Raw genomic sequence first — 60,948 nt, 5'->3', positions numbered from 1 at the left:
CTACTTTATCAAATGCCTTACTGAAGTCCAAGTAAATTATATCTACAGCGTTCCTCTGGTCCACTAATTTTGTCACTTGGTCAAAGAATGTAATAAGATTTGTCTGGCATGATCTGTTTTAGACAAACCCATGTTGACTTTTAGTGATGACTTTGTTTGCATCAAGGTGTTCGCTGATTTGTTGTTTGATTATCTTTTCCAGAATCTTCCCAGGTATTGAGGTCAGGCTGATAGGTCTGTAGTTTCCTGGATCTATTTTTTTCCCTTTTTTGAAGATGGGAACTACATCAGCTCTCTTCCAGTCCTCTGGTAGTTCCCCAGTGCTCCAGGATCTTTGAAAAATATAGTTCAGTGGTTCTGAGATCACGTCTGCCAGTTCCTTGAGAACCTTGGGGTGTAATCCATCTGGTCCTGGTGATTTGAACTCGTCTAGGCTGGACAGGTGCTCACTTACCATTTTCTTGCCTATCTTAACTTGCGTTTCTATTCTGTTTTTTATGGCACTGGTTTGGGTAGGTTGGACTGTTTTTTCCCTTTGTGTAAAGACAGATGCAAAAAACGAATTAAATACGGTAGTTCTGCTTTCTCCCTATTGCTTGTCACCTTCTTGCCACTTTCCCCCACTAATGGACCAATCATTTCCTTAACTTTTTTCTTGTTTTTTATATGTTGAAAGAAGCTTTTTTTTGTTATTTTTGACTTTGGTCCCAAGCCTTAGTTCATTTTGAGCCTTAGCTTTCCTCACTTCATCTTTGCAGGCACGGGCTATTTGCTGATATTCTGACTTAGTTATGTGCCCCTCTTTCCAATTCTTATACTTGTCCTTTTTATCTTTCAATTTATCAGAGAGTTCTTTATGCAGCCATGCTGGTTTCTTTTGAGAGCTGTTATTTTTCTTCTGATACTGCAAGGACACACGATCTCTTAACACAAAGCCAGATTATTATAGATTGACTTTCATCAGCACAAAATCGCCACTTAAACGTTTGCGGTGAGGCAAGCCTTTGAATAAAATCTGAGATTTTATGAACTTAATGAAAGGTGGCCCTGGGACCACCGATCTTCACTTGTATGATAATTCGTTATTTTAGGAAATACAGGCTTTGCAAGAGCATAGCTCGGAGTCACCGTAAACACAGGAGGGTTGTTCTTAGCAGCCGCCCTTAAACATAATAATCGAATGCAAAGCGATTTCTCTCTGTCTGACCCATTAGCTTATTAGTCGAAGCTCCGTCGCGGCTCGGGGCCACTGCTGACGCTCCTCCTCCTTCGCTAGCGCGTTAAGCGAGGCAACCCCGCGCTCTGCGGAGTCACCTCCACCTGCCGCCGCTCCGCCTCGCTCCTCGCCTGCCCGGGGAGGGGTGTGTGGAGGCAACCGCGCCCCTCCTCCATCACGTGTGGAGCAAACAAATCCTACCGCGGCCGCCCTGCTCCACCTCCTCGGCCCCGCCAGACGGCTCCCTCGACTCCCCTCTCCGGGCGGGCGGCAGCGCCATGAAGATGCACTTCAGCATCCCTCTCTCCGAAGAGCTGCTGGAGAAGTTTGGCGGCCGCTACGTGGTGGAGTAGCTTCCCTTGAACGGGGAGGGAGGGAGGGAAGGAAGGGTGGATCCCGACAAGAGGGGAGGCGGGAAGGGCGAACTAACCCGGCAGCGCCAGACCTTGCCAGGTGCTCCGGCGCGAGCCAGGCTCTGCTCCTCGGGCGCTCCGCGGTCGATGCCCCCGCGGGCGGGGGGCTGGGGGCGGCGGGAACTGTGCCCTCGCCCCCACCCCTCCAGCTGCCGAGAGCCCTTGTCGGGAAAAGGCGGAGGGAAGCGGAGTGCGGCGGGCGGGGAGGGACGGAGCGAGGCAGGGGCTGGCATCGGCAGGTGGATTTGATGGCCGACGATCCCGTTGAAATTGGGGTGGGTGGTTGGGTGGCTGGCTGGGTCGGAGGATCAACAGTTAGTTGGGCAGCGGCTGACGGCCTGGAAGGGATTAAGACAGTCGCGGCGATCCGGAGAGTCAGCGCGCCCCACCCATCCCTGCAGCCCCGAAAGGAAAGGAAGAAAGGAGAGCAAAGATGGTTCTGTGGGGCGGGAGCGCAGCTAGTGCCCGCGCCAAGTGCGGGCTGGGCGGCGTGGGAGCGTGGTTGCCGGGGGGTAAAGACTTCCCTGAGCGGGAGAGCAGGGCTGGCGGGCTGGCCTGGAGGCGCGTTTCTGCGCCTGAGAGGAGAAGCGTCTGTGAGGGGCTTGAGAGGAAGGGAGGAAAGGGGAGACCAGAAAGAGCGGGGTGGGGGGTGGAGAAAGGAAGGACAGTTTTGATTTGGTTTGACTTGCAACTTCACCAACTTGGCTGAGGAAATAACACGTATAAACAAGTTTGTGACAGAAATTGGAACGAACGCTCAAATAGGTACTAAAAAATCACAACGGAAGTGTGGGAACAAAAAGAAAAAAAAAGACAAGTGTTCTTGTGCTGCGCTTGTAACACTCCTTTCAGGTGTTCTGTGAAAATTCACAAGCTTCCTTTTAATTTCCTTGACAGGGTGGGATATATTTTAACATTGATTTCTTTAGAATATTCCAGACTGAAGTAATGGGTATCTTTTCTGGAATAGAACTAGTCCCGCGTTTCTCAATCTTGGCAACTTAAAATATTGGGTGGGGAATTCTGGGAATTGAAGTCTGCCTGTCTTAAAAGTCATTGAAGTTGAGAAAGTCTGACCTAGTCTGAAGATCCAGTCCTCCTGAATTAAAAGATGGTCAAGCTGTACCAAATCTGTGCGCAAAGGTATTCATGGTGTGTGTGTGTGTGTATGAAAAGTCAAGATGATAGCCACAATGATGCAATAAAAACTCCACTCTTTTGTTCACACCTAGTGTGGTTATGGCTGCCACTATAACTTGGGGCATGCCAGGGTCACTTTTGGCCCACAGGAATGAGGTTCCTCTTTCTTGGCCAGTAAGAATGCAAGGTTGAACACGACTGATAGCAAGTGGTTCTGTTAACAATCTTGAAAGGATTTATTTAGTCACTGTGTATTTTCAGCTGTATTCTGTATATCTGGAGGGCTTCCTTTTCTGCAAGTTACGTTACAGTCAGTTGCACCGCTGGAATGAACAGGTAAGATGAAGAATTCATTCCCTTTTTTCCTCATCCAACCACTATTCTTGGGTTTTTTTTTAATTGTCTATCACCCACAAGAGGGATGGTGCTTTTATAACATTGATGATTGGTTTGTTTGCCTAGGCCCTAGGGTCATTGACACAGTTCAGGCTTAAATTTTGCAGCATGTTTGACATCTTTCTAGCTTTGTCCATAAAAGAAATGTTTACACATTAGCAGTTTATTGCTGCACGAAACTTTTTGTGTGTGCAGGGACATACACACATCAGTAGAGGCTCTCCACTTTGCCTTTGGATAATATTCCCTTAGAGTATTTTCAGACCTGGGGCTTTCCATGAAAGAAGTGAGGACCATACATATCAAAGCTATGTTCAGAAAACAGGTCTTTAGTGTAAATAATACCAGTGTTATTGAACCTTTAATTATTCCAATGAAATTATGAAAGTAAGAATATCAGCTAGAGAAAGAAAAGTTTCTTTGTCCTTTCACCAAATTGTGTATCTGTGAAGCAGATCAAAAAAGTCAAAATTGCAGTTGTAAGAATGCAACGAAAGACCCATTTTCTTTTCATACAGTGAGCTACATGTAAAAAGGGCCCAGATTTCAGTTGTATGTTAATGGCCAATTTCTTGACTTTCTTGAACTTCTCCACTAGAGAATCTCTTAAAATTGAACAATTGTGCAAGGGAAAGAGAGAGAGAAGAACGGGGGATGTTAGGGTTTTTAATGGGTTTTTATATTGTTACTGTTTTTTATCTGGGCAATTGTTTAATTCTCTTTTAATTTTTGTATTTTCTATTTATATATGCCCTGTTCACTGCCCTGAGTCCTTCGGGAGAAGGGCGGTATACAAATTTAATAAAATAAAATAAATAAATAAATAAAATAAGAATAAAGTGATATTATTCAATGAGTACACATAGTATTGATAGAGAATAACAGAGTTGGAAGGGAGTTGGAGGTCTTTTTGTCCAACCACCTGCTCAAGCAGCAAACTCTAAACCATTCCAGACAAGTGACTGTCCCGTCTCTTCTTAAAAGCTTCCAGTGATGGAGCACCTACAACTTCTGGAGGCAAGTCCTTCCACTGGTTAATTGCTCTCACTGTTAGGATTTTTTTTCTTAATTCTACAGTAGATTTTGCTTCTCTCCTTGATTAGTTTCCATTCATTGTTTCTTGTCTTGCTTTCTGGTGCTTTAGAAAATAGGTTGACACCCCCCCCCTCCTCTTTGTGGCAGCCCTTGAAATATGGGAACACTACTTAAACCACTACATGCATATAAGAACCTTAGCAATATGGGTTTGCTCCAAAATTATTATTTTCCTAATAGAAAATAGTTTTACCTTTTTGTTTTACCTTTTGGTAAGTTTTAATTGCTGTATCTCATCCTGATAGTATTCGTTATTCTTTTTATAAACGGAGACTTTTCTTAAATCTTGCACTCAGTTTGATTTTATTCTGCCCAATTTAGGTTTCCAAATATATCTATATACAGTACATTTTTATGTTGCCTATGTATAGTGTCACAAATAGTATTAGTGATTTTTCTTTTATATAACTAATTATCTGCTGCATCATTGAAATATTTTATATCAGCAGATGATGTTTTCACAACATCAAATAGGTAGTGTCATTGAAAGCATTATAAACCTACTGGCCTCTCTTGCCAGGACATCAGATCAGATCTTAAAGACTTTAGAATTGTAACAGCCACTATGTAGGACAGACAGGTAGAAGACTAGCAAAGCACATCGATGTACACCAATTAGCAGTTAAGACACAATTAAAACTCCATAAATTCACAACACATGAACAGACAAAACCATAGTTTCCAATTGGAATCTGTGAAATTCAAGCTAAATCCAAAGTCCTGAGGAATTCTTGGAAACTTGACACTCACGACAAAATCAATCATCAGTAGACACATAGAGAGAAGCTACTTTTGTACAATATTCAAGAGCAATAAAACTAAAAAGGAAACAGACCAGAACACATTCTCTCCAGCAATCAACACCCAGAGAATTAAAGGCAGGGATTAATGCCAAACAATCTATCAGAAAAAGAATACCCTAATCAAGGTAAAAAGAATACCCTAATCAAGGTATTACTCGTCCCAGCTTCTGCCAACCTAGCAGTTCGAAAGCATGTAAAAATGCAAGTAGAAAAATAGGGACCACTACGGTGGGAAGGTAACAGCGTTCTGTGCGCCTTTGGCGTTTAGTCATGCTGGCCACATGACCACGGAGACATTCTCGGACAAGCGCTGGCTCTTCGGCTTTGAAATGGAGATGAGCACCGGCCCCTAGAGTTGGAAACGACTAGCACGCATGTGTGGGGGAACCTTTACCTTTACCTTTAATCAAGGAATTAAGATGCCCACACCAACAGTCAGACCAAGCTGTAACCAGAGAGCAAATTCCACACTGATGTTGTTACCTAGTTGGGTAATGACTAGGTAATGACTCTACAAACAAGCAACCTAGTTTAGAGAGTATCAAGGACTGCACAATTCAACACTGAGTTGCATATATTCTCTTCTATCGGTAACATAAGAACAGGCCAATTCAGCTGTGTTTTGAATGCCAATGTCCTTGGGATATTGTGAATTTATTAATGCCCATCTTCAAGTAATAAATATTTGATGTTTGCTAACAGATTAGTACCATTTAAAGATTATTTATCTTTTCAGCTAAGACGAGTCTTTGGAAAAGGAATGCCTTCGTTTCCTCCAAAATTTTACCTTGCAATGACAAAGTCAATGGCTGATGAAAGGAGAATGCAGCTAGAACAATATCTACAGAATGGTATACCGAATACTACTTTGGCAACTGATTTTTAATGAGCATTCAAGCAAATACTGAATTGTGCATGCTATGATTTCATAAACCTAGAAAGGGGTTGGAAGAAATTGTGCAGAAAAAGATGTTTTAGGTGACTTGGACTTTAAAGGAAATTTATCAGCAGATATAGAGGGCTGCATTTAGTGCAGTTCTTAAGGGTCAGGAATTCTGCACCAGATCCTTCCTACTGGAGCTCACTGGGTTTTCTGAACAGTCTTTCATGAGGTTTTGGGACTCTCAGAAAATGCTGTGGTTGAATGGGGAATCCAGTGATATTTGGAGTAGAAGTTCTAATCTCAGAAGAACCTGCAGTCTGGGGGGGAAAAACCCCCGCAGAGAATTCACCTTGTACAAGTATTCTAAACTGAATCTGATTTCTCGAGATTAAGCATTAATCTATAGGTAATGAAAGAAAACTATTTATGAAAATCTTAAACTTCCTTTGAGTTACAGTATATGCCTTTATCAAAACTTTATTTTATGTAAATTATACATACTTTTTCTCTGTGTAGATCATCTGTGGAATATTTTAAGATATATTTTCTATTCTATTGCAATTTCTTCTATTGCAGTTTCCGTTGACCCAAGTGTTACAAACAGCGATGTCTTTATTAGTTTCTTTAGGAAATTACAGCAGGTAAGTTTTTTTGTTTCAAAGACAGGTGGTAAGAGAGGGACAGTTTCCTGTGCTCCTGTCCTTACAGACTAGAAGCTAGTTTGTTGTTACTGAGGTCTATAATAAAATATTTAAATATGGAGTACTGGTGTTCAGTATATCAGCCAGCCATTTTCTGTTCCTCTGTTCTTTTTGTCAGGCTTCTTGTCTCCACCCACAGCAACAGTCAGCCAGCATTTTGTGTGCATTAGTACATGTAGTCCTTAATTTATTACTGGTATTGATCCTGGAATTACATTAATATATTGTGCTAATAAATAGTAATAAATTGTTAAGTGGGTCATCACGTGACTGACTTGATTTTGCTACATTTTTTGCAGTGGTCATTAAATGAATCACCAGGGTCATCTGTGGTTGTTAAGTGAACCCATTATCTACAGTGGGCATTGTTTGAGAGAAACCAATAGTAAATGCTAGTTTCTGGCAAAAAATAATTAATAATAAGCTGTGGACATGCAACTGCAAGACACTGCATATGAACATAAGTGTGAGAAGGTTGCTGAGTGCTCAAGATATGATCACATGACGGGGGGGCTGGGGAATTGAACTAATTTGAGTCATAAGTATGTTTTGGGGGTAAATCATAACTTCAGTTGCTAAGTAACCAATCGTAAATCAAGGACCACCTGTGTGTTCAGCTGTAAGCTGTTCTTAATTACTTTCTTCTATATACATGGCAGGTATTGAGTTCAAACTGCTTTATCTTTTGGAAGTTATTCTTAAAATTAACCATTTTAACCTTATTCCAGGCTAAAAATAGAGCTATACACTCAGCGGTAAATTTCTACTTTTAAAGCAGCTCAAACACAGGGATTTTAAAAATAAACACTAACACGTGAGGTTTTCAGTTTCTTAATGTTCTTTATTAGAACATACCATGTTTTTTTTCCTCTTGCATTTCTTGCATTGACCGGAGGAAGGTTTTGCTGTAAAAGACCTGATATCTTTTTGGTCCCTTAGGGAACAGCTTGAAAGCTTTATTAAAGTATGATAAGCTTCTTGAGATCTGGCATTAAATTAAAGTAAATATTTTGGACTTGTGGCAGGAAAAGAGGTGAGAGGTGTGTTGACGTAAAAATGTCAACATCTCCTTTATGTTACCAGAGCGGTGCCACTTACCACTTGATACATACTTGAAGGCATTGTTGTAGCATTCTTGTTTCTGATTTCTCCATGGCTGAGAAGTTGATAGAAGTGTGTCAACCTCTTTATGGGACATTCAGTAGTTTCTTTTCTAAGCAATAGAATCTGATGGAGGCCCCTGCTATATAAAACCATAAGCAGTGTCCTGCGGGATTGGACCCCCCTCTAGTCCAACACTCTGTTCTCTCAGAGTGGCCAAAAACTGAAAGTCCTCTAGTCTCCTACTGGTTGATCTTCAGAGGCCATCATACCAACCATCAAGGCTAATAGCCATTGATAACCATTACTTCCAAGAATTAGTCCAAGTCTCTCTCTCTTTTTTTTTTGGGGGGGGGGAAGCAGCCACACTGGTAGTCAGCAGCACAAGTCATAAATTCCAAAGTTTAATTACACATACACACATATACATATATCACCACCATTTTAGCCACTGTCTATCCACTGCAGGATGAAGGCATCTTCCGCATGTTTCCAACTTATACGGTCCTGAGCTTTCTTTTCCCAATTGGGCCTGCAATACTTGCTGAAAAAAAATATATACATACTTACATACATGATATAGTTATGCTGCTATGTTAGCTGATGCATCATTGGAATACCCAGTAGCTTTGCTAGTTACGTTTGGATGGTTTGCCAGTTTTCCCACTAAAATGAGATGATTCAAATGGGGCAGAGATTGTGCCAGTACAGAGGAAACACTTCTGCTCTTCTAGTGTGTAAATCACGTCCTATCAATGGCGGATCTTTAGAGTAAAGCCAATAGTGAAAATTTTAAAAAGGCCTTCTGCCAGTGAGCTCTAGTTCATGCTTCTCTATCAGAGCCATAAAAACATACCGGTAATATTGCCAATATCTTTTCTTACACTACTGGTGTAGTGACAGTGACCAATCCAATTTATGACGCACCTCTCCAGAGCTATTTGCAACATGATTTCCAAGTTCTGAGAGACGCTTCCCCATCATGGTCACATTTTGAGTGCTTCCAATTGGCTAAAATGCATTCACTTAACGACTAATACGAGATTTACGACTGTAATTCCGGGCTGAATGTTTACACCTATTATGCATGCATGCAGAAAGTGTATACAACGCATTCTTCTCCCCTAATGAAGGTGTAGGAATCTTCTCCTATGGATGCTTATAGCTGGAACTCTTCATTTGTCAAAATAATTTTCCCCTTTTGTGCTTTCAAGAAGGGGCTGTCTGCACTCTCTGTAGCTCCTGGTTTTCCTCTCTTCTGACTTGTGTGCTCATTCCATATGAGTTGCGAAGCATAAAAGGACTGCCAACCTGTTATTTATTGCCTGTCACGTGGGCATGTGGTTGGCATATCACTGGCATAATCTCTGATTAATGGGATCTGGCCATTTTTTCCTAGGGATATTGTCTTGCCACTTTCACATCATTTTCAACTGTTTCCCTTTAAAGTCTTAGTACATTTGTAAATAATATAAGGATTGTTCCAATAGTTTAATGGGAGCCTTTGTTTCTCTTTTCCCCAGAGCACTACATCATAGGATTGCTCTATAAAATAAGCAGAGTAAGCATTCCTGATGCTATAATTAGTGACAGCACAATCAAATTGCTGGGCTATAATGAATATGGCAAACAAATATTCTTATTCTATTGCAGTCTAAACAAATAAAGTTAAACTTTATGATTAGTCCTGGGAAATGGTCTGCAGATGATATAGCATTCAATATTGCTAACTTTTAATTAAGCAGTTGATGAATATCTCAAGTATTGTTTTAATTATCAAATTTGCCACATTATTTCCCAAAAGCTTTGGCCTAGACTTGTAATTTAACATTTGCATGTTTTCTTCTTGTGTGTTAGTGAAATTGTGTGCCCTGCTAGCATATTCTTTTCATTATGTCTTTTGGCTAATTGAAACTGATGTGGACTGATATAGGTTGTTGCTATTATTATGATTAGTCACACAGTCAATCAGATATTTAGACAGGATTTGGCACATTTGTCTACCTATCAAGTCCCTCCCAAGGACCTGGGATAGGCAGATATTCTTGTTGGATGGTGTTAAAGGTATCGTTGCAGAATATATATATTTTTTAATTCCATTTATATCCCGCCCTTCTCCGAAGACTCAGGGCGGCTTACAAGCTTAGCAGTAGCCTTCATTCTATGTATATGCCTGCTAATTATTAGGGCTTTCACACACACCCCAAGCGGCATTATTACAAAGTCAGCTTAATTGCCCCCAACAATCTGGGTCCTCATTTTACCTACCTTGGAAGGATGGAAGGCTGAGTCAACCTTGAGCCTGGTGGGATGCGAACCTGCACTAATTGCAGGCAGCTGGTGTTACTTAAGGAGGCATTAGCCCACTGCTCCACCAAGGCTCTTATATATAAGCTGTTACAAATAAAGCTGCCTCTTGCAATTGACTGATGGTGATTTTGTAATGCCAATGGTGTTTGACGGATGCTCCAGTTTTATTGCACCCAAGGTGCCTATTAGTATTGGTACTGTTTTTGCTTTCTTTTGCCACTATTTGCAGATCTCAGTATTTTGTGATTTTCTCCAGTTCTTTTTCTTCTATTCTGCTTTTTCCAGGCACATCTATATTCACTATGCAGACTTTTTTGTCTTTCTTATCAACAGTTGTTAGTCTGAAATGTTTGGCAGGTGCTTGTTTGTCTGAATTCTAAAATCCTACAGCACTTTAGCTTCTTTGTTTTCTACTACTTGGTCTATTTTGTGATCCCCTCCCCCAGTTCTTCTTTGCAGTCAGATGGCATTTTCTGCAGATCTTCCCATGCAATCATTATTGCTACTTTGTCATTGTCACGCTTTGTTTCTAGTCAGCCTGTGCAATCTTGCAGCAGCTAACTTGGTGGTCCAATGTTTCTTTGTTATAAATTTGATTTGCATGGCTGCCATGGCCACCCATCTCACTCTGGGCAGTTCACCACAGGTAAAAACAAACCAATAAAACCAATTTAAAAAATCAATATACAAACATAAAAACTGTCCATAGTCAATTTCAAAACAGAAAATCGTGATCAGCAGCAGAATTCCATCTACGTCAGCTCAGTACAGCCATTGTAAAGGCTTCCTACCATGGCTAGCCCTGCAGACCCTTATCTTCAGGGTCTTCTTAAGCATTGGGAGGGTTGGGCTCAATTTTGGAGGAGGGGTTGTCATTTCACAGGGCAGATGCACAGCAGAAAAGACTCTCTTTCTGGGTCCACTAATGTAGCATACATTTCTGCATATCATTTTTTCAATAGGAAAGCTGATATATGGAACAATAATAAATTTTATCAAAGCATAAATGCCATTTGTACAACAATCCATAATTAATTTGAGATATATAGCATATTATATATGATAATATAATAATTATCAAATGAATGTAGTGGAAATGTTCTGATGTCCTAATATATTCTTTTGTAGGGTATTTTATAGATTGTCTAGAAACTTTATTAGCAACAAATTGATGAACAGGTTTATTACACCTTTTGTTCCCCTCTGTAAAATATCTAATTTTTGCCTGAACATTATAAATTCATAAAAATGATTGGTTTCTTGGAAAAAGTGATATAAGCTTAATGATTCCTTTACCTTCCCCCTAGTCTACCACTAAAATACTTTTTCTTGAAATAAACCCATGTTTTCAGCATACTTATGAAACCACCCATCAATGCCTTCAACATTAAGCTTTCATGTCTTGCAGGAAACATTTAAAATCCAAACCCAACAAGCTTTTTTGGATGTTTATCTTCCTGATGGAAGGTATCTCAGGATTGATATTCAGACATCAGACACTGCTGAAAGAGTGCTAGAGGCAAGTAATATATACACATTGATCTGGCAGCATCTCATATGAAGTGTGTCCAAGCATAATTAGCAGCCTTCCCATTTTTGAAATATATTGTTACAGATGCCTCATAAAACAGCAAATGGGCTTACACATCACACAAAGTGAGGGTTTCTTAATTGTGGTTTATTGAATAAGCCATAAATTTTAAAACCCAGCCACTATGGTTTGCACAGCATACTCTGGAATTACTGTACAGAGCTATCCTCAGGATATGGTTTAAAAAGTAATACAAAAATGGGTGGAGTTTCAGTTGCATTGCTGTGGCCATCATCTTGTCTTTACAGACCATGGCCTGCAGACACCCATAGTGATTGAGTGTACAAACCATAGTGATTGAGTGCCAAGACACAAACCAACCCAAACTGGTTTAGAATTCAACTTATTTTCTCAGGCCAGGGTGTGTTGTGACTGCCTAAAGAGATAGGCCAGTCAACAAAGTGCTTATTTGTCATGACAATACTTGGTGTTTCACCAAAGAGCACTTGGGGAGGTTTTTTTTAAATTTTTTTAAATTTACTTAAAATATTTTATCCCAGTATCTGAAAAAGACTTGGGAGAAAAAAATATTTTGTATTCATACTTCCTGCAGGAGAGAATTTGTAAAGATACCTACACTCAGTCAGCAGAGGCAAGAGTTTCTCACTAATTTTTTTTAACGAAACAGCTATGGAACTTAAAATAGTTAATTTGAAAACTAACTCAACAGCTTAAGGAGAAAATGCATCTTTTGTTTTCCTCCAGGTGATATCATACAAGATTGAACTTTCTAGGGAGCTAATACAATACTTCAGCTTATTTCTTATTCAAGATCACAACAATGGACAAATATCCAGTAAGAAATCATTTGTGTAACACACATTACTTTCATGTTGCATGCCATCTGTATACAGACAGTCCTTACTTAATACCATAGCTGGTCACTTAGCAATCTTTCAAAGTTACAACAGACTCACCAATCCAGATTCAAAGAGCCAACATTCCCCCCCCCACCCCTGTGGTCATGTAATTGCATTTGAAGCCTTTGGTATAACTAGCTTGAATCTAGGGCAGTTTGCAGTATCTTGCAGTCACATGACCACAATTTACATTTTTTTTAAGTGGCATCCATTTTCCAAAGAGTGGCAAACTGATTATGCTTAAGAAGCTCAACCTGCAAAAAGTTCATCTAGCATCTTTCAACCTACATATAGTGCAAAAAACAATTCAAATACATTCATTTTCCCTATCCCACCACACCGGCAGATGAAACAAACACACAGGAGATATGGAAAAACTCCAGGTTCCCTGCTCCCAATATAAAAACCTATTGCTAACATGGCTAGGAAGACACATTTGAAAGTAAATGGGGAAAGTCTGCTAATATCTTATAATCTCAACAGAAGAAGTGAATAAACAGGAAATAAACACATATATGAGTAAGGGAAAATCATATTTAAGTTGTTTCTTCCTATGATCAGCAGGTTTGCATAATTTATAAAAGTCACAAAAGTCAGCAACTTGCGGCACATACACAGAATATTTAGCACCACCCATCTTGTGTTTAATTAGCACTACATTTAGATATAAATGTATTTCTTTGTAATAGCATTAAAAAAATCAAAATGTTTTTTTCCCTTCCTTCTTACCCATCCCCCTCCAGTGTTGAAAAAACTAGCAGAATTTGAACTTCCTTATGTGAGTCTTCGGAGTGCAAAAGAATCGGCTTGTAAGATTGGGATCAGAAAATGGTGAGCAGGAAGCAGAAGTGAAATTAGCAAGAAATATTTAAAAAATACCAGTGTGCTGGAGGGGAAAAATCATACGAGTTCCATGTATATTACAGCTTGTGGGACAGTAATTTAGCACTTTCCAAATGCATTGAAAGCGGTACATTCAAAATTCCCAAAAGTTCAGAATTGTCCTATCAGTCAATATATCAGAAATATTATTGGACAGCATATCTGAAGTAGAAATTTGAATTTGATTGAATTTATATACCGCCCTTTCCCGAAGGACTCAGGGCGGTTTACAGGTATATAAAAACATCGATACAAAAATTAAGACCAATTTAAAAAGATTAAACTAAGTCCCTGCAACATATAAAACCCCAGTTAAATCAAATCCAAATTGCCCATTAGAATCTAATTTCCACCCTATGTTTGTATTGTCCATTAAAGTCCATGGTTGAAAAATCTGGTGAAGACTCTGGTGGAGCCTTTTTCATAGGAATCAAAGAACACTGAAAAGATATGTGGCCAGTTACGCTTTTTTCTCCAGCACCTAATGGGTTTTTTCACTAATTCTGTAAACATAGTATCATAACTGAATATAGAATAGATTTATCTATTGAATATGCAATAGATCCATCAGTCTGATAAATAAAAACAAGAACAAAATAAGCTTCTTCTCCATGCGACTTATGCAGTGCTTTTTTTGTATAAGAAAAAGGTGCCGGAACTCACACATGTCATACAACACGCCTTGCCTACCCTACAAGGTTCCATCCAAAAAAGGTGCCGGAACTCTGTTCTGAGCGTTCTATGAGAAAAAAAGCCCTGGACTTATGTATATCTGTGGCATCTTTGGCACATAACATAAAGCCAAAACTACAAAAAGATTTTAACGGAATATATCATACTACATGTAGTATCAAGCACGATCATAACATGCAATAAAAAGTGTGAACTGGTTGCTTAAATTCAGTTTTTTGTTTTTGTTTTTTACCTACAATATTTTGGTTACATTTCTCTTTGCATGTATGCCAGTGGTTTAATGGCTTCTCTTTCCTTGTACATTATTGGGCAGGTATATGGATCCTTCTTTAGATAAAGTGTTGATGGACTGTAGAACTTCGGTGAACTTACTTTACATGCAGGTATGCTTAAGAAGCTTTTCTTTTTGAAAATTGCCAGGCAAAATTTGAGATGAAATGACCTATGATTTATTTTATTTGTGAATTAACAGTTTTCAACTCTGTTCTGCTACTAGTCTACAGAAAGTAAACATATGTATTCTAGTCTAACATTTACTTGCTTATATGTTTTGTTTTTTTAAAAAAAGGTTGTACAGGAGTTAGAGATGAATTGGGTCAAACCTAATGAGGAACAGAAGCAAAAGCTTCTAATGCTGCAAAAGGCACCAAATAAATTGAAGGTAACATGATTTTTAAATTATGATGGTCCTTTTCAGAATATATGTTATCATGCGAAGATACCAGAGAATGCATTCATGTTTAAAGGCTGCCCTTTTCCTTCAGTTTTATTTGAGGAAGAATATCAACCTCCTATCCATGTGGGTTTTTCAGATTTTTAAATATCAAATATAGCCATTTGGAAATGAAGATCAAAACCACCATGCTGAACCATTATTACCATAAGTGCTTACTTTATACTATAGGGAATTCCTAGAACTGCAGTCTGCAGATTTTAAAGTTTCCATGTTTGAAAAATACTGATTTAGAGGAAAGGCAATCAGGATTAAAACAAAGACATTAGTGATGGCATTCTGGGCTTGGCATGTCCAAAATTCAGAAAATGCATGTCCAAAATTCAGAAAATGCCTAACTTGACTATGCTGACATGTCACCCCACTCCACAAACAAAAGCAAAACAATTCTCAATCTTCCCCACATCTCAGGGGCTGTCACAAAGAGGAGGGACTCAAGCTATTCTCCAAAGCGCCCAAAGGCAGGACAAAAAGCAATGGATGGAAACTAGTCAAGGAGAGAAGCAACCTAGAACTAAGGAGAAACTTCCTGATAGTTAGAACAATTAACTAGTGGAACAACCTGCCTCCAGAAGCTGTGAATGCTCCAACACTGGAAATTTTTAAGAAGAGACTGGATAGCCATTTGTCTGAAATGGTATAGGGTTTCCTGCCTGAGCAGGGGGTTGGACTAGATGACTTCCAAGGTCCCTTCCAACTTTATTATTATTACTACTACTACTACTACTACTACTACTACTACTACTACTACCTTGAACAGAGGTAGATTGTACCCTGCCCAGGCCTTGACCTCAGCCTTAGGGTAACCATTGCCTCTCAAAAAGGCCACTTTGCATCATTCCCGGAGGCTCATGAACCTTGCCTCAACAGTCCAGTGCTCCCCAGGATCTGCCACACACTACCGTACTTACCTTCGCGTGATATGCTTTTACTCTTGGCAGGCCCCTGTGGGACCTGGAGCACCTGAGACTGCTTCAGGTCCACAAAGCCTTGGTTTTTGAAACAGCTTTGTAGAATGATCTTCCATTGCCTCTGCAGCTTTTGTGAGGCTCTGGACGCTGCGTGAGAGCATGGTCCTCTCCTGTAACTTCCAGAGGGCCTGGAGGCCGAGCAAGAGCACACCCCATTCTTGCACAACTCTTTCTGCAGTTTCTGAAAAAAACAGAATATCCTTTCGAGAACAGTTGTCAGGTTTTGGTGAAATCTGGCATGGCACCCAAAATATTGTGGCATGTCATAGGTTTGCCATCACTGGATTAACTTGTTCTTCTCATATCACAGCCCATGCAAGCTGCATGGAGAGGAAGCAGCCACTGAAAGCTATGGCTGTTTGCATCAAACCATCGATGGCAGCCTTGGGAATGATGCTGATGATATTTATGGCTGTGTTTACTACATTTCTAGGTCACCTCATTCTTGATTTCCCAACTAAGGCTTTTGTTCAGTAGAGTGAAATATTGTCGTGCAACAGCAGTTAGTATACTCATTGTAATATATAGCCATCTGCATTTTTGAAAGTGGATGCATAGATATTTGGTTTATAGAAGCTATGTATTTCTAGAATGTTACAGATAAAACTGCTATTCTATGCAAATTATTTAACTATTTCAGTTTAATTTTTTTTTTGCAAGATTTAGCCAAGTTAAGTCCATATAACAAATATTACAATGAAGTTTACTAGGAAGAATGTTTCCATTTTATTTGTCAACTTAGCTGTAAATAATCAAACAGCCTTCTCTTATGGCAGTGGGATTTCCCCTTAATATCCCTACTGCCATATCCTGAATCCCTCATAGTTCCAGTGAAGTTGAGTGATTCGTTCTTCTGTTATTGAAGCCCCACCAGATTCTTCCACTCTCTTTCAGAGGTAATTAAACTGAAGACTTGTAAAAGATACTCAGCGTGCAAATGCTTTTCTGTGAAGCTTCCTCAAATTGCAAATGATCTGAAAACTGAAAAGAAGGCTACTTAAGAAAACACACACATTCTTTGGGGTTGGAATAAGAAGGGTATATTTGGTATAATTGGATTCGCGTTTGGAAGCCGAGTTTTGTTTTCTTCTTGCAACTGGAATTTATATATACATACAGGGGTCTGGGCCAGGACTGCATTTAATTATATTGAAAGGATAGCTAGACTTTCATCCGTCTTTACATCAGTGCCTTGATGTTCATAATTTATTTATAATTCACTCCCCCACACAAATAAGCAAATGTATTCACTGAAATTTATGAGCATCTCTTTCCACTTTTTTTTCTAATCACAAGAAAGGGGAAATTGCAACTTACAAGAAATAAATTAGTGCAGAATGTAGAATGTATTCAAACCATTCCTTTTTGATGTCTATTAAGTTTTATAAAATGCCTAGGCGGCAACCTTGGCTTCTTTTATGACTCGTAGACTTCAACTCCCAGAATTCCTGAGTCAGCTATGCTAGCTCAGGAATTCTAGGAGTTGAAGTCCACGAGTCATAAAAGAGCCAAGGTTGCCTACCCCTAGCCTAGGCTAATAATTAAAATTAGAAATTATTACATAAAAATGGGAATAGATTCCAATCTGTTGGAAGCATTGCCTTTTGGTCTTTGCTTTTATGGTAGCACCAGCTGGATTGTTTTTGTGTGTCATTGTCATGTCCTTGTTTTTGGAAGAGATGCAAAGTTATTTGTGCAGAAAGAGGCAGAGGACAAGGTTGCCAGCAGGAGGATGGCTCCTGTGCAAAGATTGGAGTTTTCCCTTACTTTGTCTTGTACCAAACTTTCTTTGGCCCAGGTGAATCCAGCTTTCTGATCAGCTTCAGTTCCCTATTCATGCTGTTTGAAATAGTGGTATTCTTCCAATCTGTTTCCTGGTATATACTTAAAAAGCAAATGCTATAAAACATGAAAGAGAAGCAGAACTTATATTCTAGCTCATCCTAGACTGGAACTACAGTTTTGGAAGAACTAGGGTGTAGATATACCCAGCACGTTTATAGATTGCAATTCATGTAAGAAAATAAGATGTATTTTTTAGAGCTTTATAGAAGATGTGGGTGAATTTTGGCTATTTAAAACTATCCCCCATGATAACTATAGTTTGGTATAAACTATAGTTTGTAACTCTTGAGGAGAATCTTTAAGAGTTTTTCAGCATCTGAAGATGTAGAAAAGGAATGTCTGATGCAAGTTACCTACCCAGAGAATTAAATATATATTGGTGGGTTGCTCCTGGAATGCACATTTTTCTCATCAATTAAACATTCCATATAACTTTTGGCATTTGTATTTTCATTGAATCCCTGCACTGAATCCCATATTCCAGTTAGCTGACACTTGGTCATATTGTGAGAACAAAGGACTTTGGAGCCATCTAGATCCTTGTGAAGTTGGTTGTGTTGGACACCTCTACAGATGTTATGTGTAACCTACTGCTCTCCTCTAGCTGCTGTTTTCTCTTGCAGTTTTTAGAGCTGGTTCGAGAGATCCAGCATTATGGATATATACAACTTGCTCCTTGTTCCTGTGACTACCCTGAAGTTGGTTGTACTGCCACTATTCATGTGGGAAATAATGAGATTAGCTGCTGCATAAAGTTACCTAGCAATCAGATCAAAGAGGTCAATTTCAAGATCAACAGGATAAGGTGCTGGCAGGTCACATTTCTTGTAAGTACCATGCTGAACTATTGATTGCTGCTGCTGCTGTACCTCCAAAGTCCTGTTATGTGCATTAATATTCTTACTTTATATAAATAGGACTGTGAACAAGAACACACAGCCCATACATAGATTCTGTGTGTGTATTTGCTATATCCTGAACATCTGGTAAGAAGCTATTTGTGCAATCACTGTATGTCATCACAGATCATATATTAATTAGGACATTCTTCTCCAAACTCATATTCTCCATTTGTGTTGAAATTGCAACTCTCAGAATTCCTCTCAGCCACGTAGGCTGGAATTTTTGGAATTGTATTTCAAACATATTGGGACTACAAAATTGGGGAAGACTATTAGGAAATGCACTTTATAACCCAGCCCCCTAATGATCCCTAAGAGACTAATGTAACCTTTGAGCTACCTGTTGGCACTGGCTAGGCTCCATCTGATTTTTTAAAAATTATTTCTCCCCCCAAAAAAATAAATAAATGGGAAACTGGCAAATGGCTATCCTCAAGTATCTTTATTTCCAAGAATGTGGGTGGGCCCTGCCTATACGTAGACTTTCTAGACTTAGAAATAAAAGTCAAAATAAAAGGGATTCAGCTCTCTGCTTGTTTGGGAACATGCACAATGGCCCTGAAAAGACAGAGGTAAGCTGAAGTACTAGAGGTTAGAGGATCTGGCAAGGAACCACTTCATTAGCTTGTTTTCAGAGGCCAGCCGTTTGTAACATGCACTCAAAATGCCAACATAAGCACTGATACCAAAATGTTTTGAAACCCTGTGGTATAGGCTGAAAAGAAAAATAAACAGGGGTTATAACCATTTTAGTAGTTATGCCTACTTCTCCATTAGCAGAATATGATGCAAATATGAGATTGAGATCTTTCTCCCAAGTGTTCTTTCTTCTTCTTCTGAGTAGTCCTATAAGGACTCAGCTTCAGATTATAAGCTTCAAAAATCTACTATGATTTCTGGTACTCACAAGAGCTGGTATTGCCTGAAAGACATCAAACATCTGAATGGCAAGCATAAAGCATCCCTGGGCTGTACAGGTATCCCCAACTTACAGTCATTTGTTTAATGACTATTCAAAGTTTCATTGGCACTGAAAAAAGTGACTTACAACTGGTCCTCGCACTTAAAACCGTTGTAGCATCCCTACGGTCATGTGATCAAAAATTGGGCACTTGGAAACTAACATATATTTACAAAAATTGCGGTGTCCCAAGATCATGGGATCATTATTGGCAACCTTCCCAACCACCTTCCAACCAGCAAAGTCATTGGGGAAAGCTGGATTTGCTTAATGAGCACGATTCACTTAACAAATGCAGTAATTCATTTAACAACCATGCCAAAAAAAAATCACAAAATCAGGTATGACTCACTGCATAACCATCTTGCTTAGTAATTGAAATTCTGGTCCCAATCGTGGTCATAGGTTGAGGACTACGTATATTCCAAAAAAGCTAGAGCAGATATAGTGAAATCTCCAGCCCACAAACCAGGTCTCCATCTGGCTCATGAATGCTTCCAAGAAAACCACCTTCCCTTCCTCAAAATTCCGCCTGCAGGGCAGCAGAAAATCAGCGCCTGCAAGTCTCTGCAGAAGAAACTCCCAGAGGCCAAATTAGAGTGATTGGCCCTTGCCTTTTTTTTAATACAGATAGAAAAAGATTCTCAGGAAAGCATTAACAGTCTATCTATTGTTGCTGGCTGGAAGAATCTGCCCTTTATCTTGCCCTTATTTTTTTACAAAGGCCTCCTCGTTAATGTGATCTAATCATAGCCCAAGAAAAAGACAGTGAGCAACTTAGAATCCCATCAATTAATCATGATTTTAAACTGTTGGCTAAACATGCATGTCTATATATTTTATAAAAGGGTATGAAAAAGGACATTTCATTTTTTCAAAATTTTGCAGTTTATCCTCATTCTTTAAAACGTGTGCATGGTGAATCCTTGATAGAATCTTGTAGTATCTATCATAAGCCTCTGAGCCAGGAAGATTTTTTCTGATATTTTATTCAAACTTGGGGCTGCCCGGTGATGGAAGGTAAATCTGGACTCTGCGAAATGGAAACATGATCCTTCCAGTTGGTTCCTTCCAAAATATTCCTGCTAAATTCAAGAAAGGACATTTTTCAGGATCACAATGCCCAGGTTTTAAGAGTCTGCAAATACTGAATTTAAATGCTTATGAGCTGCTTTCTTTTATGCTCTCCATTTTCTATCTGACATCTTAACATTATATATCTTAGTTGTTCTACACAGCATACGAAGCCAGGTCCTTGTTCTTTTTTCCTGCCTTGGCAGAAGTGATTTTTCTCTATAAAAAGAATCACAGAGTCTAGATGGGAGAATTTAGGATATACTGTTGTTATATGGCTTTTATTGTTCTTGTTATTCTTTTCCAATTTGACTATTCAGGGATCGGTTTTAGGCCACGGACTTGATCAATTCTTGGAACTCAGAATTGAGTACAATGAATCCGATAAGTGGAGATGGATTGTCTTCAATACAAAGCAGGTTTGTTTGGGTTCATATAAAAGATTATATTATATGGCTCCATAAATATCAGGGTTACTAATCTTTTCCAGCCCAGGTACACATTTCTGTTAATATTGATCCAAATAAGGTTTCAGCAAATCCTCTTTCCTAAATAACTAAATATTTTACAAACAAAAATATATATTTTGCCTCCGAGTTACATCTCTTCCCCCTTTCCCTAACTGGTTACAAGAGACAGGGTCTCAGGATAGGTTTGGTAGGGTTTATTTCATATGGTTATTTAATAAATTGGAGGAAAAAAATAACATACGGTGTCTCATTTAGGAACCAATCCAGAATATGTAAACATCAGTTGGGATTTTTTTAAAGAATGTTTTTGATTAATAAACATTTTTTTTCTCCAAATAATTACCTATGGATTGAAATGATCATATTACTTATGAACTGGAGGAGTAAGACATCCGTTCATTGAAAAGAGAACTATGTGGAGAACAAGTGAATGTGCAGTGCCTTTATCTGGGAAGAGATGCTTGCCCAGTAAATTAAAGAATATCATCTAAATAGGCTTTTATTTCTTTTCTTCCTTCCGTATTTAATTTCCTGGAAAATCTATCCTGCTCTCTCTCTCTCCTGAGTTTTTGGATTTTGGCTTTTTTGTGCTGCGTAGATAGGAGGGAAGATTGCTTTTAATTGTAGTTGGCAACTCTTGGTTCACAAGTTAGAAAGCTGGGTGTTCCACTTTTTTAATAATGTTTATCATTTGGAGAGGTGTGTTTTCAATTCACCACCACCTTCAAGTAAATCGCATGCCGAGACTAATATAAACTATAAAAAGGAATTCAGTAAAAAAAGACTTTTAATGAAAACTTAATTTCATCTTTGTAGGCATTTCTTCTAAGCAGTTGCTTAAAAAAAATAATATCAGAGCAGCTGATGACAACAACCAAGAATGATCAAGAGATGGTGAGCAAAGTTGATAATCTAATTTCACTGAACATCGATGTTAAGTTGTTGTTGGCAGTATCTTTTTAATGCAGTACGATGACCTACTCTGGGTATATCAGTGATTTTCTTGTGGCTTTCTTGCCACAACATTCTGTTTTTCTAAGAGGAAGATTCAGTAAAAAGGGGCATCTCCACATGCGGATTTTGAGCTTGTTCCAAATGTGCTCTGAACTTGTGTGATTATAAAGTGTTGAATTCTTTCATGGCCTGAGGTGATATTTTCCTGGCTCTGTGTTGATTATTAGATATCGGAGCAAAGCTGGCATTCTCTCTCCAATGCTATGGCTTCCGGTTGGCTCTCTTCCCATTAACAGGATCCCATCACCTATTTTCTCCTCATTCTCTCATCAGAATTATTAAGTTCCCCTTTTGTTCTCTGCTTTTCAGAATCCATGAGTGCTCAGCTCTCTTTTGGTAAAACGTGGCAGTAGGAGAGAAGTAATAATGCCGCACTGTAGTAAATCCTGGGTGGGGTGGGAGGGCAGGCAGCCTTTCTTTTACAAGCCCCGTGGTTCATGTCGTCATATCAGGTGCCGTGTGCCAGTCACTGAAGGCTCCTTGCTTCAGCTTCTAGGCTCAGTGCCTGAGTCTTCTGGTGTCGCACCTGGCTGGTTTTCTGGCTGACATCCAACACCCCACCCCCTCCCCCACTCCCATTTGCTGAGACAGTTTCTCTCAGTCCAGCTGACTACAAGGAGAAAATGGTTGCTTTGTTAGAAGGGGAAAACATGGCAAATTGTATTAATTGCATTTTGTTAATTTATTTGGCTTGGTACGGTCCTCTTTGTTCTAGCTCAACCCTTTTTAAAATGTGGTCCTGATATGCTTGTGAAGCCTCCCCCCCATACCTCATGGTATAAAGAATGTTGTATCGTCTTGTGTAAGATTTTTTTTTAACTCAAATTAATTTCAGAACATTTCTGACCCTTAGCATAACCATCTTCTATCTGGTAGTAACAAAATGAAAGCAAAATTTAAAAAAAAGATTACGTACACTTTTCCTTAATTGGTACATAAACGCTGTTGCTGTAAAAAGTTCTTATGGCAACGATAGTTGCTACCAGTATGAGAGCATCCTTTACAGTTACTTCTCCAATCCTATTTGGTTAAATGCAGCGTATAACTGTCCAGATAATCCATGCACTATTGAACCGTTAGGGGAAATAAATCCTACCGTTCAGTTAGAATCAGTTTTCCTGTAAATTATTTCTATTATATCTGTCTTCTAGAACAGTGTTTCTGAACTTTTTTCTCCACATGGCCCCCTTCCAACTTCATTTCTCTTCTGCACCACCGCCCACCCCCCCCCCCGGTTTTGGTCCCATTACCAGTAAAAAAGATTAACACTTAACCAATTTGGCTTGAAAATAGAATACATGTATATTCTATTCTGACAGTATTCGCAGTATAATACATTTTGCCTTTAGCTGATCCCTTTGGCACATGACATGGCCCCAGTTACATGATTTACACCTGTGGCCACCTTGAAATATCCAAGGCCCTCAGGTAGCCATATGGCCACCAGCTAAGAACCACTACTCTAGAGTAATGTATCTGAACCTCAGCATCTTTAAGATATATGTACTTCAACTCCTAGCCAGCATCCACTCATCTTAAAGTTCCTGATACTGAAAAACAGTATTTTAGAAGGATGTAAAATAGATCTTAGGGACGCGGTAGCTCAGTGGGTTAGGACGCTGAGCTTGTCGATCAGAAGGTTGGCAGTTTGGCGGGTCGAATCCCCAGTGCCGCGTAACAGAGTGAGCGCCTGTTACTCATCCCAGCTTCTGCCAACCTAGCAGTTCAAAAACATGTAAAAATGCAAGTAGAAAAATAGGGACCACTACGGTGGGAAGGTAACAGCGTTCTGTGCGCCTTTGGCACTAGTCATGCCAGCCACATGACCATGGAGACGTCCTCAGACAAGCGCTGGCTCTTCGGCTTTGAAACGGAGATGAGCACCGGCCCCCTAGAGTCGGAAACTACTAGCATGCATGTTCGGGGGAACCTTTACCTTTGCCTTTAAAATAGATCTTGACCTTCTATATAGCATCTTTTCAAATATTTGTCACTGCTAGAACATCTGTTTTTAATTTCTTTCTCAAAAACATTCTTAGCTCCTTCATTTCTGATTAGAGACTAAAACAAAGTCCTCTGGTCATTTTCATTCCCCTGCTCAGACCCTATTTTAATTTCTCTAAAACTGGAATGATGCAGAAAACTGGACATAGTATTCAAGGTGGGGTCTGGCCAAAGCAATCATCATCATCATCATCATCATCTTCTTCTTCTTCTTCTTCATCATCATCATCAACTCAGGTCAAGGAAATAAACTTGATGTAACATTCTGACTACCTTCCTTTTTGTGTAATGTCTTTTTTCTTTCTCATTTAACCTATCTATTTAGCAGATTGAGCATCCAGAATTAGATACAGCTAAGAAAGTAAGCATCCGCCCAAGTCAGGTTTGTAAATTAAATTACATAATTTGGGTGGAAAAAAGACTCAGTTGAGTAGGGGGCATCTGAGATGACAATTATGTTTGGAAGTTTAAAGCTTTTAATGAACCTCATTATCAAATGTTATAAATTGCATCAATCCATGGCTAGTTTTGATCATAGTTAGTTTAATAAATCACTTGCTGGATTCATATATAAGTCACAAATCACACTCCATATAAACCTAGCCATTGTATTCCTATTTTTTCTGATGAGAATGTCTTAAAGCAAATATGGATATCCCGGTTTTAGCAGTTTTTAGCCAAGCAAATCTCAGGAGACCTCAATATTCCTGTTGGGCAGATTATTAACCATGGGCAAACCATGGAGAACAAGTCATCATTTCTTGTCTTAATATGGATTGCTGGTTGAGAATAGTAAGAGAACTCTTTACCATGGCTATTAGCAGTGGTGATTCAGCTGTCTTCCCAAGAGTCAGAGGGTTTAATGCAACAGAGAGGGAACACATTTAATTGAAGTATGTATGTGACTGTGAGGGAATGGGAACACTGAAAAGTAGCCTATTGCAAATCATAATCCACTGGGCAGCCACAAATATTCTGTGGACAGCAGTACAATCCCCAAACTTAAAATATTTACGTTGCAGGATTATTGCAAATGGTCTGTGGGACTTCATTGCTAATAAAATGTAATGGCTGAATTTATTAGGGCATTTCCTGATTAAAATCAAACAACTGCTTCAAACTTCTGATAGCATCACAAGATTTTGTTCCTCATCTACAATTTTTTCTCCTTTAGCTCATAATTGCTAAAAGGGGATATTTGAAGCACAACAACAAATACACTGTATGGTTAATCGGATGTGAATTATCTTTTTAGTATAAGATGATATTGTTTGCTGTGCTTAAATTCACTTGCTGCAGTGATAGCCATACAGCATTTGCTAGATCAGATCCCTGAAAATTCTTTTTTTCCCTTTGTTATGATTTAAACATAAGCTCAGTGTGTTAATTCTTTCTCTTAACCATAAATTTGGTAGCACTATTTTTCTTCCCAATGCTTTTATTTTGATTTATGTATCATATTTTTTTATTCTCTACAGATATTTCATTCTGGTTTTAAGTCAAGAAAATGGCTACAGAGTAGTAGATCAAATGAAGACGACTGTGTATTTGAGAAGATAAGCGAAGAAGATTTGTGATTGACACTGATACAAAGAATATTCCTTCTTGCTGGTTTTGAAATATCACTTAGCCAGGATCCTTACTAGCAACTTGCATCATTTAGGGACCCAGCCATTACAGGTAGTCCTTGACTTGTGACAATTGAGCCCAAACTTTATGCTGCTAAGAGACATTTGTTAAGTGACTTTTGCCCCATTTATGACCTTTCCTGCCACAGTTGTTAAGTGAATCACTGCAGTTGTTAAGTTAGTAACATGGTTGTTCAGTGAATCTGACTTTCCCACTGACTTTGCTTTCAGAACCCCACAAAATGTGACCCCAGGACACTGCAACCACATAATTGAGCGTCTGAATTTTTGATCATATGATCATGGGGATACTGCAATGGTCATAAGTGTAAAAAATGGTCAGAAGTCACATTTTTCAGTGTCGTAACTTCGAACTGTCACTAAATTGTTGTAAGTTGAGGACTACCTGTACTATGTCAAAATTACAAGAGGACAGGTTCTATATTGTTTTAATAACAGTCGATGCAACACAAGATGCAATGGTCCTCAAGCACTGGGAATCCTGCTATAGACAATTTGCTATAGCTAGATTTGTAAATATTTTACCCACACATTTGTTTTTGTATTTTTTTAAAAAGACCTGAAAATGAGAAATTAGACATATTATTTCTTGGCCCCAAATAACACCTTCCATTCCCTGAAACTGTCAGACAAAATGTACTTAATGTTTGGGCAACCAAATCCTCATTATTGTCCTTTTGGGATACAAACTTTCCCAGATGCTTTAATCAGATGATAAATTATGCAGTGCACTGAATGATAGCAAGAATGTCCTATGTAGAAAGTATAGTGTCTCAAAATCTCCTATTGGAACCCACTTTATACAGGCTGAAAATGTATTTGTAGGACATTTTTACAGTCCTATAATTTCATGTAGGAATTCTTCATTGAAAAATCTACATGTTTGATTACTCTTCCCCCTTTTCCTTCTTTGTACTGATAAGTGAAATAAACTGCCCTTTGGACTACTGGAATTATTCCAATGCATTACAGTATTAGTAGTAGTATTTTTGTGAAGAGTTTTAAAATAGTAATATGGGAGGCACAGTCTGATAAATAGTCTGAAAATGTAAAATAGTGGTTGCATTTTTTTAAAGAAACACATTTCTAATTTGCTGAATGCAATGTGTGTTAAGAAAATCTATTGCATTGTCTTCCAAAGTGGGAAACCTTAGAACAGCGGTCCCAAACCATTCCAGCTTGGCAGACTGGTGGGGAGGCGGGTAGGAGAGAGGATGGTTTTGTGTGAGTGGTAAGCGCACACATCAGCGCATGCAACTTCATTTGCACAAGCAGCTGGCGCGTGCACCCACCACTCACACAAATGGAGCTGCACACACATGCTAACCTGCCACCTGCACAGCCTGGTTCCGAACTGGCCGCTTCCCAGTAGTGGGCCACGGCCCAGGGGTTGGAGCCCCCTGCCGTAGAAGTTATATGAAATACTTCCAATAACATATGGATTATAATAGATGTTTGCAGAGCATGGATTATAATAATTCAAGTAAAGAGTTCTATAGGGGATGGAGCAACTGACAAAGTGTGTGCTGCAATACAACCCTCTCACTCATTCTCTCGCAGGCACCCCGAGCCTCCCATGTCACTTGCACACCTCCTACTGTGTTTCCTTGAAAATAAACCCCACCCTGAAAAAAGACCTACCCTGATTTGTGGGGGTTGGCTTAATATAAGCCCTGCTCCAAAAATAAGCCCTAATTAGAACCCTGTCCACTCTGTCCCACCTGGCTGCCGCAACTTCTCGCATAAAAAAAAAAAGATCTCGCGAAGTTGGAAGGTCTGACTGAATTTTTTTTAGTCTCATGACCTTTGTTTCCCTGCAGCAGGAGAGAAACGTGCCAGAGCTGGAAAGCAGGTTAGTGAAGTTTGGTTTTTTTGCTTTCGGGAAGAGGGAGGAGCTGGGCGATGGTCCGCCAAGCTCTATAGCAGCACCAGGAGGAGAAGCGCCAAGAACCAGGGCTGCCATTTCGAGAAGGGAGATGCGGGGCAATGCAGATGCTCTTCTCTGCTCTGCATTGCTGCACAGAGCCTTTCCCCCCCTCATTCTCTGTTCTCTCCATTGGTAGCAACGGAGGGCTGGCGGAGGGAGGCGCTGGTGACAGCACAAGCCACAGGAGAGTTGGTGAAAGGTAGCTGCTGCCAGGCAAGTGATCTGTGGGGCAGAGCCTGAAGAAAGCTGCTCCAGTGGTAAACAGCGACAGCAAAGCCTTTCGCCGTCACTCCCCCTCCCCCGGCTCCAAAATGGTGGAGGGGGACCAGCAAAAGGGAACAAGGAATGGCCTGGCTGGGTGGGGGGAACTGAAGGAGGCAGGTGCGGGGTGTGTGGGGCAGCTCCACCCCCTCCCCCACCTGCCTCGTTTCATTGTGGCGGCAGCATGATGTGCAGCATGGCCCCCTGCAAGCGGCTGCAGAAGTAGACAAGCAGCCATGTAGTCTCCAGCTGGATGGGGCTGTTGGTGCCGCGAGGCAAGGCAGGTGTCATGGAAAACATAAGACACTGCCCAAAAGTAAAACCTAATGCCTCTTTTGGAGGCAAAAATAATATAAGACCGGGTCTTACTTTTGGGGAAGTAAGACCCATCCGATAACAGCCATTTATTTCCTGCAGCCTGCTTTGGTTCTTGGAAATTGGCACTTACTGACCCTTGATCCTTGTTTAATGAGAACTGCAGATATTGCAGGCACTAAACAATGCAATCATGTGCTGTTACTCTTTGCAACTGCATAGCTTAGTGACAGAAACTCCAGTCCATTGTTGCCATACCTCAAGGAATAACCTTTCCCGAGACACTCACCTGCATCTCCCCTACAGTTACCAGATGACTGAACACACAAAGGAGGATACAGACAATTGGGAAAGAGGACAAATAGGGAGGAAAAAAGGGTGCTTGGCATCTGCAACAAAATTACAGCAAAAAAACTGCAAAAACACACTTAGATCTACATGTACAATATATGAAATACGGTTTTTCAGTTGCAATATATTTTCAAAAATATCTTTATTTTCGAGAACATATGCTACGCCAAGGTAATATAGAGACAATATTTGCTTTTTCATCATAGAAATGTAGGACAAGTCATGCGATCCAGAAACTATAGTGATCATAGATTTGAAGGGGCTAGATCAGGGGTGTCAAACTTGCAACATCAAGTGATGGTTTGCGACGTATTGGGACTTTTTGGCCATTGCCGGCAATGGGGTGGGCGCGGTTTTGCTATGATGAATCCGGCCCTCGGGCTGGCAGTTTGAAACCCCTGGGCTAGATTGAAGCTGACTGCTGGAATTGGGAAATAAATATAGCAACATAAATCTCAGATTTCAAGACTGCCAGCAGACAAGGGAAAGAAAGTTGCAATATATAGAAGTCAATAGATAGAACAAAATGGTGATTATTACAAAAACAGTGCCAACTCCCTACCTCCAAAAGATACCCAAAACGCAGGGCAATATTTTATTTCAAGTCTAAGTCTGCTGGACAAAGGACAAAAAGAAGTTAGTCCTGCCTTTGCTGGGTATCTGATAACCCTATTCCCATAGGGATGCATTAATGGGATTTTTTCCCCAGGCTGATTTTCAAACTTAATCTTCCTTTTGGTGACTTCTCCCACCATACCTAATTTGTTCCCATTCTAGTTTGTTTTCATACAGTTCCCTGCTAATGGACAGTCTCCACATATTTCATTACCACCTTCCCTTTCTAGCTATGCCTCTGCAGCCCTTGGACCAGAAGCCTCTGGCTGCAGTGAAGGCTTTGTCTCCTAATCTATGGTGCTATGCTGTATTATCCAAATGTGGTTTCTGGCACACAAACATTGGGGTCCTCGGTGCTAAATTACTGCTTTATCTTAGCTATATTTTCAATGAATAAGCCAAAACAAATGAGCTCGTGCACAACCTAAACCAAATAAATCTCATAATGCTTTGGTAAGATATAAGTCCAGACACAGCAGAAGTCCTAGCCCGTGCATAATTGCATCTAGCAGAAGCTGTAATATCTCCACATGGCGCCATCACACAAAAAAATCCAAACACAACAGGCAGTTCATGCCATTTTTGGGAGGATGGATGCAGGGATAGCTTTTGTCTCCACGGGAGGGGGCATCCATGCCAAGGGGGCAACGATTGATACTTAAAATCAAGATTCATTCTCAAGAGCTTCTTTCTTGGAGAACATCCACGAGCCAAGATGTACGTTCGGGTCACTTTATACCCTCCATCTTGGAGTGGGGTTTTACAGCGTAGTAAGTAAGTCTTTAGTAAAATGCCACCGGGCTCGTGGCTTCTCTGCCATCTATGGGCAGGAATTCTCGCTTAAGCGCTGAATCCCGGGAGGCCAGCAGGGAGGAGGCGGCTCCGATATCAGCCGGTCAGCGAGTAGCGCCAGTTGCTACGCAGGACCTCAAAGGGGCTGCGGGGTTTGAGTCTTGGGAGACACAGCAACGGTCCCTTGTCGAAACTCCAGCAAGCCTTCGCTACTAACTGCCCACGGCTGCCAGCGTGGGGAAAAAGCAAAGCGGCGAAAAAATAAGCTGCTTGTTTGTTGCCTCTTTATAATGTCTTTTTCAAACATGCAAAGAAGCAAAATGTAAACAAATCTGGAGAAAAAGGAGCAAATCCCACACCCTTTTTTTGGGGGGGGGGAGGGGACACTTCATTCATCAAGGCCAGGGGTCTTCAAACTTGGCCCTTTTATGACTTGTGGACTTCAACTCCCAGAATTCCTCAGCCAGCTTTGCTGGCTGAGGAATTCTGGGAGTTGAAGTCCACAAGTCATAAAAGGGCCAAGTTTGAAGACCCCTGATCAAGGCTCTATTTTTTAACACTTACACCCAGAATCCAGAGTTCTCTGTTGAGACGCAAATGCCCAGGCCCCTTACGTAAAGACCTAGTAGTTACTTGGGAAAGGCTCTAATGCTGGGAAAAGTGGAAAGAAAGAAAACAGGATGACCAACAGCAAGATGGCTGGACTTACGGTGGAGAGGAGTATTATTAGGGACGGACCATCACGGAAAAAAAAATCTATTTACTGTATGTGGTCTCATTAAGAGTCGAAAACGGCTTGATGGCACACAATCAAGTGTCAACACCGACTTGATGGCACGCAATCAATCAACCATTCAATGGCCCTACCAGGAAACTTCTACGTCCGTCATGTTTCTTTCCCCAGCCATGCAAACAACCTAATCTCCTCTCCCCAACGAACTCCTGCGTTCCGCCGGGTCCACGCACTCCCGCCATTCACGTGCAAGAGGCAAGGAGCTGCGACCAGGAACCGGAAGTGCTGGGTCGGGAGCTGCGGGAAGGCTCACCGCGCCGCTTGGCTCTATCGGGGGCCTGGTTTCGGGATCGATTCTCTCCGCCGCCGAGGCGACCGGCCCCGAGGAAGCGGGAGACGCGCTGCGGAATCGCCTTCGGGAGGCCGGCCCAGAAAGCCTTTGCCCGGCCGGGGGACTCGAGTTGGGCGACGCGAGCCTCCTCCTCCGCTGCGTTTGCCCGGTTAGATGCGGGTTTTCTCTGAGGAGGCGGACGGGGAAGAGGGAGTTCTTGGAGAGGGAGCCGGTGCTGGTGGTTTAGCAAGGCATGGGAACGCCAGGTAGAAAAATTCAGCCGCCATTTGGTTTCACAGCCTGCGAGGCTGCCTGGATACATTTTCTGACAATCGAGGGTCGCGCTTAAAAAAAAATCCTTCTTGTAGGTTGGACGTATTAATATTCGTTTCAGAAATGTTCTCGGTGACTCTCCTTGTTTTGTTTTTTTTAATAACCAAGAAATATAAATATCGAATCGGGTTTAGTACTGGTTACATTTAACTGGATGGGGAGCTTCTGACCTTTCAAGCAATGCCGAACTACAAATCCTAGCTTCAACCACCCACGCCCAAGCTGGCTGAGGCTGCTGGGAGTTGTAGTTCGGCAAGCTGCTTATCAAACCCTCCCCCCCTTCAAAATGAGCTTCAAGCTATCTTGTTAATAAAATCAACTGGAGCTGGACGATCAATAGATTCCAATACATAATATGCCATCATATCGATGAGAAATTTCTGCAGCATTCTAAACTTATTTATTTTTGCTCATTCATTTAAAAAAGTATTCTCAGGAAAATTTCAAGGGGGGTTGTTTACAAAATATTTTGTATGTTTCAGTGTATTCTTTTCTGTTTGTTTCGACCTGTATTTTACTGCTGCTATGCTTAATTATACTTTAAATAACCGCTCATTCATAAAGTTCCACTTCAGTGTTTCCTGGTTTTGACAATCTCCAGATGTGCTAACATCAATTCCCCAAAATTCCCCTGGCTAATTTTGGAGGTCTACCAAACTGGGAATCTCGTTCTTATCTAACCAGGAGTTATTTTGTTAATTACCATATTTCTCTTGTTTATAAGTTCTCTAAATTATGTGACTTCCACAACATTGAATTATATAATCATAGCTATCACTTTATCAATAAAAAGCCGGCATGCATTCATGATATGCTGGTAGAAATGGCAAAAAAACCTCTATACATTTCTAATGTTCAAAAGTATGAAATAATCTATTTGGAGATAGTAAGTTTACTCTATTTGCACTTTACCCAGCAACCATATTGGTTGAGATAGGGTTATATTTAATATACAATGCTAACATACCAGAAGAGGCAAATAATCATTTTATTGACCATAAGCTCATCAGAGGAATTTTTATTGTGAACATATAATATTCACTAGGATATTTTGCAATATATCTTCGATGTCCACCATAACATCTTCCCATTCTTCAGTAGCAATCCCTTCATTCACTGGGAGCTACATCTTATAATAACAACACAATATTACGTGGAAATGTGTACCTATTCTTTTGAAAATGAATGTGTATAAACTTTTTGAACTCTGAAGGAGCAATGTGATGCACAGAAGAAATAGAGAAATTAGTAAAAGTAAAAAGGATTCACAAAATAAATACTAAACATACACGAGAAATGTTTCTTATTAGTGTTTTTTATAAAATACCAGACAAGACAACTAAGTCAATTTTTGGTTTTTAGTAATTGTTATTTAAAATATTTTAGAATTACACAGTTAACATTAATGTGTTCCTGAGGCTTCAGGGGCAGAGAAGCAGGGACGTTCTCATGAAAAATTGCCCACTCGGATTCCCTCGTGGGCAAGGGAAGAGAAGCCTTGCTGTTGGCACCCACCAGATTCTGTTGCTTCCTAGAGATGCTAGACTGGAAATAGCCTGATCTGAGGTATTATTTGTGTGGTTGGGCAAGTTGGGTGTGCTAGTTGTGGCATATAGATTTGATAAATAAATCAATCCTCCTGTTACACATGGCAGCCCTGCCAAGACTGCTCAGCCTGATTGTCTAAGTAGCAATGGTGTTTCCCCACTTATGAGTCCTGGAGGGCTTCAACCTGATTGGCCTTGACAAGGAGTTTGGAGCAACTCAGTTCATGGGAGCCATGACAGTCATGGACCAGACCCAATTTATTGTGAGCTCAGTGCCCATGAAAATCACACACTAGATCTGCTGGTTGTTTTGTGGAAGACAAGGTGTGATCTGAAAGTGGGGGATTGTAAATTGTAATCTGCCTGTTGTGGATAGATTATTTTGATTGCTATGGAATTTGGCATAGCGCCCTACTCCACAATAAGGGAGACCTAGTAGATTGGCCTACCCCAAGTTTCTAATAGATTTTATGGGTTTTCAGAGCTCTCTTGGCAGGAAATTTGGCTGAATTTCTGGTTTGGAATAATAGGCCGTCCAAGGCTTTGGACTGGATTGCATTGGAGTGGCCTCCCTGTGTGCTGATCTGCTCTAGGGAATGAAGTGGCAGAGAAAATGATTAGAGTCCTGCTGGATAAAGATTTGACTTGAGTCTGATTGGTATGAATTCACGCTCAAGCCTACATAATGGGGATTTAGGTTACAAACATTTTTGTTTTGCTTATTATGTTGGCTGAACGCCAACCAACAGACCTTTTAAGGCAGCCCTTTCCCTTTTAACGTAATCAGGATTATCTGAAGAGTGCTGTGAGACATTTTTATGACGTTTAGTGGATAAAGCCGCTTACATTTGGTAGGAGTTAGACTTCAGAGAGTATCCATGGATTGGTTTTCTGTTGTGGTATAATATGGGATTATTTTCAGTCTGTGAGACCTGAGGAAGTGGATAGGGTCCACTCCCCACTTATTTTTAACACTTTGTTTTTACATAAAATTGCTGGGAGAGGTAATTTGTCAGTATGCAGTTCAGTACTGTCACTGTGTGCTGATGTTATTCAGCAATGTATCTCAGTGCTAAACAAGTGGAAGTGCTGACCCAGGGCATGGAAGATACCAGGATCTGGAAATGTCACCCCTTTAGGCAGATCAAGAAACAGCAAATGTGACCTCTTTGCTTTGGAAGTTTTGTTGATTGCCAGCGAGTTTCCTGATACGATTCAATGTGCTGGTTATCCCCTTTAAGGTCCTATGTGTGGCTTTGGTCCTGGTTATGTGAAAGATTGCTTACCTGTCCAACCAAATCTCTTTGGGTTAATTATCTCCCAAGTCCCATCCCTGTGCATTTGTTATCTGATGGGAACTAGGAGTTGTGTTTTTTCTACCGCTGTCCCCATTTTTGGCATTGCCTTGTCTTAGTGCTTCAGTTTGCTTCATCCTTCATGTGCTTCAGGAAACTTGAAAAACCTTTTCTCTTCCATCTTGCACAGAAGGAGGGTGTTTTATAGAATATGCAGGTGGGATCTGCAGCACCTATCATTTATTTATATGCATTTTATTTTTATATGTATTTGAAGGAGAGGGTTAAATTGTTTATTGTAAGCCACCTGTCCTATAGCATTTGACAGTAGGCAGCATATAGATATTGAAAGAAAGTAAACAAATAAGCAACGGTTACCATCGTTCAAAATTGTGCATTTGAAGTTTGCAAACACAAAATGTCACCCAGACAAACATCTCCCATTGTAATAGCTAGAAACCAAGATTGGATATCACGTAAGTATAATGGGGAGATGTTGGGAAATAATTTTGAGTCCCTTCAGTAAAATAATAATAAATATACTAGACAACCTGTGACCTGTTGCTTAGCAGTTTATCTGATCTCATCGCCAGCTGCCAAGGGAAGGGGTTTCCACCTGGCCTTTACAAAGCTAGGGTGGGATCAGCCTAATAAGCAATCTTGGTTGCTTCAGTCTCTTTGTTATGACTGGTTCTGTGTAAAATGTTGTTCCATTTGGTTTTGATCTGAATTACTTTCAGGAGCTCTTTCCTGCTGCTTCACATTTTGAGGAAAGGTTAGCAAGAACAGAGCCGCAAGAATAGAGAAATTACTTTCAAGAGGCAGCAAAGTTATAAAAGATAGAAGGAATCTAGATCCCTCCCTGTGCTCCCGCATTTAAACCTGTGCTTACAAGGGTGGTGTTTGAAAACATACGATGAGAAAGGTGAATCAGAAATTTGATTTTATGGTAATATAAGCTTCTCAATTTTATTTATTTATTTAGCAAATTGATTATATTATTTAGCAAGTTGATTATAGCTGTCCGTGTCCATGTTTTTAGTTATTTGGTTACATACTGCTACAAATAACCTGGTTGAAGCATATGAAAAAGTTGGTTGGTTTTTGAGTTAATTTAGTACGTTGTGGTATTATCAGAAAACTGAATATCTAACAAGATTTTTCTCTTCTGTTATAGATGTGCACTGGACCATTAAGTGGGTCAGAGCAGATTTAACAATCCTTGATCATATTTTGCACCTGCTGAAGGCAAGATTTTAACATTTCTCACTGTTTACCTGTACCAAAGTTGATAAAGGTTTTCATACTTGATGATGGTTTTAAAGTGGTGGTTTTAAAGGGATTAACTTTTTTTTTTTGCAACCAATGTGGATTTGTGAGCTTTGAAAGGAGTGGCTGTTCAACTTTAGATAATAGAAGCATTTGGGAGTTTAGTTTACAGTGGCTAAAAAAGCTGGGGTGAATTTTTCAGCTGCACATCTTGATGAAGATGATGAAGGAAGCAGGATTTGCTTCCACTGAGATACTAGCTAACTCTACAGCTCACCAAAATTCCATTTTGGAGGTTAGAAATTAAGGCACTCTTTGCCACATTATTGTTCTCTCATACTAGATGGAATTGAAGTTACAGCCATACAGACCTCTAGAGGGAGCTCAAAGTGTATAGATTCTTCTGAGGTCCTATTAGTGTTACTTTTGTTAAAGCTGTTTTTAAAAAAGGTAGTTAAAATAGATAAAGGAATTGTTTTCAAATACAAATAGCAAAAATGAAAATTGTGACATATTTCAGTTAATATATTCTAAGATTGTACTTGCTGTTCTTCTTATGACCTATATACACTGCAAAGTAGCTAACTCAAAAAAGTTTGCTTTTTAATGGCGGTAGAAGATATGAAGTGCAGATCTCTGTGAAATTTTAAAAAGCTGGAACAATGTTCAGTACCTAATTCTAATGTTAAGAGAAGTATCTCTGCTTCAGTGGTAATATGCAGAGAGAAAAGTTTTGAATAGAGAAGTGATATTCTCTTGAAAGGTTAGGGTCACTAAATGTATTTTAATAAATGTATTAATATAAATGGGAACTTTTCTGAGCCATATTTCAAATGGACTAAGATTTTGAAGCTTCCACCCTTTTATCTGGCTGGTCTAGATTCTAGAATAGCATTCCCCAACCTTTCTGGGTTGGTAGGCCCGGCGTGGGGGGGGGGAGGGGAGAAAAGAGGATGGTTTTATGTGAGGGGCAGGGAGCGTGTGTGCACACAGCTTCATTTGTGCGAGTGGGGCTGTGAGCACTGACGCCCGCTGCTTGTGTGAGTGGGGCTACGAACACTGGTGCCCGCTGCTCGTGCAAGTGGGGCTGTGTACACTTGCACACCCTGGCCCGCCACTCAGATGGCCCTGTTAGGAATAGACCACAGCCCAGTAGTGGGCCATGGCCCACAGATTGGGGGTCCCTGATCTAGAAAAGCAGAAGAATTAACATATATTGTTAAAAATCCTGGCAGGATTTTGTAGTTTTTGGCATCCTTCCCAAATGAAGCCATAAATTATAGTAATCAGGATTCCTTCCTGGTTTCCTTCATCCTCCACCATTTCCCCAAATAGCAGAAAACACAGGCAGGGTATATCTTGGCCTCAGGTTTTGCTAGGCAAGGATAAGGACAAAGTTTTTATATCCAGCCATGACTGGAAAAAAAATTTCTTCAGGAAAGAGAAGGGAGCACATTGACCTCAGTCAGCATTTCTTCTAAGCAACAACTAAAGAAATACTCTGACCACCATTTATCACCTCTCATAGGAGTGAAAGATAACAATATTCTGGGTTCACTTTGATGATGCTAAAAGGCTAAGAGCCATTCAATAATAGAAAACTTGGGAACTTTATTATAAAGCTCATAAACTGAGAAGGTGGGTGTGCTTATCACACTATAATGCCAGGTTTTCTTTAAAGCAGGCATGTCAAACTGCCGGTCCGCGGGCCGGATGCGTCATGCCAAAACTGCGCCCATTCCATTGCCAGCAATGGGGAAAAAGTCCCGATACGTCACGCGACGTCACATGGCGTCGCGAGTTTGACATGCCTGCTTTAAAGTGTATCTTCCTCAGCTGCTGTTTGCTTAATAGAGATCATAAACGCATCCTGTCAGCCACAGCTGTTGTGTAGACTCTCTTAGCTTCTGCAGATTGTCACCTAAACTCCTTTTGAAAATGAAAGAGGATGTATAAATCAAATTGTACATTTTTGCTTTTGTATTCCTGACTGATCATTGGCTATTTGGTCTTTATTTAGTTGAATGAAATTATTTGTGTAAATAAAAATGTTCCATGGGAAAAGCAGCAGCATTTCTTTCAGCAAATCTGGTGAGAGGCTTACCAAGAGGATGATCTTTTTAGCATTTGCTAGTCACCTCCACTGCCTGAATTGTTAATTTCTGATATAAATAGGAAGCAGCTACATGAGAAATTAATCCCATTAAGACTGGTGTTATTAATAGCAAATACAACAGCTTTTCTGATTTTTTAAAAAACATTTTTTTTAAAACTTTGGCAATATTCTTATTAGCAAAGGTTTACAGTTTTTTCCATTTTACTTTCAGCTGCAGGTTGGCTACATTTCCCATACAGTCATGTCTTACGTGTTTGTAAATGATTCTTCACAAACAAATGTGCCTCTGCTACAAGCTTGCATTGATGGAGATTTTAACTATTCCAAGAGGTTGTTGGAGAGTGGCTTTGACCCAAACATCCGGGACAACCGTGGCCGAACAGGTCTTCACTTAGCAGCAGCTCGAGGAAACGTTGATATTGCTCAGTTGTTGCACAAATTTGGGGGGGATCTTTTGGCCACAGATTACCAAGGTAACACAGCTCTTCACCTGTGTGGACATGTTGATACCATTCAATTCCTCGTCTCCAATGGACTCAAGATAGATATTTGGTAAGGTTGTCACTCTACCATATGCCTAAAAAATCAGTCTTTATCTGTTAACACTTTGAATAGCTCCTGGGAATATATTTCAGCTTTCTTAATCCTTAAAATTCAGAATTGTGGGAGCTGTTGATAAAAGCATCTTTGACCCACTCTACATGCTACTTTTATTATGTAGACAAAAATGTATGATGACTTTTCTGTTGTATTTTTTTGGGTAGCACTTACCACTATGATTCTTTCAGGTCAGGGGGATAATATCAGCATAGAAATTATTTGTAACTATTCTTGGTAGTGTGTTCTTGTCACAACATTCTGTATAAAAGTGACCTGATATCATATTGCACTGGAGCTGTGAAAAAACCCAGCAAGCAGTGACCATTTCCAGTACTATCTTGGCTACTACAATTACAGTATAGCTGCCAAACATTTAATCTTTTCCATTTTATCCGGCATGGCCAATGGTGATGAGGATTGATGTTACGGTCCAGCAATATTTTGAGGGCACTCGCATTAGTTCCTCCAGAGCAAGTGCGTAAATGTTATTGTTCTGATTCTGATGCCAACCCCTGACATGGAGATATCTCAAAATAATTGACCTCTTTTAATAACTTGAAATATATGTATATTTATTCCAATGTAAACAGAAATGGTTCCACACGTCCTTTTGTGTTTCATTATTTGGCAGTGCTCACCCAACCAGCTCTCAGAATTCATGAATCAATCTTTCTCTGAAATGTTGTATATTCACTCTACCAGGCTCCGAGCATCTGTGATATGCCAGTGTCCAGACAAAAGCACTTAGTGCACTGGATAAATAGCTGTTTGACAAACACAATTAACAATAATCCCAGAATTGTTTGCTCTTTGAACTCTCTGTTCATGTATCCTAGTGGTTTGAAACTTAATAATTGTTCTTAAATGATTGATGCTAAGCCTCTCTTCTTTATTTTTATATTTGAGTTACAATATTTTATTAGTATATGATGACTAAGTTGTGTCAAAAGAGGGGGAACTGATGAGATTAGCATACACTTATTTGAAGTTTGCAGTGGTTTTCATAATTAACTTGGGAATCACTTCTTCATAAAGGAACAGAAGTTTCAATGAAGAATCAGTGCTGTAACTCTTATCACCATATGAAAAAAATAAAATGAAGTCCCGGTGGGACTGCCTTCTTTACCATCTAGATGGCAAAAAACAATGAAGAAAGTGAAAAGTACAAATGATAAAGCTTGAATGTGATTTTACACTTGAATTTAAAATAAATTGACTACCTAATTTGTTTAAGTATAAAGAGACCCAGTCAATTTAGCTCTGAATACTTATTTCCTAAAAGTTGCTTTTATTCCCCCTTTTGTGCCTGTTGTCTCAACTTCAAAAGAACAAAAGTGCTTCAATAAGTAGCAAAACTAAAAAGCAACTATCCATCTTAGTTTTCCTCCTCAGTACAGATAGTCCTCAGTTAAGAATGGCAACACCATCCGGTGGCCATTTGCAACCTCCTCCTGGCTTCCTCACTGAGTTTGCTTGTTGGAAGCCAACAAAGAAGATTGCAAATGGCAACCATCTGGCTGCAGGAAATTGCAGTGTTGCAATTGCAAGCAGGGTGCTGAGCACCTGGATCATGACCACAGAGACAGTGCAATGACTGGAACTCTAGGGACTGGTCATAAGTACCATTGGTTCAGGGCCAAGGCAAATTCAAACAGTTGCTGACTGAGTGGTCATTAATTGAAAACTGCCTGTAGTGCTTTATATATGTAAAACATTCTTAGCATTTCTATTTTAGAAACAAACACCAAAGTTTTAAGAACGACTACAGAGTTTAGTGACTGCCTTGCACAGTGACCATTTGCAGTTTATTTATTTATTTTATTTAATCCCATTTATATCCTGCCCTTCTCCGAAGACTCAGGGCGGCTTACAATCTAAGCACAAATCAATGTAAAATGAGGACCCAGATTGTTGGGGGCAATTAAGCTGACTTTGTAATAATGCCGCTTGGGGGTGTGTGTGAAAGCCCTAATAAGCAGGCATATACATAGAATGAAGGCTACTGCTAAGTTTGTAAAGCCGCCCTGAGTCTTCGGAGAAGGGCGGGATATAAATGGAATTAAAAATAAAAAATAAAAAATGTGCTCAGCAATAGCCTTCATTCTATGTATATGCCTGCTTATTAGGGCTTTCGCCCCCCAAGCGGCATTTTTACAAAGTCAGCTTATTGCCCCCAACAATCTTGGTCCTCATTTTACCTACCTCGGAAGGATGGAAGGCTGAGTCAACCTTGAGCCTGGTGGGACTCGAACCTGCACTAATTGCAGGCAGCTGGTGTTACTTAAGGAGGCATTAGCCCACTGCTCCACCAAGACAGTTTAATAATCGTAAACTGCCCAGAGTTTCTGGAATCAGGTGGCATATAAATTTAATGAATTAAGTTAATTAAATCAGAAGCAAAACATCAGCCATCTTAAGGCATAGCCAGAGGTTCATTTGCAAGCTTTATGATGGTGATAAAAAATTAACTTTACAACCCATCCTTGTATTTATGACCTTTGCAGGTCATAATAATAATAATAATAATAATAATAATAATAATAATAATAATAATAATAATAATAATAAGAAGAAGAAGAAGAAGAAGAAGAAGAAGAAGAAGAAAAAGAAAAAGAAAAAGAAAAAGAAAAAGAAAAAAAAAGAAAAAGAAAAAGAAAAAGAAAAAGAAGAAGTAGTTGGAAGGGACCTTGGAGGTCATCTAGTCCAACCCCCTGCTCAGGCAGGAAACCCTATACCATTTCAGGCAAATGGCTGTCCAGTCTCTTCTTAAAAACTTCCAGTGTTGGAGCATTCACCACTTCTGGAGGCAGGTTGTTCCACTGGTTAATTGTTCTAACTGTCAGGAAGTTTCTCCTTAGTTCTAGGTTGCTTCTCTCCTTGACTAGTTTCCATCCGTTGCTTCTTGTCCTGCTTGCTGGTGCAAAAGAAAGCTGAAGTTTATTTTATTTTATTATTTTATTATTGGGACTTATATGCCGCCCTATCTCCCGAAGGACTCAGGGCGGCTAACAACAATAACATACAATAAATACAGAAGTTAAGATAAAATTAAAATTAAAGGCCTCTGTACAATAAATTAAAATTAAAATAAATTAAAAATTAAAGTTAAAAAATTAAAAACATAATTAAAATCCCTGTCAGTCCAGGTCAGCCAGGTAGAAAAGGAGTGTTTTGAGGCCGCGGCGAAAGGACTGGAGATCTTGGGCCATCCGAAGCTCATGGGGGAGCTGGTTCCACAGGGCTGGCGCTCCCACAGAGAAGGCCCTCCCCCTGGGGGTCGCCAGCCGACATTGTCTAGCCGACGGCACCCTGAGGAGGCCTTCTCTGTGTGAGCGTACTGGGCGATGGGAATTCATTCCCGGTAGCAGATGGTCCTGCAAGTATCCCGGGCCTAAGCCATGTAGGGCTTTAAAGGTAAGTACCAGCACCTTAAATCATAAGTACAGTTGTGATTTTGCTTAGTGGCTGTTTCTTTTAATGACCTAGTTGCTAGTCCCAGTTATGGTTGCTACGTTAAAAACAACCCATAATGGCAGGAGGCTGACTTTAAAACTACAATAATAGGCTGAACCTTAGTATGCTGTCGAAGTGGTTTCCCTATAGCAACAATAACATAAAATTGGCTTTTTCATGCTCCAGTTGACAAGAATGGAGGCTATGCTAATATTGTACAAGTCTGTAAGCATAGAGCTATTTGGTAAATTGTAATTCAAGTATCACGTTAAAAGAAATCACAGTTTTGGAATACCTGCAGGTTTTTTTTAAAGTAATAGCTATTTATAATGTCAACTTACTGAAGTTTCAGATAAAAAGAGCTAGCTTGGTGTAGTGGTTAAGGCACCAGTCTAGAAAGTGGGACTGCAAATTCAGTTCCAGCCTTAGCCATGAAAGCTGGTTGACTTTGGGCCAGTCACTCTCAATCCAACCCACCTCACAGGGTTCTTGTGGGGAAACTAGGTGGAGGAAGATGTCTTGAATATGCTGGCCACCTTGGATTATTTGTAAAAATAATTGAGGTGGGAACAAATAAATAGGGTAATATCTCCCAAATACATACTGTTCTTGAAATCATAAACCTTAATACAGAGAAAATAATGTTCTAATTTTAATTTCAGTGCTTCTCACAACTCTTTTTTTGACCAATCCATGTACAAAGATGAGTTTTCAGAAAGAAATTATATCATTCCAAATATTGTCTTTCTGAATAGAGGTTACCTGATACTGTAATGTAATAATCTCCTACAAAATCTAATCATTTTACACATAGTCTTGACTTTTAAATCTGATGCAACTGAAACATATGTAAGATTCAAGTATTTCTACCTCTAGTTAATTAATTCTGCTTAATACAATAGCTAGATTTATGTGTGCGTTGGTATTAATTTTGGAGATTTTCAGTTTTTCATTGAAAGAAAGCAGCTTCTACTGTTTTGTGGGAGAGATCCAGCAATTTATTAACAGCTTTCTTCCCAAAGAGCTCTTAATTAAATTACCTTTTGTTTTAAATTCCACAAGAATATAACAGCCTTCTAACACAGGAAGTAAAGTCAGAGTAACTGTATGATCAAATTGCTTGACTTCAAATATAATGTAATTTAATGCAAATTCAGTCAGATTATTAACCTGCTATTATTGTCTGCAATCATGGCCCTATTACCTGAAGCACTGTCAGACCTGTGGATGAAAAATAATGAGGTATAGTTTCCAATAAACTAAGATAAACTGATTTTTTTCCATACAGTTGACATGTCTATGGCAGGGGTAGGCAACCTTGGCTCTTTTATGACTCATGGACTTCAACTCCCAGCTGGCTCAGGAATTCTGGGAGTTGAAGTCCACAAGTCATAAAAGAGCTAAGGTTGCCTACCCCTGGTCTATGGAGATTCTCAGTCAGAGCTGAAGAAGCTTCTTGGATGAGAAGCAAAACGTCTTCAAAGAAAAACAAGAAAGGTCCAGTTGCCTCTTGAAAAAGCACCTTTGGGACGTACAATTGATATGCATATATTTTTCAGACACAAAACTGTTCTGTTACCTTCTTTTTTCACTTCACATAGCAATCATCAAGGTGCAACACCTCTGGTCCTGGCAAAACGAAGAGGAGTAAATAAAGATGTGATTCGGTTGCTTGAATCTTTGGAAGAGCAAGAAGTGAAAGGGTTCAACAGAGGAGCACACTCAAAGCTGGAAACCATGCAGACAGCTGAAAGTGAAAGGTTTGCCCTCCCCCACCCATTGTTTCCATTCTATTTTGCTGGTTAAATGTCATTGGAAAAATTGTCTTATTTGGAGCTTATGCTGCATAGTGGAAAAGGTCGGGGCTGATTATATGACATTTTTCTCCCAAATTTTGTAGCTGGAGATGTTCAGACTCTTCATTGGAAAGAGTTCCAAAAGCAGTTGGACTCTCACATGGCCAGTGAATTTCAGGAGTCAACTAAAATTGCATAGTTGGACTAAGTCACTGTCTCTGACTTGAAATATGACTTGACAGTCCCTTGTACAATTAATAAATACTTACACATAGAAAAAATCAATGCTGGAGAGAAGGTTTAAGTTTTTCTTTCTCTTTGAGATTATTTTCTCTTTGTAGATAGTTCGAATGGAGAAGCCACCGAGCTCCGGTCTGCTTTCTGAAGTGGTATAGCTCAAGTGCAACTTGTGGGCTAGTGTTTTCATACAAAAGAGAATGGGTTTCACAGAATACATCACACGCCTCGTAAAAACACAGTGCTATTTTAACGGAAGCCACTATGCCTTTGTGAGTATGAGACCTTGAAGAGTAGGCAGGAGTTGTTCTGACAGCTGCATGCTGTATAGTTAAGCATTCTAAGATAGATAGCAGAGAAAAGAGCTGTCGCTTCTGGCATTGAATGCTCGCAACCCCATCTCCATTGCTTTGGACCTTGTTGTTGTTAGTTGCGAAGTTGTGTCCGACCCATCGCGACCCTATGGACAATGTTCCTCCAGGCCTTCCTGTCCTCTACCATCTTCTGGAGTCCATTTAAGCTCACGCCTACTGCTTCAGTGACTCCATCCAGCCACCTCATTCTCTGTCGTCCCCTTCTTCTAGTGCCCTCAATCTTTCCCAGCATTAGGCTCTTCTCCAGTGAGTCCTTCCTTCTCATTAGGTGGCCAAAGTATTTGAATTTTAGCTTCAGGATCTGGCCTTCTAAAGAGCAGTCAGGGTTGATCTCCTCTAGGACTGACCGGTTTGATCGCCTTGCAGTCCAAGGGACTCGCAGGAGTCTTCTCCAGCACCATAGTTCAAAGGCTTCAATTCTTTGGCGCTCAGCCTTTCTTATGGTCCAGCTTTCACTGCCATACATTGCAACTGGGAAGACCATAGCCTTGACTATATGCACTTTTGTTGACAGGGTGATGTCTCTGCTTTTTAGTGTGCTGTCTAGATTTGCCATGGCTTTCCTCCCAAGGAGCAAGCGTCTTTTAATTTCTTGGCTACAGTCCCCATCTGCAGTGATCTTGGAGCCCAGGAAAATAAAATCTGTCACTACCTCCATTTCCTCCCCATCTATTTGCCAGGAATTGAGAGGGCCAGATGCCATGATCTTGGTTTTCTTAATGTTTAGTTTCAACCCAAGTTTTGCACTCTCCTTCTTCACTCGCAACAAGAGGCTCTTTAGTTCCTCTTCACTTTCTGCCATTAGAGTGGTATCATCTGCATATCTTAGGTTGTTGATGTTTCTTCCGGCAATCTTAATTCCAACTTTTGATTCATCTAGCCCTGCCTTTCTCATGATGTGCTCTGCATATAAGTTAAATAGGCAAGGCGACAGTATACAGCCTTGCCGGACTCCTTTCCCAATTTTGAACCAATCAGTGGTTCCGTGTCCAGTTCTCACTGTTGCTTCTTGGCCCGCATATAGGTTTCTCAAGAGACAAATAAGATGGTCTGGTACGCCCATCTCTTTAAGGACTTGCCACAGTTTGTTATGATCCACACAATCAAAGGCTTTAGCATAGTCAATGAAGCAGAAGTAGATGTTTTTCTGGAACTCTCTAGCTTTCTCCATGATCCAGCGTATGTTAGCAATTTGATCTCTAGTTCCTCTGCCTCTTCGAAATCCTCCCTGTACTTCTGGTAGTTCTCGATCCACATACTGCTGGAGTCTAGCTTGTAGGATTTTAAGCATAACTTTACTAGCGTGAGAAATGAGTGCAATGGTGCGATAGTTTGAACATTCTTTGGCACTGCCTTTCTTTGGAATTGGAATGTAAACTGATCTTTTCCAATCCTGTGGCCACTGTTGAGTTTTCCAAATTTGCTGGCAAATTGAGTGTAGCACTTTTACTGCATCATCTTTTAAGATTTTGAATAGCTCAGCTGGAATACTGTCACTTCCACTAGCTTTGTTGTTGCTCAACTTTTCTAAGGCCCACTTCACTTCACATTCTAGGATGTCTGGCTCGAGGTCAGTGACCACCTCATTGTGATTATCAGGGATGTTAAGCTCATTCTTGTATAGTTCTTCTGTGTAATTTTGCCACCTCTTCTTAATCTCTTCTGCCTCTGTTAGGTCCCTGCCATTTTGGTCCTTTATCATGCCCATTTTTGCATGAAACGTTCCTTTCATCTCTCCAATTTTCTTGAAAAGATCTCTGGTCCTCCCTATTCTATTGTTTTCTTCTATTTCTTTGCACTGTTCATTTAAGAAGGCATTCTTATCTCTTCTAGCTATTCTTTGGAATTCTGCATTTAATTGGGCATATCTTTCTTTTTCTCCCTTGCCTTTCGCTTCCCTCCTTTCCTCAGCTATTTGCAAAGCTTCCTCAGACAGCCATTTTGCTTTCTTGCATTTCTTTTTCTTTGGGATGGTTTTGGTTGCTACCTGTTCTACAATGTTGCGAACCTCTGTTCATAGTTCTTCAGGCACTCTGTCTATCAGATCTAATTCCTTAAATCTATTTGTCACCTCTACTGTATATTCAACAGGGATATGATTTAATTCATACCTGACTGGCCTAGCACTTTTCCCTACTTTCTTTAGTTTAAGCCTAAACTTTGCAACAAGCAGCTCATGGTCTGAGCCACAGTCAGCTCCTGGTCTTGTTTTTACTGACTGTATAGAGCTTCTCCATCTTTGGCTGCAGAGCATATAGTCAATCTGATTTCTGTGTTGACCGTCTGGTGATGTCCATGTGTAAAGCCGTCTCTTGGGTTGTTGGAAAAGAGTGTTTGCTATGACCATCGTATTCTCTTGACAAAATTCTATCAGCCTGTGCCCTGCTTCATTTTGTACTCCAAGACCAAACTTGCCTGTTATTCCGGTTATCTTTTGGCTTCCTACTTTAGCATTCCAATCCCCCATGATGATAAGAACATCATTTTTTGGTGTTAGTTCTATAAGGTGCTGTAGGGCTTCATAGAACTGGTTAATTTCATCCTCTTCAGCACCGGTGGTTGGGGCATAGACTTGGACTACTGTGATATTGAATGGTTTGCCTTGGATTCGAACTGAGATCATTCTGTCATTTTGAGGATTGTATCCCAGTATTGCTTTTCCTACTCTTTTATTGACTATGAAGGCTACGCCATTTCTTCGGAGGGATTCTTGCCCGCAGTAGTATACCTGATGGTCATCTGAATTAAATTCACCCATTCCTGTCCATTTTAGTTCGCTGATACCTAAGATGTCAATGTTTAGTCTTGTCATCTCTTGTTTGACCACGTCTAGCTTTCCTTGATTCATGGATCTTACATTCCAGGTTCCTATGGAGAAAAAATCTTTACAGCATCGGACTTTCCTTTCACCACCAGACACATCCACAGCTGAGCGTCCTTTCGGCTTTGGCCCAGTCGCTTCATTCTTTCTGGCGCTACTAGTACTAGCCCTCTGCTCTTCCCCAGTAGCATATTGGACGCCTTCCGACCTGAGGGGCTCATCTTCCAGCGTCATATCGTTTTGCCTTTTGGAACTGTCCATAGGGTTTTCATGGCAAAGATACTGGAGTGGGTTGCCATTTCCTTCTCCAGTGGATCACGTTTTGTCAGAACTCTCTGCTATGACCTGTCCGTCTTGGGTGGCCCTGCACGGCATAGCTCATAGCTTCATTGAATTACGCAAGCCCCTTCGCCACGACAAGGCAGTAATCCATGAAGGGGCTTTGGACCTACTTAACCTTAATGTTAAGAGTTGTTAAGAGCCTTGGTGGAGCAGTGGGCTAATGCCTCCTTAAGTAACACCAGCTGCCTGCAATTAGTGCAGGTTCGCATCCCACCAGGCTCAAGGTTGACTCAGCCTTCCATCCTTCCGAGGTAGGTAAAATGAGGACCCAGATTGTTGGGGGCAATTAAGCTGACTTTGTAATAATGCCGCTTGGGGGTGTGTGTGAAAGCCCTAACAAGCAGGCATATTCATAGAATGAAGGCTACTGCTAAGCTTGTAAGCCGCCCTGAGTCTTCGGAGAAGGGCGGGATATAAATGGAATTAAAATTAAAATACATAAATAAATGATTCGTATTTATACAAAACAAGTGGGAACATTGATACGTTTGGATCTTCATTCTGAAAAAGATGGGACAGGGTGGAAAGATGGCCATATTGTTTTCAGTTTCTTTTCTCTTTCAGTATTGTTATTTTTTGAAGTGGGGACCTTTACAAGTTTGTCGTTTCACTACTTTTGAAAGTCTTGTCCTATTATGAAACAATTTTTCTTTTTGCCTGGAAGGTCACCTCTTATTTTCTGTCTGAATTCTTGGGTGGCCAAGGCCTAGAGAAATAAGATACAAAGTTTGTGGCTAGGATCAACATTTTCAAGGTTGTTTTTTTCCCCCTAGATTTTCAGTTGGATTTTTTTTTTTTTGAGAGTTAAGCCTAAATCAAAGCTTGTTTAAATTCTTTTTCTTTTCCACTGGAGATGGGAGGAAATTGTGTGGCTGTTTCTTGAGTGTTTTGCTGTTGAAATTCTGTAGGGCTGGATGCAGGGACTTAAAAAACCACAGCCTGTACACTGCCCACCCTTGTAGTATACTAAGCGGTTCAACTGCCAAATAAAATATTCAGACAAATGATAAATCAACATTGTTTTGGATGAATTCATTTTTTTGTACAAAAATACTGTCTTTGTGAATGATTTATTTCTGTGTGACGTAACCAGTCAGCATTTGTACTTATGTACAGTTGCAGTTTGGAAGTTGATTCCAAGGGTTGTAAATGTAACAAATAAATGCGTACATAGGTACATTTTCCATTAAGCTATTTCTTTTTCTGTTTATCAGTTCATTACAAGACATGTTATGTTGTTTTGCGGAATGAGACTGTATTTTTAAGTAGATCTCTTTAAGTAGAGTCCACTTTGTTTTCAATAACCACATAACCTTTCCACTCTGATTATATTATACCTTTATTTAACCTGTTTAGCGGTTATAGATTAACTGTCTGAGTCTTAAGATTTTTTTCTTGTCATGCACCGGTGGATACTTCTCTATTTATATAAAAAGCTCCCTCCTTATTTCTGTTCTCAGAAGAATGAGAGAATTGATTCTGTAATTACAAACAAACAGCTTTGTAGGGAAGAAAATACTGTATTTAAAAACTAAAGTAAGAAGTCAGAAATGGCATGCATGTACTTTATGCATATTATCTCTTGTGATAACTCCTTCTGATTTATTTATATTTATTTATTTATAAAAATCCTGTCTTTTATTATTTTTTATAAATAACTCAAGGCAATGAACATACCTAACACCCCTTCCTCCTCCTATTTCCCCCACAACAACAGCCCTGTGAAAGGGCTTGGAATGAGAGAGAGTGACCGGCCCAAGGTCAGCCAGCCAGCTTTCATGCCTGAGGTGGGAGTAGAATCTGTTGTGCTCTGCCTCAGATCCATAGCTGCAACCACGGTTACTTTCTGGGACCCTTTATACACACACACACACACGTAAATTATTCAAATTGCTAATAAAGAATTTGGGAGGCTGAAATGATCATTAGGGTATGACTGACTGATGAGAACATAAGAAGTTCGAAATGATCATTTCAGCCTCCCTAAAAAAATCTTTATTAGAATACCTTGCTAGGCCCCAAACACGGGACAAATCTTATTTCCTGTTTCAGCCTAACCCAAGGCCATCCACAGGCAGTAGTCACAGCATGACAGCTCATATTTGTGTAAATTTTTTTTGGGGGGGGGGGTTGCTAACAAAGAATTAAAGGGAAACTGATATGATCATTTCAAACTTATTTGTTCTCATCAGTCAGCCATACCCTTCTGAGATTCGAACCTGGGCCGATTGCACCTTAGGCAATTGTTCTAACCTTTAGGCCACTGGCTCTTTCTCGCTTTGTTAGCTGAGAAGCAAGGGAGATATGTGTTTGAAATGATCATATCAGTTTGAAATGATCATATCAGTTTCCCTTTAATTCTTTGTTAGCAAACCCCCCCCCAAAAAAAAATGTACACACACACACACACACACACAAACACACAAAAGGGAGCATTCTGCCAAATTGTTTAATAAGCAATAAATATAACAAGCACACCCATACACGCTTACTGTATATCTCCATCTTACAATAAGTGATTCTCGCCGGCGTACACCAAAATAACAAAACCATATCACAATGTAAATACATCAGACATAAATAACAAAAAAAGATTAAAGCATAAAGCATAAAGAATAAAAACATAAAAGAACTCCAAGATAGCAGGATGACCACCATTATTTAGTCTTTATTTGACCACTTGGTAGATACACCATGACATTCCCAGGGTTGATGGAAGAACCGCATTTTCAAGGCTTTCCGAACAGCTAACAGCTATGGAGTTTAACATCATCTGAGGGGGAATTCTGTTCCAGTGAGCCTGGTCTGGAGCAGAAAAGGCACATATCCTGGGTTTCACCAGATGGAACTCTTTAGCAGACAGGACCTGGAGCACATCTGTTCTGCTGGATCTGATAAGAGTTCTGGTCCATAGGCCTGGGTAGCTAATTCCCCTTCAGATACAGAATTTTTAAGAGGCAGTGACTCCTGTCAGAATTAACAGAATAGCAGAATTGGAAGGGGCCTTGGAGTTCTTCTAGTCCAGGGGTCGGCAACCTCGGCTCTTTTATGACTCGTGGACTTCAACTCCCAGAATTCCTGAGCCAGCACAGCTGGCTCAGGAATTCTGGGAGTTGAAGTCCACGAGTCATAAAAGAGCCGAGGTTGCCGACCCCTGTTCTAGTCCAACCCCCTGCTCAAGCAGGAAACCCTGTACCATTTCAGACAAATGTTTGTCCAATCTCTTCTTAAAAGCCTCCATTGTTGGAGAACCCACAACGTCTGGAGACAGGTCATTATCTGTGCCTTTAAAAGTTGTTAAATTTTTTATTGAGGAAAGAGATGATGCTTGTAGATCTTAGAAATGCAGAGAAGTGTACTGGGTGGAAAATCAAGTTGAATTTTGGCAGTCTGTTCTTAGAAGATTCTGGAGAAAGTGATGGTATGTTCAATCCATATAATTTTGGAAATTATTGATTATTGGAGAGAACCTTACCTAGCTTTTAGCTTGGGACCAGGATAGCTTTGTTAGAGATAACTGCCTGTCCTGATGGGCAATCTGCAGCAGTCTTTGATATCAATTATTGCAGTGTTGATCTCACTGGATTGGGGCTAATAACACGGTGCATAATTCATTGGGGTCCTTTCGGGTGGGAGAAATTTAGTACAGATAACTTAGTGCTGTGTCAGGATTTTGGGGATCACATATTTTGTCCATGGACTATTTAACGTCTAGATCAGGGGTGTCAAACTCAATTTCATTGAGGGCCGCATCAGCATTGCGGTTGCCCTCAGGGGGCCAGGTGGGTATGGCCAGGGTGGGCGTGGCCTACTGGGTGGGCGTGGCTAGAGTGCATATGGCCTACTGGGTGGGCGTGGCCAGCTCTACATCGTTCGCATCAAGGGTGCCTATGGGGGCCTGGGCAGGACTGGGACAGATCTGGGGGTCTCTGGTAGAAGGAGAGTCTCTCGGCCAGGGCCAAGGCAGTGGGGGCTGGTCCCTCACTGTTTCCAGGATGGCTTCGCGGGCCGCATGAAACCACTTTGCGGGACTTCCGGTGGCTCCGCGGCGACGGAGACAGCCTTCCCGGGCTGCCCGCGGCTCAGCTGAGTGTTTTTTCGCCCGAAACAGCGCCGATCAGCTGTTCGGGCGAATTTGAAGCCCCCTTCTCGGGAGAAGAGGCGGGGGTGAGGCCCCAGGTAGGGGTCGAGTTCTCCGGGGCCGCCTGAGCTTGCAGCTTGGGCGGCCGAAGGATTGAACTCCCCCGTAGCCTGGGTCGCTCCCAGCTGGTCAGCGCCTCTGCTCCTGACTTTATGGAGCAGAGCCAGGCGTCTGCGACCACCCCTGCCTGAAGGAAGGACTATGGAATAAAAAGAGCAGGCAGAGCGGTACAAGAGGGAAAGGTGAAGAGGATTATTTTATTCTACTCTCGAGCTTGATGGACTTTTTAAACTCTAAGTGAAAGTGCGTCACAATTGAAAGTAAAAGATGGCGGCTAAACCTCCCCCTAAAACTCTTCGGAGTGCTGGAACTTCCCCGGTGCAACAATCATCATTGCAGGCATTATATCCTCCTGATGTAGTGACATCGAAGGACTTACGAGATGCTCTGGATAAACTTTTGGAATCAATTAATCAATCAATGGGTGATAAATTTGCACAGATGGAGGAGAAATTGGAGAAATTGGAGGAGAGAATAGAAGAGAGGATGGAGCAGAAGTTCAGCGTGATGAAGGTAGACATTTTGTCTTCAGTGTATAAAGTGGTTGAATGTGTGGAAGATTTGGATGAAAAAGTTAAAGATTTGACTCAAAAGAATGCCATATTAGAAGCAAAAGTATTGGAGAATGAAGATTTAAGAGACAAAATGGATAAAGAATTGAGTCTTGCTCAATATTTCCAGATGCAGTTTGCCATTAGAATCAGAGGTTTAAAGGAGAATATTAAGGAAGATCTAAAGCAGCTGGTTTCTGAGGCTCTCGAAGTGGTATTGAATCAGCCAGCATCTGAAATAAAAGGAGGCATGGATAAAGTGTATCGTGTGAACTCATGGATTTCTAGACAGAGAAAGTTGCCTAGAGATGTGGTGGTTTATTTTACAAAAAGGGAAATTAGAGATGAAGTTATACAAGCTGCCTATGATACTAAGGTCGTGATTGCTGATCAAGAAGTTCTGGTTCTAAAAGAAATTCCTCCAAAGATTTTAAGGAGAAGGAAGGATTTTACATTTCTTGTGCAAGAGCTCAAGCAACGAGATATAAGGTTCAGATGGGAGATTCCAGCTGGGTTGATGGTGATGCATGAAGGTAAAAGGTACCGTCTGGTTACTGTGATGCAAGCGCGTGATTTTTACAATAATGTTTTAAAAGCAATCCCATTAACACTTCTGGAAGCTGCAAAGGGATCTGGAGAAGGAGAATATCAAGAGGCTGAAGAAGGACAGACAGAGGAGAATGGTGCTGGAGGAGATCAAGTTATAACACTTGAATTTTTATAAAATGCTTTATAGATGGTATTTAGATTTTAAAAAGCTAAGCATGTATCTGAATTATTAGCCTAAATGTTGGAGGTGTGGTGATAAAGATGTAATATATTTTCATATTTTCATATATGGTAGACTTGTAAAAAGGTTAAGGCTTTTTGGATAAAAGTCTGATGGAATATACTAAGTTGATGTTGAATTTAATTACGGGGATAGTACTGGAAAGAGGAATTGCCGACTATAGAAGAGTGGATTTTAAAGGTTTCTGACCTGGTCGAAATGGTGAAGATTTCGGCCTATTTGAAAGATTACTCGCAGGAACGTTATATTATGGAAGGGAGAAAATGGCTTGGGTTTATTCAGAATAAGTATAGGGTTAAGAAGTTTTATATTTGAATAAGTCTTCTTTCTTTGTTTTTTTTCTATATTAGTTTTTTTATATATATATTTATATATATTTAATATTACTAAGGTTTGTTTTATCCTATATAAGCTAGAGAGTGATAGATTTTAGAGTTTATGGTTGTTAGTATATGGTTGTTTATGATTGTTTTTTTTATATATACCTTGTATTTAGCTCTGGGAAGTCGGGGGGGAGGGGGGGAGGGGGGAGAGGAAGGGGGGAGGGAGAAGGGGGGGAGGGGGGATTTTTTAAGGGAAAAATTGTATGTTAAAACTTTTCAATAAAAAAAAAAAAAGAAACCACTTTGCGGGCCGGATCTGGCCCCCGGGCCTTGTGTTTGACATGTCTGGTCTAGATGCTGTTGCTGAAGAAGGGCAGTGAAGGCAGTGCTGAAATTAATATGTACAGTAGATGGTTCCCAATTCTTGTTTTTGCCAAAGATCATAAATGTCTGGAGACAGTTTAGAGTAAATGAGGATGAATTAGTTGAAACGTAGTCCAAATAAGACAAATTGATTAACCTGTTTGGTGTTGTACCACTATCTTTGAATGGGGTTCCAGACCCTGAGAAGACCTAAATTTGTAGCTTGGGGATAAGGCTGGACTTGAAGCTATTTGGGAAAGCATTGATTGCTACAATAATAAGACTACCTTTTCTCAGTCTAGGGCGGCATGCCAGCTGTGAGTCGATCTACGGATGAAAGATTTTATTTTAGTTGCTGTGCCTTGGAAACATTCAGGCTAGAGAATTATAATATGTTCCATATGGATTTGATTTTTTAAAATGTTTGGAAGTTTCTCACTTTGCAAATTGCAGCTATCCAAATACTTGTGGAAGCTTAGCATTCCTAACATGTCAGTCCAATATTATATTAAATGAACTGTCTGCCTTCCACAACCAAGCCCAGTTCAAAGTGCTGGTTTTGACCAATAAAGCCTAAGGTGTATGGAAGGATTACCTCTCTATACATATATGGAGCTGTCAAAGTGCTGTGGTCCATCTTGGAGTGTGGCAGATACAATTATATTGTCGGCAATACAAAATAAGACTTGTTCAGTGGTGGCTCCTCGTTTATAGAGATCCGTTCTAGATGTACATGTTTTGTTCACATATATTTCTATTTTCTTCTAAATAGACCTTACCCTTATCCTTCCTTCTTACGCATTATGAGTATTAAGAATTGGGATATTACTTCATTTTGGAATTATTTTTACTGGATTTGGGACTATAGGACTGGATTTTTTTCTGTTTTGCAATGATTTTGGCTGTACAAACAGCCTAGAAACTTTTTTTAAAAAAGAAAATTTTAAAATAGATTAGTTATGCCTTCCTCATAAGAGGCCTATCAACTATGTTAGCCAGCTGGGGAATTCTGGGAGTTGACGTGCATCTATTTTAAAGTTGCTAAGGTTAAGAAACACTGGTCTATGTGATAGAGCATTAAAAGTGTGTCTACGTGTGGGGTTTGGGGCATAAAACAGTTTTATAAAAATTACGCAATTATTTTTAGTTAAATAAATTGAATTCCTGTACAGCATGCTTACCGCTGGAAATACCATGGAAACATTTGTAATGCTGGCAAAACACAGTTGCCATCTAAAGCAAAAAGAGGCTTGATCAAGCTTAGGTTTTCTAAACCTATTGTTACCCACCTCTTCGTCTGTTTCTGGTATAAGTAAATCAGAATTGATGTTTGGTGTCCGAATTCTGTCTTCAGTGACCTTTTTATTTCTGTTTTCACAGTGCCATGGAAAGCCATTCTCTCCTCAACCCCAACCTGCAGCAAGGGGAAGGAGTTCTGTCCAGCTTCCGAACAACATGGCAAGAATTTGTAGAAGACCTGGGCTTTTGGCGAGTGCTGCTTTTGCTTGTTGTCATTGCTTTGCTGTCTCTTGGAATTGCATACTACGTTAGTGGAGTGCTCCCCTTTGTGGAAAATCAGCCTGAGTTGCTGCATTAAAGGCAGTGTAAATTAATAGTGTTTTACTACTATTTGTAATGTCTCACTTTGTTCTCTGTTGGGCGTATGTTGGCTGCTGCTTGTAAGGTTTATACACACAACACCCCCGCCTAGACATTGCAAAGAACCCCTTCCAAAAATAAAGATGCATTAGTCTTAGCTACGTTACTGAGTTAAAGTACCCAATAACTGCGTCTAACATGTTCTTGGATTATCATTGGTTGTAGTCTCTGCTGATAAAATACGATAATATAAAGGAATGCTGGAAAGCTTTTCCTTCTTATTTGTCAGAATGTCTCCAAAAATCGTTATGGAATTAAGTTTTATGCTGTGGGTCTTTAAAGGTGGTCACTTGCAGGGTGTTAGCTGGTATTAGCTTTCTGCAGAAAAATAAAGTCATTTGTATTTCTTTGGTAAAGAAAATATATTATCATTTTTCAAGAAGTAACGCTTGAGAATTTTTGCACTTCCATAATCTTCACTTGAAATATTAACAGTTTTTCATTTCTTTGGAACAAGACCAATATTTAATTAATCCATATGAATTGGGAAATATCAATACTTATTGTTTTAATAAGAACTAAATAAAACATTTTTTGACTTTAGGAATTTTTCTTTCAGTTCGGGAGAATTTTTTTTAACAAGTAAGCAAAAATGATCTTAATGGCTTGAAAATTTGAGTAGAAGTATTGTGTAAAACTTGTGGCATGATTGTGGAAAGGTTTATACTCCCTGGATGTTTATAAAATACTATAAGCTTCAAACTAATGTTCTAAGTAATTTAATTGCAATTAACTTGAATGTCCTAATCTCTTAACATATGTATTATTATTTATGTAAAAGGAAACCCGACTTAAAACTATTCTTTGAAGTAAATTAGTAATATACCTAAATATAGGATCTCATTAATAACCTCATTAAGATTATCTAACTAAGATTGATGGTTCAGGCACTTAGTGGTACAGGAAGTAATGTCTGTTTCTGAAAATGAATCCAGATGCTCTGGAGCATACATTTCCTCATAGAATTCTATTTATATCCAGGCAAGAGAGAAAATGATTGCTGATCTCTCTTCTTCTATATCCAAATAAGTAATTAATAAACCATGTTTAAAATCTAGAAATTGAAGCAAGTGATTGATTTGTTTATCTCACACTAAGTTCTTCATATTCTTTCTAATGAAATATAATTTTATGCTAAGTTGTAGTCTTCTGTGTAAAACGTTTTGTAATATATTTTGCATTTCATTTAACATTGGAGGAAATGTTGGAAATGGACTATTTGTACCCCAGTTTTAGAATCTTTTTTAATGTTAAGAAAACATCCTGAATACAATCCAGCCAAAGTTCTAACTTTTTAAGGACATATGGATTTTCAGTTTAGCATTTCTTTTCTTGAAGTTCGTAGGATCTTGTTTAAAATAATAACAAATTCAAGACTGCAAACATGAACAAATTAACGAATGCAGCAGAAATAAGATATAAACAATTAGAAGAATTATACATTTGGGGTGTCTTTTTGTAAAAACTTCCATGTTCTGTTATTTCATTTCTATTTTACACTGCATAGCTATTATTAATTGTATTCCAAGCATGCCAAGATATTCCAAATAAACTTGTATAAACTACACGTATGCTTCTATTTATGATACAATTTTAAATCAAGAAAACTCAAGAAAGCAAGTAATAAGATCTAGTTCTTCATGGTCACTTTTTTGCACAGATCCATTACAGATTTCTCATCTCTCAAACATCAAATTACAGTAATTTATGGTTATTAAGGTTCATTTTAAGAAAACACATAGTTAAATATTAACATATCCAGTTTTATTTAGAAGGAATGCATAGTAATTTCTGAATAATATGAATTTAACTATTTGGTCCAGATTATAAGCAAAACAAGACATAAAACAAAGATACTAGCAAATTCTAGGAATCTAGTAGATTTTTCCAATGAACCTGTTTTGGGTATTTACAATATATTTGAAAAATTAGTTAAAAGGATATTATTTTTCTATTTTGTTTACCTTCTGGGGATTTACCTATTCTTCAGGCATAAGGCAAATATTAGCAAGGGGTAAATAGTAAAATCTGCTAAGGAACTTAGTGACATAGTTATTAAGGTGGTGGCTATGTGGTTAGTGAAGTTTGTTGTTGCATCAGTTGTAGAGGTGATTGCTTTTATTAGGTAGCAAGGCAAGTACAAACATTCAGAGCAGGGTTTCTGAAATTTACATCGCTTGATACCACGAATCAGTTGGAGAACAAAGAAGAGGGAAGTCAAAAATCAAATATTTATATTATCTTTAGGGATGTTTGCCACTTCTTTTTTGTTTTTCTTTCTAATATTTATAAACAGTAACAGAGTAGAGATTTTGACATAGTTAAAAAAAATCATTTTTTTCTTTTTAGTATTATGAAAACAATTTGATGTATTTTGTTTTGTACACTAAGCATCAATTCTACAATCATAAGTCCCTCTATAGAGTTCATAGAGTTTGTCTTTTTTGAAAATATATTAATGCTTTAAGTAACCAAAACCCCCCAATGTTTTTCAATTAGCTAATGAAATCAGAAGGCTAAAGCTGAGCCCTGATAGCAAGAATATTCATGAGTAATCTGAACATGTTAGATCAAGGGTCCCCAACCTTGGCAAGTGTAAGACTTGTGGACTTCAGCTCCCAGAATTCTGGGAGTTGCACGCCACGGGTCTTAAAAGTTGCCAAGGTTGTGGACCCAGTGTTAGATTATCCTCTTGAGGAAAGGAAGGGAAAGGTATTTGACAAGGGATTCAAGGAAACACCAATTTAAACCAATTTCCGCATTCTAAAGCAAATAGCACACTAAACAATATTTAACATCTAACTGCAAAATAAGGTTATTATCTAAACTAGCATATAGCATAGTAGAAGGATATAATTTTAAAGATTGAAAATGTCTTTATCATCTACTTTTCCTTAATCCACATCACATTTTCAAGATACTGCCTCAGCAGGAGGAAGTTTCACAATATGATGAATTAAATACCAGTATTACAATGATTTACTTGATTTGTTAGCTGACCCACACAACTCTTATTAGGAAGGGAAAAGCTAATACCAAGCCCTTATAGTTAGTGGCCATGATTCTGTTTGAAACTAAGATGGAACCTTCAGAGCAAGGATCTCCCATGGGTTATAGCAGGCATGTCAAACTCGCGACGTCACGTGATGTCGTGTGACGTATCAGAACTTTTTCCCATTGCCGAAAATGGGATGGGCGCGCTTTCTCCGTGACGCTCTGGCCCGTGGGCCGGCGGTTTGACACCCCTGGGTTATAGTTTCCAAGGGGGTGCCTTCATTTCTCCTGTAAGAATTCAAGCCCAGCTATGTAATGCAAACCAATGTCACTATAATTGCATGACACCTGTTTTACAATCATTGGACAGGTTGCCAGTAAATTTCCAGATACAATTCAAATGCTAGTTCTGACTTGTAAAGCCTTATATGGTTTGATGCTAAAGTACTTAAGAGATCACCTTCTTTGCATAAAGGTAATCTGTCCAATTAATCCAGGGTGAATCTCTCACTATCACCTAATGAACTTGCAGGTGGGGACAGTGGACGCAAGGTTTGCAAACAATCTTGATTGTGGTCTCCATATTATGGAACACTCCCCCTTGAGACTAGATTAGCACCTTCATTGCTGGCCTTCTGGAAGCACATATTTTTATTTTTATTTTATTTTTTTTATTTTAATTCCATTTATATCCCGCCCTTCTCCGAAGACTCAGGGCGGCTTACAAACTTAGCAGTAGATGGGCTTGTTTTAGTTCCATTGGAGATTAAACTGTTACACCATCACACTTACTGTTTTATAGTTGGTTTTTATTGCCTTTTAAATTTTTACATTGAAAATTGCCAGGAGGTATTTCTTGTTGAATCTGGCAATATATGAACACTAAAGAAGCAAAAGACGGTACAGGCGTCAGTTACATTAATTGTCATATTGATGACTTGCAACAAATCTAGTTGCTGTTTAGTTTTTGCTTGGTGTTTAAGCTATTGAATTCTGGTTTTTAAACTCATTTCATCCTATGTCAAAACCAGTTTACCACAATATGTAGCCTCAGTTTTGCACTGATAAGTCTTAATGAACTTCTAGTTCTGTTTTACTGCTGTAAGAAACCTCAACCAGAAGCAACTAGCTGTCAGGAATGCTAAAGTTTAACCACTCTTGTATATCTCATCTTCATAGCTATGTTTTTAGTCACTCCAATTAAGGTATTAAATGAGTATTTGTTATGGTAACCAAGGAATTAAATAGCCCAGTGATATATTAGGCTTTCATTTTTCCATCAAAGTAACAAACAGGTCTATTAGTTTCAGCTGTAATTAAAGGGTGACTTTGCTTTATCCTTCACAGTTTTTATTATGCTGCTTCTTTTTCCTTGGATATTGTTGCCTGACCTTTTGGCTTTGCAACACCATTTTTGGATTCCTGAGCAATAACTCAAGCATCTACATTTAATTCTTTGTTTATTGCACAACAATTTCCAAGGAAGTTAGAATATACATGTTTGCTGTGGGAAGTGCCTTAAATTGAGAAAATAAGCAAGAGCTATTTGAGTTAGAAAAAAAATATTGGACTTGGAAGTGAACTATGATACAATGTTTCCTGGTTAGGTTATACAAAATGTGAGCAGATCACATCTTCATCCTTCCTGCTCTGGTTATGAACTTCCTGGTACCTCTTCCTGTTTATTCCAAACATCTATATGCCATATGGAATTATAGAGATGAGTGTTTTACTTCCAGAGTTATCATAACATTAATTCATGTTTCTAGCCTCTATTCCCCAAATGAGTGTTTCTCAATCTCAGCAATTTTAAGATGTGTGGGCTACTGGCTGGGGAATAATGAGAGTTGAAATCCACCCATCTTAAAGTCACTGAAGCTGAAAAACACTGCCCTAAATCATAAAATGATGTTCCCAAAAATTTCGAGGAAGGTATTGACAAACTCAATTGCTTGAATTAACAAAAGGTGAATCATACAATTTTAAACTATATTTGGGGAGGAAGTAGGTGTAATTCATTCAAATAAATCATTGAAAAAGCTGAGGTTAATTCCTGAGGATTTCATCCATGTAGTTTTCTTTATAACAATAGGAAAGTATTTCCCCCTGCCTCTTATCAGGATTTTTATAACTTCCCAGTCTAGCCTCACCAATGGAATTTCCTGGTGTTCTTGTCAAGTACTAGCCAGGTTAGTACTTAAGTTACCTAGGTACAACCAGTTGCTGTATCTACAAATATATTCATTGAAAAATATTTAGGCTGAATTCAGCCTCATTAAGCTCACTGGTACTTATTCCCATATAGCTAGAAAATGTTGTTTAGATCATTTTGGTAACAATCTTCAAGTTATATTGATTCACACCATCATGCTAACTCAATGGGTTCATTCATCGCATTTGTTTATATCACAGTGTTTAATGAAAAAATCAAAACCAAATGAACTTAAATCATAGAATTGTAGCTGAATTTTACATGAGATTCTAAACCAAAATCGAACCAATTATGGCTTACCATGTTGTATGGACCAGGCAATTGTACCTGGATTTAATTTAGTGAATTGTGAAATAAAACTAATTATTTATTCAACAACCTACTGTTAATCTATGTTAATATGACACATGGAATATAACATACATATATATTACAAATGAAATGAGTTGAAGAGCTAACATGCATAACATCATGTTAGCTGTTCAAAAAATATTTTCCTAATATTCCATGGATATATATATACACACACACATTTGCTATCACATTTAAAAAACCCATAACTTCCTGGAATGTTATTTTTTATATGTTATTTATTTTTTAACCATTTAGTTCAACTAACACATATATCTCAATTTTCTTT

The 60,948-nt window shown here is 39.5% G+C and overlaps 2 protein-coding genes and 1 long non-coding RNA gene across 5 annotated transcripts; all 3 read left to right on the top strand.

Moving 5' to 3' along the window:
* The first annotated feature begins 1,422 nt into the window (after positions 1–1,422).
* On the top strand, positions 1,423–26,639 carry SNX31 (sorting nexin 31). Its single transcript, XM_081324855.1, has 14 exons — positions 1,423–1,560; positions 3,031–3,105; positions 5,800–5,914; positions 6,523–6,587; positions 11,467–11,577; positions 12,355–12,445; positions 13,253–13,340; positions 14,398–14,467; positions 14,653–14,745; positions 18,257–18,460; positions 20,891–20,989; positions 21,857–21,934; positions 24,384–24,440; positions 25,537–26,639. Exons 1-14 carry the CDS (start codon positions 1,495–1,497, stop codon positions 25,633–25,635), a joined length of 1,311 nt encoding a protein of 436 aa, XP_081180981.1. The 5' UTR covers positions 1,423–1,494; the 3' UTR covers positions 25,636–26,639.
* Positions 26,640–30,981: 4,342 nt separating this feature from the next.
* LOC308666992 lies at positions 30,982–35,455 on the top strand. Of its 2 annotated transcripts, none has more exons than XR_014026202.1 (3): positions 30,982–31,201; positions 32,791–32,931; positions 35,385–35,455. It is a non-coding gene; the product is annotated as an uncharacterized lncRNA (long non-coding RNA). The 2 variants fall into 2 exon arrangements; XR_014026203.1 differs by having other exon boundaries at positions 30,982–31,298.
* A 2,365-nt stretch (positions 35,456–37,820) lies between these two features.
* LOC308666991 (ankyrin repeat domain-containing protein 46) lies at positions 37,821–55,056 on the top strand (the record flags this gene model as incomplete). 2 transcript variants are annotated; one of them, XM_081326030.1, is made up of 3 exons in its annotated part: positions 37,821–38,144; positions 43,247–43,405; positions 54,824–55,056. In XM_081326030.1, the coding sequence occupies 3 exons, from the start codon at positions 37,834–37,836 to the stop codon at positions 55,038–55,040; spliced, it is 687 nt and encodes a 228-aa protein (XP_081182156.1). In that variant the 3' UTR covers positions 55,041–55,056. The 2 variants fall into 2 exon arrangements, with proteins under 2 accessions (XP_081182156.1, XP_081182155.1); XM_081326029.1 differs by lacking the exon at positions 54,824–55,056 and adding an exon at positions 46,917–47,179 and having other exon boundaries at positions 37,834–38,144.
* Between the last annotated feature and the right edge of the window lie 5,892 nt (positions 55,057–60,948).

This window comes from Vipera berus, assembly GCF_964194415.1.
Source record: "Vipera berus genome assembly, chromosome: 3".
Lineage (NCBI taxonomy): Eukaryota > Metazoa > Chordata > Lepidosauria > Squamata > Viperidae > Vipera > Vipera berus.
This window is presented reverse-complemented; position numbering and strand designations above follow the sequence as displayed.

What these genes read in the sequence shown, in the direction of transcription:
- SNX31 (XM_081324855.1), top strand. Translation starts at nt 1,495, where the DNA reads ATGAAGATGCACTTCAGCATCCCTCTCTCCGAAGAGCTGCTGGAGAAG. An exon ending in AAGATTGGGATCAGAAAATG is followed by an intron (nt 13,341 to 14,397) that starts GTGAGCAGGAAG and finishes ATTATTGGGCAG; the next exon opens with GTATATGGATCCTTCTTTAG. An exon ending in AGGCACCAAATAAATTGAAG is followed by an intron (nt 14,746 to 18,256) that starts GTAACATGATTT and finishes TTTCTCTTGCAG; the next exon opens with TTTTTAGAGCTGGTTCGAGA.